We start from the raw sequence: 72,089 nt of genomic DNA on the forward strand, positions 1-72,089 counted from the left end.
TATTTTTTAAAAGAGAAAACCAAAATGCTACAGTGCCCTAATAATTCTTGTCATTTAAATGACACAAATGATTCCAGTATTAGGTTTCTGTATTACATTCGAGAGCCAATTAGTAACCGCCAGCTTCATCTTGTGTACCCAAACACATCTACTGCTATTCCGAAGAGGTTTAGGTGACAGTCAAAGAGAATTTGCCATCTGGCTATACCAATCTGTGCATGCGTACACGTGTGTACTTGCCATACTTGCTGTGTGCGTGCATACGTGCCTGTTTGTTTGTAGGGCTGCAGAGAAAGAGAGCAGAGGCCTCCCAGACTGACTTCTCACAGAGCAGCAAAGTAATCATCTCTGGAGCCAGAGCCAGATGTTACTGTTGTCATGTGGCTCAGTTCTTGGGCTGTTTCATGACAACTCGGAAACAAACACACACACACACACACACACACACACACACACACACACACTCTCTCTCTCTCTCTCTCTCTCTCTCTCTCTCTTTTCTAGGTCCAATTCAAGTTACTTAGACCTGGTAGAGGGGACTTTGAGGGAAAAAAAGTTCCCAACAGATGCTGGATTACACATTTTTGATTTTCATTCTGCTTTTCGAACTGTGCCTACTGTAAGCCTGTGCACCCACAGACCCGCAAACTGCTCCAAATATGACAGATTAAAACTGTATCCAAATCTGGATACAGTGTTGCATGCTGTTAACCAGCTTACAGTATATTACAGGGGCTCAATAATGGCTCTCATTGGCCTGGATCTGGGAGCCTGTTTGATACGTCAGCAGCAATTTAACCTATGACTCAGAGAGATAAAGTGAGAGAAGTAATATCTGCTTCCTGGGGAGTGTTTTTACATTGATGTGATCACATGCAAAGACAGGAAAACACACCACAGCCACCATCATGTCAAAAACTGTGGGATGTAAACATAATGAGAAAATTCCACAAATCTGGAAGTACTGAGAAAGCCACAGAGGCCTCATCTGTCTGCCTACATGTCTGCTCTGTGTGAGAGTGTGTATGTGTCTGTGTGTGCCACAAGATTATGTGTATGTGACACCAGATTGTCACATCTTACCCTCAGACCAGATGGGCCTCGCTGCATGTTGGGCCACTTGACATCACTGTCAGCTCTGTCAATTGACCTCTGACTCTAGGTCACTTTACGCTGAGAGTTAATGATGTGTTCACACCACTTCATAACAAGCAGTTCACAAAGGACAAAGGACATGGACCCCTTTGTTTGTGGTTATTGAAAAAATTCTTAAATTACTATTGTTTTTATTTGTATTTTCTAATGTTGATTTAAAAAAGACTGCAGTTCAAGAAGTTATACTACATATATATATATATATATATATATATATATATATATATATATATATATATATATATATATATTCCTCAGTTGTACCAGCTTTATATATATGTATAATCATGTGAACAAAAGCCTTTCTAGTCAGAGTCTGGGACCTCCTATTAGTCCTATCACTGCAAAGAGGACAGTTTAATCACACTGCTGAGCTATTTCTCACAAAACGAAAGCCAATCTATCATGAAGGTCAAAGCTGAGCTGTAGAGGAAACTTTTCGGCATCATAAGAGAAACACAGCGCTCAAAAACATTACATTTATTTGATATCTGCTGTAACACCGGGCAGCATGGTAGTGTGGAAGTTAGCCCTGTTGCCTCACAGCAAGAAGGTCCTGAGTTTGACTCCATTGTTCTGTGTGGAGTTTGCATGTTCTCTGTGTTTTATGTGTGTTCTCTCCAAGTATTCCAGCTTCCTCCCACGGTACAAAGACATGCAATTAGTCGGGTTAGGTTAACTGGTCATTCTAAATGGCCCATAAGCAAATGGTTGTCTGTCTCAATGTGTTAGCCCTGGCTGGGAGCCTAACACATAGAGTGTACCCTACTTCTTGCCCTATGGTAGCTGGGATAGGCTCCAGCCCCCCACAACCACAAGGATGGATAGATGAATTCTAACAAAGAAGTAAATATTGCCAAAAGCTTTAAAAACTTTATTTTGGGGCAAAGTGACCAAAGTTTTTTTTTCAGATTTGACTGGTCTTTCATACATTTTTTTATGTGTCAGTGAAGTTAAAGCTATTATAGACAATGCTCAAAAACAAATTGAGTAAATGGGTGCATAGAAGTATTAAAGATGGCTGCCAAGTTATGAGACTTACTTCTGGAGTGACCACAAATTGCTTGCTTAGCTACTGGTCACGCAATCGTTATTATTATTATGTATTTCTTGACAATTGAAAGTAAAGTTATTCTTGTTTCTGTGCAAGTTTGAAGGAACTTAATACATAAATTACAAAATATCTTTAAAAAGGCATCCTATTTTTTTTTTAAAACAAAATGTAGTTGATTTCGTTTTGCTTCTCTTCTATAATTTATGTGTGAGATGTAAATGCCAGAACATGACATGCAAAAACGAATTAGCATATTTTTGAGGGGGGTTAGCTTACAAGTAGTCTTATTATTGTTATTTTTTTTCCCGATTAAATACTTGAACCAAAGATGGAGTTTGTACAGGGAGTGCAGAATTATTAGGCAAGTTGTATTTTTGAGGAATAATTTTATTATTGAACAACAACCATGTTCTCAATGAACCCAAAAAACTCATTAATATCAAAGCTGAATGTTTTTGGAAGTAGTTTTTAGTTTGTTTTTAGTTTTAGCTATTTTAGGGGGATATCTGTGTGTGCAGGTGACTATTACTGTGCATAATTATTAGGCAACTTAACAAAAAACAAATATATACCCATTTCAATTATTTATTTTTACCAGTGAAACCAATATAACATCTCCACATTCACAAATATACATTTCTGACATTCAAAAACAAAACAAAAACAAATCAGCGACCAATATAGCCACCTTTCTTTGCAAGGACACTCAAAAGCCTGCCATCCATGGATTCTGTCAGTGTTTTGATCTGTTCACCATCAACATTGCGTGCAGCAGCAACCACAGCCTCCCAGACACTGTTCAGAGAGGTGTACTGTTTTCCCTCCTTGTAAATCTCACATTTGATGATGGACCACAGGTTCTCAATGGGGTTCAGATCAGGTGAACAAGGAGGCCATGTCATTAGTTTTTCTTCTTTTATACCCTTTCTTGCCAGCCACGCTGTGGAGTACTTGGACGCGTGTGATGGAGCATTGTCCTGCATGAAAATCATGTTTTTCTTGAAGGATGCAGTACCACTGCTTGAAGAAGGTGTCTTCCAGAAACTGGCAGTAGGACTGGGAGTTGAGCTTGACTCCATCCTCAACCCGAAAAGGCCCCACAAGCTCATCTTTGATGATACCAGCCCAAACCAGTACTCCACCTCCACCTTGCTGGCGTCTGAGTGGGACTGGAGCTCTCTGCCCTTTACCAATCCAGCCACGGGCCCATCCATCTGGCCCATCAAGACTCACTCTCATTTCATCAGTCCATAAAACCTTAGAAAAACCAGTCTTGAGATATTTCTTGGCCCAGTCTTGACGTTTCAGCTTGTGTGTCTTGTTCAGTGGTGGTCGTCTTTCAGCCTTTCTTACCTTGGCCATGTCTCTGAGTATTGCACACCTTGTGCTTTTGGGCACTCCAGTGATGTTGCAGCTCTGAAATATGGCCAAACTGGTGGCAAGTGGCATCTTGGCAGCTGCACGCTTGACTTTTCTCAGTTCATGGGCAGTTATTTGGCGCCTTGGTTTTTCCACACGCTCCCTGTTGACTATTTTGAATGAAACGCTTGATTGTTCGATGATCATGCTTCAGAAGCTTTGCAATTTTGAGACTGCTGCATCCCTCTGCAAGATATCTCACTATTTTTGACTTTTCTGAGCCCGTCAAGTCCTTCTTTTGACCCATTTTGCCAAAGGAAAGGAAGTTGCCTAATAATTATGCACACCTGATATAGGGTGTTGATGTCATTAGACCACACCCCTTCTCATTACAGAGATGCACATCACCTAATATGCTTAATTGGTAGTAGGCTTTCGAGCCTATACAGCTTGGAGTAAGACAACATGCATGAAGAGGATGATGTGGACAAAATACTCATTTGCCTAATAATTCTGCACTCCCTGTATAATGCAAACATACAAGCTAGCAACATGTATAAACATAAATAGCCTACTCAAAAATGCAGATTTTCAAGACAAAGCTTAGTTGTGATAACATTAAGGCTGGATAATAATTTTACTGTTTACTTTCCCTTTAAAAAAGTCTGGCTAACCTGTAGCTAGACACAGCTCTCTGTGAATGGTATTCATGGCCATTGATCAATGGTCTTTGATCAGTAGTTGTTGATCAATGATCATAGTAAAGATCAAGAAACTGACCTCACAGCCCATTGTTCCCTCAGTTGTACCAGCTTCAGTCATTAAGCAAATATGCTGTTTATAATGTTGGAGAAACCTGCAGTCAGCTGAGACTGAAGAAGTCACCTGGATGATGACAAACATTTCTCCCACTGAAAACGCCACGTGCAGACGAACAGAATCAGCCTTTTGGGAGCTAACCTGTAGGTTTGTCAGGCTGCTCATATTCTGTGCCATGTTCCAAAATATCAATAATTATAGCTTTACAATGTTTTGCAAATGAACTATAGCTTAGAGAATACAAATAAGACTCAGCATCAACTTTTGGAAATAAGACTCATGTTGTAATAAATGAGAATGAGGCATAAGGCAAAAATGCACTTTTTCTAACAGATGGTTAATGGAGGGTCAGCTTCAGTGCTTACTTTGTCAACATGACATTTTTGTGTAGATACTTTTGTTTTGTTTTTTTTCAGTTTAAATTAAAGAGGATGAGATATAGTGTATCTTCTTTAGAATCACCCCCTCTTCCATTTGGGAGTAAAATAACATTTAGCTTCCCCAGGACTATTGAGATCAGAGTCCTTGACAAAGATCCACTAATGGCGTTGAAGCAGAGATTGGATCTGGAAGAGCGCTGCGATGGGCCCTGAGATGGACTGGAAGTTTCCTCCTTACTGTGCTGCCTGGGATCGATAGCGCTATCTCCTCGCTCTGACCTTGGGTTGACTCCAGCGTTAGAGCAGTTAGCTTTGGTCAGCTCGGCTTCTGTTACAATTAGCAGGAAGCTTTCTCCTACATTGGCATAACCACCCCCCTCCCTCCCTTTCTCGCATAGGCACACAGGGGTCATGTTACTCACAGCTTTTTTCTCTCCAAGCAACTCCGGATGAATCCATTAAAATTGCTCAGCTAGCAATTCACATTCTCCCTCATGATGCTTTCTTATTGAAAGATGGCATGACTGGCGGATGGAGAGCAAAAAAAGGAGGGGGTGAGGGGTAAAGTGGATGAGGAAGAGATAAGGCTTGGGTGAGCTGGAGGTTAAAGGGTGAAGCCAGTGTTACCGCAGCCTCACACATCTCTGCTGACCTTTGCTTCAACCCAAGGGACTGTTATCGGAGCTGGGCTCGTGTGTGTCTGCGTGTTTGTGTGTGTGTGTGTATCTTTGGGTTTGGCTATAGACATTCTGTCCTCCAGACAGCTGAGCTGGTTGTATTTCGTTCCTGAGGTACAGTGAGATTTATCAATATATTATTGATTCTGATTTACTGGCAGTAAAAAATGTGACTCTTTTAATAAAAAGCAGCTTTATGCTTTGTGGTTGGAAGCCCATGGATAGCCATAGATAGTATAGACGATGAATGTAGCTTCCATATTTGTAAAGTAAAGCCAACATATATGCGTGAAAAAACTGCACCTGTGACACTTTTTGATTGCTAAAAAAACTCCAGTTTTGCTGCAACAGTCTGTTGTAAAATGGTCCTCAGATATCTGCTCTGTGAGCTTAGTAAACACATTTCTGAGCATATCCAGTTTCACAACACTACGATGGTGAGAAGCGTGCAGCTCAGGGCTTTACAACAACCAGTGGCAGGTGTCATGGAGGCTACTACCTGTCTAGCTAGCTAGCCTACTAGCTAGCCAGCTAACTGTATATAAAAGATAGATCATTAGTGTTTTGATTGCAGAAATGGTCGATTTCTGGAGTAAAACTGGCTGTATTTGGCTGAGAAAGTGTTATCTGTTAAGCATTCACAAGCAGTCAGGTGCAGTGCAAATAGACACGAAGGTCAAAGTCAATAATTCAAATTAGCAGAGCTGAGGCAGACAGCTGCAGTTTAAAAGTGTAAAGGAGAGATCACCCAGACTACAGCTATTATAACGTGGAGAGATGTTTAATTATTTATTTATTTATTGGTACCATGGTTGAAAAAAGTTTTTTAATACTGTAAAGTTGGGCATTTTAACATGTGATTTCATGGGAGGGGTTTATCTAACTGCTATCTGAGACAGCCTCATGTGACCACTAGAGGAGCTGCAGATTCTGGCACGTCAGTGTTAGCATCTTTTTTCAGATGTGGAGGCAGCCTCTTTGTTCCGGACACACCAACTTACCTTGGCATAAATCTACAAGTTCCTGAAAATTGATTAAAAAAACACCCAAAAAACTTTTATTAAGTTCTTGGAGCAGTGTGAAATCCTAAAGTTCTGCTTTATTTGTAGTTACTTTAAGTTTAGCCTTCAGCGGTGAATGTTAGATTCTTCCTGAGCCTCACAGATAATTTATTTTTCACTACCTCGACTTGAAATTTATGCTTAGGATCAAATAAGCCAATAACATTTTAAGATATTTAAAGGCATAAATCTTTATGTATTTTTTTGTATTTAAATAAGACCAATTTCACTGAAACCTTTTTAAAACATAAAACTATTTGTTGAAATTTATTCCATAAATAAATAAATAAAAAATAATGTTTTAATGCTCCATTATTTTACTTTCCCCCCCAAATTGGTATTTTTTTTTCACCAGCACTGATATCAGGGGTTTGATTTCATAGTAAGCTGTTAAAACTACACTGACTGAGAGGTTTTCTAATGCTGTGGGAGACCTACTGGGACTTTTAATTGCAATCCAGGATCAGCTGCTCTGATGGCACCGGTGCATTTGCAATTAATCCTGAACTCGTTAAGGGATGCTTTTAAATTCATACCAATACACTGCTGAGTTTTTCTTGCAATGACACAACACATGGTGTTACTTTTGTTTTTTGTGTATGTGTAATAGAAAATAATTATCATGTAAATAACACAAGAACAGTTGCCTAAACATTTGATGTCCAGCAGGAGTTAGAGAGAAACATGAAACCGAAATTTTTAGATGAATCTGATCTGATTTATTGATATTCTTTGGTGATATTCCACACACACACACACACACACACACACACACACACACACACACACACACACACACACACACACACACACACATTTGTGCGCACATGTGTGTGTATAATTTTGATAAGTTGTTATGAAACAACACACTAAAGTATGAAGTAATTAAAGCTATACTTGATTTTGGTGGCTTTGTGTAACTGGGGTTCAGGTGTGATCTCTCTGTTCCTCGTACTGTACAGGAGGTAATCACCATAAGGCCTAGACGGGTGGGGCGATCTGGCTCTCATTAGGGCACTCCCCCGGGGTTTGGAAAGCAAAGGCTGGGGGTGGTCTGGGGCCCCTCTATGATGGATGTCTCCTGGAAGTGGACAGGGCACATCCACAATAGACCGACCACTTAATGGTCCCCCATACAGAGGAAATGGATGAATGGTCCCTCAAAAACACAGTCATGCATATGTACAAACACAAAAATACACACCCAAATCTCATATTTGACTCATAAGCAGGCAGCCAGGTGTGTATAATGAATTCCGCCAATATGTTGCTGCTCTTTAAATGGCTATTGTTTCCTCCTTGGATCAAACATCAAAGATTAACAGACCACTTTTTCATTCTTTGATCCAGCACACCCTCAAATCCTCAGATTCTTTGCTGCATATTTCCTGCTATACATGATGAAGAATGCAATTGCTTCACATTTATTAACACACACACATCACATGAAACAGTATGCTACTGATGAGCCTCTAGAGGGTCCTGGCTCCTTTAGTCTCCACCTGCTTCTCTTGGTCCCAGCTGAGGCTCAACGCTGCATTACCAGTTGTACTCCATCCCTTTACATTCACACCAGCACCCCCTCACTTCCCACCCCATCATAACATTCACCCCAGGTCATGTCATCCCTACTGTCACTGGCTAAGCACCATTCGCACCCACCTATACGTGGTAACCCCTAAGCCCCTACAGGATCAGCAGCCATTGGCCTTGGCTGGCCTGAAGTAATTCACCAGGGAGGTGTGCAGAAATATTGGAAATCAGGAGACAAAAGAGGGATTCCTCAAAGGAAAAGGGGCTCATTGTAAGGGGCTGGATAATCCACGTGTTCATCTTCCTGGATGTTTGATCTCGCGCTCAGGAGAAAATGAACAATGAGCGGTAAAAGGATGCAGCTAAAACAGGAGCTTCAAAACTGCTAATTTATTAAGCTTTGTTGGGGGGTGGGGGGCATTTTCTCTGTAACACATGGTGTCTCCAGGCACTTCTATTCGCCTGCCAGTGAACACAAGAGGTTAATACTACTAATGTGGGGACAGACCATAAAAAGATACCACTTTGTGTCACTGTACAAAAGTAATGCCATCATAACATGTTAATGTTGGCATTACTCTGGGAACGTTTGTGATGCAGTATTCCTATTTATTCACCAGTTGGTGACCCTCCGAGGCTGTTTATTTGGTCTACTTTGGGTTTTGGTCACGCACTTTAGTGAAGTTCAGGTTACTTAAGTTATACTTAATTGGGAATAATATTTCTTCACATAATGTTCTTCACGAATAGTCATGCAGAACTACATGTAAAAAGCGGACTTTTTAAAAATACACTTGTAATATTTAATTTAGTTTGTTACTGTTGTTACTGTCTTGGAGGAACTGTGACCACATCATTTCCTTCTGATTACTCATTTATTTTTCATACCAATAACAAGTAAATATAAAACACCACACACTATTTTTTCCTAGCAAAATTACTCTTTTTTGATCCTGCCCCGTCAGCACCACTTCAACCAGTGACATTGTTTCTGATCTGGACGAAATGTTGCATACCTTTATTCTTATATCTCCAAGAGCACAAAGTTCCCTATGCCAAAAGTACGATGAAGCCATATTTAGTTATCAGAAAAAACTAATGGCTATTTTGTCAATCAATTAGTGTGTCTTTGCTAACCTCATAGCAGAAGCATATTTGGAATACATCTTATCTTTTGATGGTGCTCTTAGGAGCAGTAATTAGCTCTTTGTGCTTAGGTAATGGTATGGGGCTCTTGGCTCTCAGGCTATTCACAGACAGATTGCTAATGGAGGTGCGTTTGTATCCACTCCCATCATTCCTTCATCAGTCACCCACCCCTTTCATTTAAAACACTCTAGCAAATGCTCTGGCTCACACACACACACACACACACACACACACACACACACACACACACACACACACACACACACACACACACACACACACACACATGATCTTTTAAAGGGTCTGGTAAAAATCCACTACACCCACCATTTATGTCTTCAGAGCATTTGTGTGTGTGTGTGTGTGTGTGTAGGATGTTTCTTTTTTAAATGTGTCTTTTTCTGTGTGTGTTAGACTGTGAGAAATTGGTCCACAGGGAGACCAGAAGCATGACAGCAAATGCTTGACTAATGAGTGAATAATGAGTGTATGTTTGTGTTTTGCAGAATGTGTGTGTGTGTGTGTGTGTGTTTATGGGGCCATGTAACAGACTGTACGGCTCCTCCTGTCTAGGGTATTGGAGTTAAAAGGGAAGTCTTCAGGCTAAGTGGTGGTGAGCACTGCCTCACACTGATCAGATCAAATGAAATCGCTCTGAGTGTGTTTGTGAAACTCCTAGAAGTAGGGCCGTGTGGTGGGTAGTAGGTGGATGTATTGACAGGTTGCAGGTGCGACTGAAGCCTGACTGAGCTGACAGGTAGAACATCAATTGATCAGCAGTGTTTCTCTTTCTCTTTATCCTCTTTTTGTAAAAAAGTATCTTCTTCTTATTATTAAGGTGTCATTTATGAGAACATTTTTATTGATTCTGTTTTCTGATACAGCCTTTAAATAGGAGTTTGCATCTCACTCACACACACACACACACACACACACACACACACACACACACACACACACACACACACACAAACAGATTTGTTTCCATTTTGACAGAGAGGGATGAACCAGTGACAGAAACACATCAATTAGAATTTTACTTAAGGATTTGGCAACAGTGGGAACAAAGAACTCCTTTTTAATAGGTACAAACGTCAGAAGCAGAAAATTACGACCAGTTTCCAAAAGTTCTGTGGAGCATTTTAGTTTTTCTGAATACCATCACTAAACAGGTTTATAGTGTTAGTGACATTTATGACATGACATGAATCTGGTGTATGTAGCAAAGCATTTAAAAGCAGCCAGTGATCCTATATGCCTAAATTATATAGCACATAATAGCATTGTGGATATTACAGTTTTTTACAGACGCTAGGACACATTTCTCAATACTTAGGTCACGTTTGCAAAACTCCTCACACAGTGAGCACAACAGAAGTCTATGTGGGCTAAACTGAGGACCAGTTATCATTGTTTTGGCACAAAATGCATTCAATGACTACATCTCTCAAATTTCATGAATTATCTTCTCACTCAGACACAACAACTGCCAAAAATCTTTGTACGTACAGGACATTTTGCATGTGCTTACATACTGTTTTCAAAACTGTTAAACTTATGGCCAAAACAATAACACAATGCAAAACTTAAAAAGACAGCAAAATCCAACAGCAATATTTTATTGAAACATATTTTAAATCTAAAAATGCAGTTTAACCAGCCACAGCTGATTCTCATTGTAGATGAACATCTACACAAGTGTTACTCCTTCAATTTTTCAACTCCTTCAATTCTGGCAGCCAGAAGATTCTTTCCTAGGTGTATTGCCCTAGATGACATGAGATGTGATGTGGATGAGAACCTGTGGCCAAATGGAGAAGACCGAGTAGATTAGCATTACTATTGTATGTGTATCAGTGGATGGTGTGTATACAAATTCTTGTATTTTGGGATTACTTAGTGCAAAAAAATAAAAATACATAAACAAATATTAACGAATTCTGCATGATGTCTGATTCATTCCAGTAACATACATTGAAATTATAAACAGAGATGTGTCCTTGTTTTACACAAGAAAACACTGTGTAATGCTACATGTTGTTAGTGTTTTTTAGGTCATTGTTTTGTGGGTGACAAAGTGTGTTTGTCGGCTGTCAACCTTTGCTAGTGTTCTGGAAGAATGAGTTTATTTGAGACCTGAATGAAGTGTTTTGGTAGTTGTAGTGCATTTTGAATGTGAAATGAACTGCTTTGCCAGGCTGACGGTCAGTTAGGAGGATTGTGTGAAGTGTTTTGCAAAAGTGACCTAAGTATTGTGAAATGTGTCCTAGCGTCTGTAAAAAACTGTAGTAGCAGTCAAATTATGAACATAATTCTTCATTCTGAATCTCAACTAAAGCTACAAGAAAAGTTTTGTTAAGAGAATACAGAATCCTAATTTAAGGTGATATACAGTAGGATTAGCCATAACAACTTCCCATCTTTATTTATTATTTATTTCTATTTATTTATTATTATTTATCTATTTTTTTTTATTATTACTTCTAATAAATCTGTTTCTATTGTTTGCATTTTTATTCTTGGATTCTTCTTGAGTAGCTTTGCATCATCATTTCAAAAATTATCCAAATTTACTGAATACTGGCCCTTTGTGCAGTCTCTTAGTTCATCCCTTATCTGAAACAAGCCTTTTTAGCTTTAAAACAGCTTTTGTCTGATTGGCTGTTCTATTTCTCAAAGGTGCCCAAAATAACTAACTGAATAATTGATAATGGAAATAAAAACACATAAAAAGGTTAAATCATTTTTATCATTGCCAAATTTGTTGTGATGTTTTTATCATGGAAACTGCTAAATGAGACCATTTAAGGTCTACTAATATTCAGTATCATCAAATATAGAGAGGCTGTCTTTACATTTCATGCGAAGATTAAATTATAACAGGACACCTTGTCCATTGGGGTCTTTTTGGAAACAAATGAGGTTTTCCTAAATACGCTGAAACCCTGTGTTTGCCTTAACTACCTATTTAGAATCAGCTCTTTAGCTTACAACGTAACACCAGCTGAAATGCTGATTCAGAGCTGCTTATGATCGTTCCACTGTGGCTGCTTGTGTTTGGTCAGCCAGTCAGGTGTGTGGCAGGTGTGTTAGCAGATGTCCCTGAATCCCCAGACAGTCCTTTGGGGCCTCTGGAGTCTTTTATCTCTAAATGAGTCCCATCTGCTGGGCTTCTGCTGCGGAGGTGGAGGTGAACAGAGTGAGGTGCATTCAAGGAAATCTGTTTTACGTACCTGCCTCTTTGTCTGGTTCACAGAAGAAATCTTGCTCGGACACTCTGATGCGATGTGTGTCAAAATGATTAATAGGGTCATATGAGGGAATGTGTAGAGACCTTTGTGATTACTGTACTGATTTTCAAGAAAATACCTATATGTACCCATATGTGCAGATATATGTTTTCAGGATATAATTTCAAATGCTGAACTAGTCATTTAAAACCTTTATTTTTACTCTTTAAATAGTCACATGTTAGACAAAATCTCACATGGTGGATAATGAAGAAAATGTACTAACATTAAAAACATCGATCCATCATTCTTCCAGTGGAGTAATTCCTCCATATACACGCATTTCATACCAGCCTCAATCTTTTGCAAGGATTTATGTTTCTGACTTGTGTAAATTCATCTGCTTACTTTCATGTGCAGAAGTATAATGCCCAAAGCCCTGGATGGCCAGATTGTTATGGAGAAGACGCCTCGTTACTTTGTTACCGTGGAAACACCAGCGCGAGTCCATGCCATGTCTAAAGATGTGAAGCTGATCGTAGTCGTCCGTGACCCTGTGACCCGAGCCATATCTGACTACACACAGATCATCTCCAAGACCCCAAACATCCCCGCCTTTGAGAGTCTAGCCTTCAAGAACCAAACCACAGGTACAGATACAACTAAATGCGAGGATTTGATTGTACTTCTCATGAAGATGTTTTCATTTTTTTCTATTATGGGTTTTTTTTTTCAGTTTGCCCAGTCAGCTATGCATAGCATCTCTAACTTTATGAGTCAGAGATTAGTTTAATTTCCAGACAGCTCCACTATCTGTAGGCATTTGCAAATGCTGCCACAAGCTGCATTTAATAGTTGTATCAATTAGCATTTATTTACACCTGCCAAAGTGTTTTACATCCAACATTTTGACAATGAGAAGTTTCCTGTTTCCTTACTAGGAGCTTGGGATGCTTGGTGTTTACAAGATATCAGCATTCATCTTGGTTCTAGTGATATAGATGATTGGTGTGGGGTCAAAAAGTGAACACAGTGGGCGAAATCCTCATCATCTGACCATCCTTATCTAGGAGTAAAGATGACATAAATCACATGCATTGCTCTCTCTGCCTCCCGTGCCTTTGTCTCTAGGTCAGATCGACTCTCTGTGGAGCCCGCTGTGGATCGGTCTGTATGCCCAACACATGGAGCGTTGGCTGGCCTGGTTCCCCAGAAATCAGATCCATCTGGTCAGCGGGGAAAGGCTCATCTCAGACCCAGCCGGGGAACTGGGCAAAGTCCAGGACTTTCTGGGCCTCCAGAGGATTGTCACAGACAAGCACTTCTACTTCAACAAAACTAAAGGCTTCCCGTGCCTCAAGAAGCCGGAGGGAAGTAGTAAACCGCACTGCCTGGGCAAGACAAAAGGGAGGACGCACGCCTCCATCAACCCAGAGGCGATTCAGAGACTGAGGGATTTCTACAAGCCTCACAACCAGCGCTTCTATCAGATGGCAGGACAGGATTTTGGATGGCAGTGACCCTTTGACGGGGTGGAATTTGGGGCTTTTTGTTGGCACTGTTTTGAATAGACGCCTGTGTTAACATGCCATCTGATTGAGACAAATGCAGCGACTCAGAGTGCAGAAGAGAGAGCCAGTTATCTGCTTATGACCAGCCAAGCAGCATTGCAGAGACTTTGTTAATAAAAACCCTGTGTCAATCCATTCAACTCTACCAATCAATCACCTTATGTTTGAAAGACAGCCGTGTCTTTTTCTATACGACAGATTGCTCAAAGTGGTTAACATTTATGTGTAAAGGTGGTCATGAGAATGTGGTTGCTGTAAGTTGTGGCTGTATAATTGTAGAACAGTGAAAACACCGTAGCTTTTAGTGTCTCTGCAGTTTAATCCCGGTGCTCAGTAGACTGTACAAGGAACTCAAGATCTGATGCATTTTCACCCTCCTCAATTTCCATAACTTTCTCTTTCGACCTGTTTGTTTTCTAATCTTGCTGGTTAAGAATTTAAGAGCAATCAGTGCCTACATGTTGAGCACCATCCTCCAAGCATTGTTTCTGAAATAAAGTGGGATGAATCTTTCATGCGGCGAGCAGCAGAAGGGTGAGCAAGAGAATCTTTGTATGAGCTCAGATTTGACTGAGTGGTTTTGTATTCTTGAATAATGAATGCGGATAAATGGATGTAGGGGAAGCGGTGTGGATCACTTGCCGCTTGGCACATTTATGTGAAGGATTTAAGTTGGTATCCCGCTGCAAAACCAGCATCCTGTGCTGCACCTTGAACAAGGTAAAGGGAACCACTGGAGGACAACAGAAACAAGACAAGTTAAATGAATGCACAGAGGTTCGACCCGCCGATGAGCCATTTCAGTGGACTTTGATGTACGAAGCTTTTCCGCTTCTGCTTACAGGGTTGTCAGTTTTCAGTTTGCATGTATTTGCACTTGTATGAAAGCATAAAAAAGACACCTATTTTTCAGCAAAGATTTCTTTCCCACAGCTCTTCTTGCTCATTGTTTTCTGTTGCTATAAGCTCTTACTGAGCTCGGATGACAAATGATTGAATTTCTATTGAATGGCATTAGTGCAATTGCTTTGCAAATGTAAAGGCTGCAGATTGCCTCGGTGGTAAGATTCAAAAAGTCTGGTGGTATCTGTAATAAAGTGAAACAATACTTTAATGTCTGAACACTCACGAGTGTGGTTACTGAGATGGACTACAAGGGTGACTGAGTTCAATCTTTTGATTAAAAAACATATTTATGTATGCGTGTGTATGGGGGTGCGTTGGCTCACCAATTTCTGCTAATTTCAAAGTTAGGCAACACCGCCATCTTGTGGTGAAAGCAAGGAACTGTGGGGTTGAAGCCCAGCAGAAAATATGATAAAAACAACTTCTTTATTATCACATATGCTCCTTGATTGCCTCAAATTAAATCTTTTCATAAAAACGTATTATTCATATTAACATATTAAGCTTAAAACAATTATCCACAAAAAAGCAACTAATGAACACTGCACAAAAAATGCCACTGTAAATAAGTCATGACATACTCGTAAAAACACAACAATCCATGCTTCAGCGTATACTGCAACCCAGGAGAGTCAAAGATAATTTAAACTCAAGAAGAATAAGCTGTCAAGTCATCTACGTTTACATTTCACTTTAAACTGAACAAATAAATAAGGTACGCAAAGATATACTTTGAAATGCACTTAAATGACAGTAAGTAGCAACAATCCCAGTGTGTCAATACAAGAAAAACACCCCCATCATCAAGTAAATATTAACACAGAGAGCTTCAAAAGACGCGCGGTTCTCTCGCTGATGGGTTTTGGCAGTTTGCACAGACAGATACATGTTTCCTCTAAAGCAGTCACTTTTTCAGAGAAACACCACTGCCCTTATTCATATGTTGTGAGCACAGAGCATGTTGCGTGAGCGGAGGCATGCTACTGGAAGTAAAGGCACTCAGCGTGGCCTGCAGGCATCCTCCACCCCCAGAACCTTCTTGCTATACACCTTAAAATCATCTTTTGTTTCCATGTGTTAGACAGAGCAATGCTGCTACAGTTCCTCGATCGTGGTCGTACTTCTCGGTTCTAAAGACCTAATGCAGTGTGTTTGATGCCACTAAATCCCATTTGGTTTACATGATTGGTTAGGTGTGAGGCAGTGTATCAATATATGGATACTGTCAGTCCAGCAATGTCTATTTACAGCTGAGTGAGTCATGGACACACGCAGCTTTAGCAACTTTGTACACCTTCATCAATAGTTAAACTTTAAAATTCAGCAACCCAAGACTCTTTACGCCTCACTGAACTAATTGGAGATGTTGAAGAAGCGATCAGATCACTGTCCTTTCTATGGAGCTTTTCTCTTGGCTTTTGTTAGGTTCCTCAGCTTCACCTATTCTCATTTATGCTAACGGCCACCATGGGGTGACTCCTACATGGAAAATAAGAACGACTGAAGAGTGGCCTCTGTACAGCCAATAAGAAAAATGTATCCTATTTCTCAGATGATTTACAACTAGAGCAAACATTTCTGTAATGTTGCTAGTTTCAATAGATGATGATATTTATATGCTTTGGTGCACAGCTAACCTTCATCCAGTGTCTTCAGGTTCTCATCAGATCTGAACCATGCTTGTTACGCCCCCTGATGGAGACGGCCGGAACACTTAGGATTTCAAAACATTATGATGGGTATGTCTATCTTTTATGAACGGGGAAGAACCACTGTGGTGGGCTCAGCGACTAGAAGTACTAGACATGGAAGAAGCTACATGTACCATTTGAGCATCGGTGTATGCAGAAGTATCCCAGTTATGTTTTGTATATGTTTTGGTTTCAGAAATCTGGATAAGGCTATAACCCAGTTTTAACGGGACAGCTATGTAGGTTATAGGAGGCTTGATTAGCTTTAAACAGTTGGCCTGAACCAACTGGGTCCCTGTAGAGTCTTTTATATATCATGTTCTGACTTTTATCAGAATCAGGATAAGTTTCCAAATCAAATTTCCATGTACATTTGATGAGTTCTGAGGTAATAAACAATCACTGTAATCACTGAGATCATTGCTGAGGAGACGGCAAACCTTCATTTTGAATTTTACAGTAGTGTAATTAGCTTCAATGGTACATTTACTGTATATTGACAGTATATTTGTTGATATGCTGTGCCACAGCAGATCAGGTTTGACCATCATTTAAATGGTGAAAAGCTTATTTTTCAGATCTTTTTGTTGTTTTGTCACTACACAAATATACAGAATAAGTTCCGAGTAAATACCTTCCCTGCTTTTTGTGAAGGGCTAAATTATTTTCTAACAAAAGATGATATGATGATCTGAAAATGCAAGTTAGTTTTTTTTAATTGACTTTTTATTCAAAGTAAGGTAAATAGTCTTCCTGCTAATAACAATAATTGTTGTAACCTTGCTAATGACGCATGAATATAAAACTAAAACTGGATTTTTTTAAGGATGTGTAAAAAACCCCCAAACCTTTAAATCTTCTGCCTTAAATATGAAGTTATTATGCTGAAAATATGTAATATCCTGCTGTGCTTTTATGGTTTTGGGTTCATGGCTGTCATCACCCGTCAGCAAGTATCTGTTGAACACAGTGAAAAACCTGAAATTAAACATCCTGTTGTAGTTCTCAGGAATGGTGAAGACCAAACAAGAGTTATGTTTATCAGGTGACCAGAAATATGCTTCCAAATTAGTGCTGTGATTTACGATGCTAAATGTTGAACATTTTGGCTAATCACTTAAAATCCCCAGAGGTCTCAATCATGATCTCATTATCCTTAAAGTATTTACATCCTTGTAAGACACTGGACATGACAGTGACAGAATCATGTTTCAAAATGCTACACGCTGCTTGTCTAGCAGTATTCCTCTCCCTGTGGATCTGGCAGGTCATTGAGGTCTAAGAAGATGGAGGTGTTGGACAGCTTGCGTCCATCTGACGACAGGTCGAGCAGTTCCTCGGCAGTGCTCGGCACAGAGCTGATGTACATGTCCCACACCTGCTCCGGAGAGTCCAGCTCCAACAGCTTCTGCTTGATCTTCAGGTTCTTCTCAATGTTCCTGCGCTTGTGCTTGAACTCCAGGATGGTTTTGGTGTAGCGGTTGATGGTGGTGACTGAGGATGCCATGCAGGCCGTGAAGGAGCTCCATGCCAAACTAAGGAAAGAAACGAAAACACCATGAACTCCTTCATTTGCTCCATATTCAACACCCTTTGTTCAGTTTTCTATCCTTTACAGAACCTGAGCTAATCCTTTGATATACTAACATTTAAATCGTGGCCACTCCCAATAAAAATGTCACATTCTTCAACTCTGGCACCTCCACCTCCTTACTTTAACCTCTTAAGCCCCAAGCCTACCTTTTGCCCCCGTATCAGGGGGCGTTGGGGCTTAAGAGGTTAAATACTGATAGCAGACTAGGTATGACAAATGCATCCTCAAGTGAAAGCATTCATAGAAACATGAAAATATGATTTTGAAAACTTTATCTTGATAGAAAGTCTCTTTTATTTAATGATCAAAACACAAAAAGCCTCTTTCCTCCAAAATTCAGACTACTGAAAACAGGTTGTCATATTATTTTGATATCTTGGGAAAACAGTTACTTTGTGACAACATAAAATACTGTCAAGGTAATTTTTTTTGTCACGATCAAGTAATAATAATTATTTGACAAGTAAACAAAGGGGTTGCTTTGATTAGGGATCAGAAGACAAACAATAGCTAAAAAAATATACATGCCTGTTTAGATAAGTTATCAATTTTACAGCAGCATATTACACGTGTGCACCATTGTTTAAAAATTGCTATTCACACATTTATAGACTAAGACAATCTAAATCTGTTTTAATGACAGCACACTGTGAACTTTTTAGCATAACGAATGGGTTTTCTGGTACAGAGAGGTGAGTCAGTAAGAGAAAACATTGCATATACAACAATGGCTACCTCACAAAAACCATGTTTATAGATACGGACTAAATACAAGGAGGGAAGGGCAATCAGGAACAGGTGACTTTAAAGGTGCAGTATGTACAATCTCACCAGTAGACGGACTGGTGCTTATATCGCACTTTTCTACTTTAAGCGCTTCACACAACTTGCCTCATTCACCCCGTCACACCCCGTCACACCCAGTCACACGAACACTTTTCTATGTTTTTCCTATGCAGGTGCCTTTTTATCAAACATTCACAGTCTGAATGGATGCATCAGAGAGCAACTTCAGGTTAGCATTTTTAGCGCTGGAACAGACAGGGATCAAACCAACAACCTTCTAATTAGTAGGTGTGCTACGCTACTGCCTTAGCTACAGCCACCCCAATAGATGTCAAAAGACTGCAGACTGCAGTCGACTGAATCTTGTTCATAAATCTCAGCTACACTGGCCACTGTAGGACAAAAAACTCTGTAGGACTGCTGGTCATCTGCAGTAAGTGTAGGGTGTCATTCTACTGTTTAGCTCAGCTGTCTGACACACTAGCTGGCACAATATTAGCTTAAAACCAGCTGCTGTTTTTGTTCAGCTCATTGTCCAGAGACGGTGAGTAAGTAATTGCGACAATATTGAGACTAAATAAGCATATTTATGAACCTTTTCTTGTGTTAGAGCCCCGACTTCAGTTGAGGAGATGAAGCTTGAGGTAAAGAGGAAGAGGACGAGGTGAAAATGAGGAAGAGACAAAAGCAGAGGAGGAGGACAGAGGCATAATGAGAAGGAAATGATAAGAATATACATGTACTAATGCTAAATAGCTGGAGCTTGAAAGAGCTGTTTGTGATCTTCTAATGAGGCATGCAACGTATATCTCAAGCCATGAACATAAAACACTATTATGCTACTGTGTCTGCTGTATTCAAGACAGCGGTGCAAGATGGTGGCTTCCAAAAACTGGCTCTCTTTTCTTTGTAATTTAGTGATTTGATCCTAAATTTACAAGAATGCATAAATTATGATATTTATGAGTAAAAGATTCTTTTTTTCTATATTAAATAACCACCAGAAATGATGTACTATGCTGATAAAAAACTGTCTATGTGCTTTCATCGTGTTTTTGCAGAATAAAAGTCCAGCCAATGTGAAGGAGGAATTGTCCTCCGGGTGGCGCTGATTCATCACAAAAGCCCTGCAAACCTGTCTGCTTTATTCAGGCATAATTGTTAGTTTAACAAGGAATAAAGATCGAACTGATGAGGTTTAACTAGAGCCAAACCCATTTGTTGTCAGGCTGATGTTACTGGCCAGTATTACCTGTGTGCTGATTTATCAACATTAGTATTTATAGTGATTGATAAATACAAGCTTTCCCACTAGCAACACAGAAAAAGAAAAAGATATTGGCTAATCTGTTGAAATGTTTGCCTTTCAAATCACTGAATACTGATACCAGTACTCAGTGATTTAAAATTCAATATCAGCTGGGCTCCAAGTTTAGCACAAAGCAAACAAAAGTTGAGAAAAGAACTGCAATGCATGGTTAAACTAAGTATTACATATTTCTGCTGTTCTTGTGCAATTTAAATTGATCAAAAATGAAATAACCAATGTATAGAACATTTTACCAAATCATTTCAATGCTTTGGGAGAACAAACAAGTGAGGACTCAAAGGGCCAAGTGGTGAAACAGTGGGATAAGAAAGAAATTACTACAAAGACTGTAATGGGAGGGAGCGGGGTAAGGAGAAATACAGAAAAGTAGGCTGAGAGCAACAGCACAGGAGACACAAAGAGAAAAGACTAAGCTATCTTGTAGAGTGGGCTTTTTCCTTTATCCACTTACAGTTTTTACCGAATGCCTAAACACTAACTGTGATTCCTGTAGCACAATCTCTAAAACTATTCAGACTTATAGCAAAACCACTCACTGAGTTTGCAAAACTAAAAGCACAAAAACTGCTTTGCACTCAGTTTGCAATTTTGTAACACACACTTTGCAAAACTGTAAGCACAATTCACTGCACAACACCCAATTACCAAATTTCCAACACACTCCTAGCAAAAGTATACACATGTATGGCTATCATTAACACTAATTTGCCAACTGTCTGGCACACTTTCACATGTGAAAACTTTCTTAGATAATTAGTTCACTTTGCAATCAGCCTAAGCACTATAATACAGGTAAGCTGTGTGTGCGGAGTACAATGGAGGGAGCAGAAAGAGTGAGAAGTAGAGGAGGCCGAGGAAGAGGACGTGGAGGTGAAGAAGTAGGATGAAGAGGACGACAAGGACAAGGAGGAGCAAGAGGAAGACGAGGAGGGGGGAGAGGAAGATGAGGAGGGGGGAGAGGAAGGGTAGGAAGAGTAAGAAATAGAATTACTGATGACATCAGAGCTACAATAGTGGACCATGTCATCAACCGTGGAATGACCCTGAGGGTAGCTGGCCAACGGGTCCAGCCTAACTCGAGCCGCTACACTGTAGCAAGTACCATAAGGACATCTTGAAATGAGAATCGGTTAGTACAGTCACTTCGCACAAAGATTTGTAGCACTGCCATATGCCAATGAGAAACACACCAATACCATTGATGTAAAAATACTGAAATTGTTACTTTACAGAATTGCTAGATGACCAGATGCTGGGGCAGAGGAAGCATGTTCACTGCAGACCAAGTAACCCATATAGTCATTATGGCGATTGCAAATAATCCTATACTTGGAAATAAACACTTGTGTTTGTTTTGATGTGTTTGAATAAACACCAGAACTTGAAGTTTGGATTCCTCTATGCTTATGGATCTATGACAGAAGTAGCTCAAACTGACATAGCCTACCTTGTGCACAGAGAAAGCAAAAGCCAGATGTGTTTTGTATTCATACCATCAGTGTGCAGTTGGCGCATTGTGTGCTTAGTAGATGATGGCTTGTGTGTACTGTTTGATACGGAAACACCATTTTTACGAAGGTGTGAAGAGTTAATCTAGCTGTGTTTGCTTTTGCAAGAGAACTACAATGTTTTGATTATTGGGTGACAGGTTTTCTTATTTGTGTGAAGAGTTTTGCAAAATTAGCCAATAGTTACAATAAATGTGCTTAAGCAATCAGAAAAAACTGTAACAAGCTCAGTTTTTGGACCTGTGATTGCAGCAGATGAAAAGACTGAAAAGTAGGCTACAACTGAGGTGCTGAAAGGTTCAGTCTGGCCCACAGATGGCTTTGCAAACTGTTAAAATTGCATTGAAGCAAGGCATAATTTGTGGACAATTTACTGTACCAGGAGGCACAGGAACACAAAAAAACGCCCCTGTAAAAGCTCATGTTTGAAGTTTAACAAGCTCATGTATTTGGCAGTGAGCAGAACATAAATGTTCAAATCCTAAATGGGACAGAAAAGGAGTTTCATGCAAAAAACATCTTGCAGTTATGTCCTTACACATGGTGTTGCACATGGCTGCATGACAATGTGTAATTTATAGATGTGCTATCTGTACAAAACTATGATTAGAAGGAATCATTGTTGAGTTACAGTCAGTTCACCGATTTTGCTACAAATAAATTTAAAAAAGACGTCAGAATTTAATGCTCAGAAAAATTCTCCAAACTCGGCTTGGAGTGACTCACAAACCTTGTTGATTTTTAGATTATATGTCCGAACAAAAACTTTGAAAGACTTCCAGAAAGCCTGGAGAATTATTGTTCAAGAGCACTTTAAAAATGACACGAATGTCTGGCTGCTTGGGAGCAAAATAAAAAGAACCAACATCACTCACATGTATGACCAGCTGTAGTCCCACGTCTGAGGTTTCCAGTCCTCTGGGCCCAGACTGACTGTCAGCTGGAAGGCTGTGGTGAACATCATGTGGGCTACCATCCCCAACAGACCTGGACACACACACGTACACAAACACTGATAAATCAATAAGATTTACCCACACTGGCAGCCAAAGAACCTGCTAAGTGTATTTCTTGATAGCCACCACTTGATGGCAGTATTGCACAATGTAACACATGACGACGCATACACGAGCAGCTGTTTGCAACCATATACATGTCAAACACTGCTATTACACAAAGTTTAAACCTCTAAGAACGCAATAAAATAGAGCAGAAGAATTTTCTCTAACTACCTCTCAGCTATTTAACATATCCTTTGACCAATCCCTGGATATGAAACCACAGAACTAACTAAAATATTATTAAAAATGAGTATTAATGGTCTAATAATTCAATAACACTGTCACATGGACTGATTAGTCATACTCTGTATTTGCTGAATCTGCATGCTTCCTTCACTATTCATTTTACTGCAAGGGGTACTGAGCTACAGTGAGTCACTGTTTAAGCGAGTCACACCGAGTAGTGCTGCTATCTACAGAATGTATTTCTTTTAGGGTTGGCAAATGATCACATACAGAGAGAAATATTACAGGAGCTGAAATTCTAACTATGTGGCCAGACTAGGCACTGATTCTCTGTTTCTTTACTTATTTCACACATTCTTAAAACGAAATAAATACATAAAGAAAAATAGACAAGACTTCACTAACAGCTGAAAAATCAATCAGAAAAGTCCAAGTGGAGCACAAAATAAAACTAAAACTGTGAGAAATAAACAGTGAAATGCAACTTTCAGGTGTACCAACTTTTCTTTGTCTACTGCATTATTATTTTCTCATTTATTCCTTAATAACCAGAAGAAGTAGCAGCGCACCAAGGAACTGGGAACAACACGGAGAACTCTGATAAAAAAGTTTTTAAAAAATATTACATAAGCTGCGGCATTTAAATCACACGCGGTTGTTCAATCTTGGCTAGCCTATGACCCAGCAGGTGCCACTGTTTCTTGTTCTTAGCTGGTACATCGCGTGGTCTTCTGCTGCTGCACCCATCTGCTTCACCTGGTTCATTCAGAGATGCACTTCTGCGTACTGCAGATGTAACCAAGGGAGCTTTGTTGCTTTCTTATCAGCTCAAAGTATTCTGGCATTCTCTTCTGACCTCTGACATCAACAACACATTTTCTCCCAGTTTCTGACAATTCTCTGTACACCCTGGAGGTGATTATGTGGGAAGCACCCAGTAGATCATAAGTTTCTGAAAGGACCAGGTTGTTGCCAGGCAGACCAGCTTGCCTGGCAACAACAACCCTCCCACCGTCAAAGCCACTTAAGTCAACGTTCTTCTCCATTCTGATGCTCGGTTTGAATATCAGCAGGACATCTTCACCATGCCTACTTACCTGAAACCACTGGGTCCCTGTTACCGTGATGGATTAGTATTTTTACCTTAACAAAGTGGCCACTGAGTGCATCTCTTAAGCTCATAAGATTCGCTCTGTCACACCAAACACATCATATCCTCCTTCTCTACATCCATGAATCCCAAACTGTCTGTCTGATGTACTCATTTCTAATCTTGTCTATCATTTCCAATGAAAAATTTAACATCTTCAACTCCGCCACCAGCTCCCACTTTTGTCTTTTTGTTAGTGCCACCATCTCCAACCATATATTATAGCAGACCTAGTATCTAGTAACTTTGCCTTTCACTTTTGCCATCCTTGTGTCTGCACTTTGTCGGTGTTTTAAACCATTCATTGAAGAGAGCTTTTTGTTATGTTAGTGAGTAATTAATGTACTATTTTTCATTAACTATTAGTTAATTATAAACTGGGTGTATTTTACCGTTTTATTTGAAAACATGGCACAGCTACTGCTCCCAAAACAGCCTCTGTGAGCAGCTCCTGCTAAAGTAGGTATATCCAGGCCCACAATTTCCCATGATGACAAGCTGACTCACGAGGTGAAAACAATACCATTCACAGTAAATCTTGCAGTAAATTTCAGAATACAGCAGTGTTGGTGGAGTTATTTACTTTTGCACGTAAGCAGGCTTCTGCTTGGGAATAGGATCAACTAATGCAATGAAAGAAATGAAGGCATAAATATGGTAATTACAGCCAATCTCAGCGTGCCACTGTTTGTGAGATGAAGACCACGAGAGTCAAGGGGAAAACAGAGAGACAATTCATTTTTCCCTAAACCCTGTTCCCTTTAAGCTTCTGTTGCTAGGCATGCTCAGCTCAAGGCCAATATGCAATTTACAAGGAAAACAACAAAGGTTTTTAACTAATTGTAATTTTTACACTATATTTGAATCAAACAGTTGAGTTACACCAGCAACACGCTGGTGAAAAACATATTTTGTAGAAACATTCATCCATCCAGTTTTGGCTGCTTATCTGTGGCTGGGTTGTGTTGGCAGCAGTGGAGCAGAGAAACCCAGACCTCAGACCTCAGGTAATGGTAGGAGGGTAGAGCTGAATTTCTCCCAGCACTGCCTTATTCTCACCTGCCTTTAATCCTAACTGCACACCAGTAAACATTCAGAAAAGCATCTAGCACAGATGCAATGCACCCCAATGATATAGATGTGGTGATTTAGCATTCCAATATTCTGATATATCAGGCGATATTTTTTCTTTTAGACACACGACAGGAAAATAGATTTCCCTATAATTTACTGTTAAAAACACCCAACATTCGACCCCTGGTGGATTGGAGTGTTTCTCCTACATCTTTTTTCGAGTTTAAAATTTTCATTTATTGGCCATTATAAATGCTGTCGCTAGCAGATTATCAAAAAAGCTAATATTAGCTTTTAATATCAGCCCTCCTATAATACTGATATTATTAATTTGATAAAATACATCCACAGACAGAACTATATATAGCAACCTATGAAAGGACTCAAAACTGCCTTGTCAAAGTGTCCTCAGGGTCACATTCGTCTCAAAGATACGTGTGAGTCATTGCAATACAATAACACACGCACACACACACACACACACACACACACACACACACACACACACACACACACACACACACTAGACTAAACAAGGAAAAAAAATATATTAGCAATGCTGTTGCTACTGCTAGCACATGAGCTGTAGTTAGCAAACAAGCGACAGTTAGCTTACTTTGTGAATTGGCTGAAGTTTTTATGTAGCTGTAGCTTTTTTTTCTAGCCAAATGATTTTAAAAACCCAAACAGTAACATTCTGTACTTTTACTTGCGATACTGAGCAAGTAAAAGTAAAACTATGTATCTTGGGCAGCAAGTTAGCTTTCCAACTAGCTTAAGATCCATGTAGAATACATGAAAATACGAAAGGAAAATGATGGATAAGAACATGCACAAGCTTTCCTAACTAACTTAACTTTTTTCAACTTTGTTAAAATTATGAAGTTTTTGAATGTACTACTAATTAGAGATAATAAAGCTTTATACTCAGAGGAACCATTAACTGGATGCAGCAGTGCCTGCCACAAACATACTTTTTTGTTCGTTCTAAACAAATTTACTCTTTAGTTTTTATTTTATTAAAAAACAAACGGTTCATTAATAGCGCAGTACAGTGTTTCACCTTTTATGATGGTAATAATGAAAACTCTAGCCACGAAAGAGTCTTTCTCTATTATACATTTAATATTTATTCATACTGCTTTTTTTTGCTCTGTTCTTTTTAAGCAGCTCTTTATTATCTGGGCATGTTTGCAGGATAAATGCCAAAAATTGAGATTAAAACTAGAAATTAGAAAAAACTAACAGATATAGACAACACCAACAAATGACATGCTTGCTGCCATTTGTACTTCTCCCACATTTGCAGTGTTAAATGTATTAGAATATAAGCTGTTTAGCATCTTGGTACCATTTCCTGTTACATCTACCAGTTCAGCTTCCTGTGTACTTCAGGCATAGTTTATTTACAGTAGTGCAAACATATCTGCAGGATAAAATTGTCTGCTGTGGCAAATGTGAGAAAGAACAACTGTGAAATATATTCCAATCTGATTTTGTGTAAAAAATGGAAAACAGCAAAGGTGTTAAAATTTCCTATCTTTGTGTAAATCATATTTAATATTTTTTTCTCTTTATGAATGGAAAAGATGGAAGCAAAAAGCACACTCTGACTTTCAGCAAGCTGGATAACACTGATGGGAGATTGTACTGAGCTGGAGAAGCTAGAATAAAAGATAGCCCAGACATTACAAGACATCTCCTATTTATTTACACCCTTTTCATTATGTGAAGAAATCTCATGCTCAACAGGCGTGCTTTCATCCTGTAATAGGACAACTATTGTTTGTTGGAGGTTTCAGCAGCCATCAACTGAGTCCAATCCATATATACCAAGAACTGGGTGCAAAACGTAAAGTAGAGATTAGCAGCATCTTCCACTTATCCGGTATACTCTTTGTCCTTTCATATTCTTCCCATCTCTTCCCCTCGTCTGCCTCTTGCTTGGTTTTCTGTGCTTCGCTTCATTTATTATTTTCATCTTTGCACCTGATTTTTTTGTGCTGGATTTTGCCTTGCCCACAAACCAGCACAGGAATAAAAAGCTACGGATTTGTAGCCTACCAATCCGATTACCACATAAGCCCCCCCCCCACTCCACAAATCCCTGGGCCGAACATGAGTGCACCAGATTCAGTACCAAACACCTAAATTCTCATCTCATCCCTATCAGAGCTCATGTTTATTCCTAAAGATATGACAGTGCTACATTATCATAATGTTATGCAGATCAGAGGCAGCCGTGCATCAGGATGAGTGGAACAAATCGCAGTCCCGAGTCTCAGCACGTTCTGTCATCTGGAAATTATGCTTGTTCTCCTAACACAAGGTCACTTTTTTCCAAAAGAAGTCAATACATGCCATTGCAAGGTTATTTATTTTTAGTGTCAAAGCACTTAACATATACAAGCAGCCTCAGAGATGTGACGCTTTTGATCCAGTTCAGCCGTACAACATCGAGAAAGCAGTTTAGCCTAATCTGTGCTGCAAAGCTCTCTCACAGTCAACAGGGGGCACCTAGATTTTTTTAATCTGTTTTGTCATTGTGCACAAGCTACAACTGAAGTCTGACACTAAGGATTATTTGTCCTTTATCACGCTGTTTGGAAAATGACTATTCATCCAGTGTACAAAAGGTGGTTGAGCTTTTAATCCTGCGTTTAGAACTGCATGAGAAATCTGTCATAGCGGATATGAAAAAAGAAAAAATACATGTGTTTTTTGGGGCTAATACAATACCGGTCACAGGATATGTCAAACTTTACACTTTTCATTTTTCGGCATGTCAGACCTATCAAATTGTAGCTATACATTATGCACAGCAACAACACCAAACTGCAAGTAGGGGCATGTCATTAATCTGCAATGCTCTCATGTGAAAGATTATACACAAACAATATGCTTTACTCAAAGTCACAAACACACGAAGAGCAATGAATTGTTTTTCTCTCTCTTGTGGGGCATTATGCCTCGTCTAATTCCAGTTGGCTGAAGAACAGTCTTTTTCTGAGTATCTGGTCAGAACATCAGAAACAGGATGTCACAGTGTGATTTCATACAAGAACACAGCAGAATTATTTTAGTACAGACCGAAAAACATTTATTGTTGAGAGATATTGTGCAACATATTCCCTCGTATTGGAATATTAGTAAATAATAGAACCACAATACCAAAAAGTTGGAATAGTGTATAAAGTGTAAGTAAGAAAAGAATAAACCCAATTGTTTAAACTGATAAATAATATTAGCTTATTGTAATTTAATGGCAGCAACACGTCTAACAGTGTGGTACAGGGACATGTTTACTACTGTGTAGTACCCCTTTTTTAACACCACTGCCCTAATACTGTCTGATATAGTATTCTACCTAGTCAACAGTGTTGGGTCTTCTTTGTTTTATTTTTCATTTTGCAATGCTTCAAATGTTTATAGGTTGAAGGTCTGAACAACTTCACTCTTCTACTACAAACCAACGCTGTTTTAATATCTGCAGTATGTGGTTCATGAGAAATATGGCTTGCTGAAATGTGCAAGGACTTCACCGAAAAAGTCAGGAGGATGTGTGCAAAAAAAAAAGAAAACACTAATTTCAAATTTCAATTCCTCTGACTACAAGAAGAGAGCATTCACAGGCTTCACAATTACACTGAAGATCATTATTATGAAATTTTCCCACAACTTATAGACACATGTTCTTGAACAGTGGGACTGGGGCAGCATGGTGACATGGTGGTCAGCTTTGCTGCCGCACAGCAAGAAGGTCCTGAGTTTAATTCTACCATCAGGATCAGGACGGGGTCTTCTTTTGTCGAGTTCGCATGTTCTCCCTGTGTTTGTGTGGGTTCTCTCTGCTTCCTCCCACAGTCCAAAGACATGCACTTAGGGGGGTTAGGTTAAATGGAAACTCTAAATTGCCCATAGGAGTGAATGTGAGTGCGAATGATTGTCTGTGCCTATGTGTTAGCGCTGCGACAGACTGGCGACCTGTCCAGGGTGTACCCTGCCTCTTGCCCTAAGACAGCTGGGATAGGCTCCAGCGACCCTGAAAAAGGATAAGCAGAAGCAAATGGATGGATGGTTCTCCTCATCTTTACTTCTGAGAAGCTGCCTTTCTAAGCTGCTCTTTTTATATTAAATTATGTTGGTTAAAACTGGGTTGTTGTCTTTGTTAGCTTCTTTACAATGTAAACAAATAATTTTGTTTCAAGGTGTTTTGTATGTTTTCATAGTGGGTTGTGTCTTTAGTCATAGTGCATGTTTTGCTGCGGTCCAAATACCTCTAAACTTGGCCTTCCAAAAAAGAAAAACAGGATTTGCTAGGTAGATAAGCTAGTTAGAGCCATTCATGTATCAATACAACATAAAACTTTTTTGCTTTTAAAACAGCTGGAGCACATTCATGTATAGAGCCTGGTCAGTGCTCTGCATATGGCTTGTTTAGTCAGTCACACATACACAACATTGGCAGGACAGGTTTTACAGTTTTACTTTTGCTCATGTTCAGTGCTGCCATCTTGGACCGTTACCTCGAGGGTTGGTAGGGCTACTCCAACCTTCCAAGTGGGAAATCCAAGTTGAGGGGGCATTCAAGATTCAAATTGTGACACTAAGAAATTCCAACTTATTAAGGAATGTGGCATTAGTGTATGCCTGTGAGTGTGCACACAACCATTTCCCTGCACCACTGTGGATTTTTCACAGGCATGAAACAGGACGACTCATAATATGTCATACATGAGGCTGACTGGTCAGTCAGGGCTGAGAATCCTGGAACTCGTTTGATTCTGATCTTTGGCTGGTTGATCTGTGCATTTCTACTTACCTACACTATCACAGCAGCTGCACTAGGTGCATCTTCTATGCATATTTTTTTTTACTGTGCTAATATAGCTTCTCCTGAGCTTGTAGGCGTCCTGTTTTTCTTCAGCATCTAAGGATAGATTAGTACACTTGTAAGCATACAATATGCAGCCCAGCATACAGGACTGAAAAAACAAGTACTGCTGTGTTACTGTGCTACTAGCCAGCATTCACAGGCTTGTCACTAGGTTACACATACTTGGTGAGCAGATGATTTCTCTAACATAACGATTGCTTTACTCCACTGACACTGAAATATTTGTTCTGTACATATAAAACATCTGCAGTCCTCCAACATAAAATCAAATTGTTACTTCTTGTTATATTTTGGTAGTTTCTTAAATAACTACAGGTTCATTGTGCCTTAAGTAGTCAAGCAACACATCCATGCACACTTTAGTACACTAGGCACACACTAATTTAAGAAATAGAAACAGAAAGTGTGGTTATCTAGCAGATGTTTGTCTCCATGTCAGAGATAAGTAAACTTGTTGCTGCTGCTGTGCCACGTTTCTCTTGCTTTGGAGATCAGTTGCTTTAAGCTGCAGGTATTAAGACAAGGTGCTGGAAGGTGAAAAAAAAAAAGTTGTTAAAATTGAGAACACGCGTATTACCGGTAAGTGTTGTTAATCTAATCCGCCAGAGCATGTGTTCTTTGAAGTAGAGTTTAATTTTTATGGATATTTTATTTCATATTTATTTGAGATAAAACATTGCAGAGCAAGGTGAATAGGAAAACTTGAACATTTTCAAAGGTGTTTTTGTAGTTTTCAGAGAGGTCTTTTTATGTGCTCTTATCAACTGAAGGCAAGTCTATGTTTTGAACTCCTTTCATCTATATGGTCCAGTGGAAAAAGCCAGAGTTTCAGAGTTTGTCTTGTGTATAGCTTTCTCATTAGAATGAAACTTTGAGGCTCTTTTTGTTTGGGCAGCATGAAAAAGGCAGAAAATAGCTGACAGTTGGCAAGTTAGAGTGTAACACAAATGGAGAATAGAGAGTTTGGAGAAACTTGCTTTTTTGAAAAAGTCAGAAAAGATTCTTTCATATCAAGAAAAATTGTATTAATAAGCTGTATTTAAATGGTGCATAACCGTTTTGTTTTTTTAATAAACTGCAATGTTTAAAAAGATTTTCTAAAAGTAATGCGAAATATAATTAAAGGAATACAAATGCTTTTTTGGTTTTGTTTATGAGAAACATGTCACATTTTTCTCAGATTGTTAAGTATCACCTAAAATAGCTCCAGATTGCTCAGTATTTCCTTCTGTCCCCTCAGGCTCTTTATACACTAACGAGCAGCAGTCTCTGTCACACACAGTACAGTTAGCATGACCACTCTTACTATTGGAACAAATTGGCAGTTCCGCAGGCACCCGCTATTAAAACCACAGTTTTTATTTTTTTTAACACACACTCAGCACAAAAACTGAAGTTTTTACTCACATTGCTCACATTAATTACCCGAATTCAGCTCAACTTAAGTTCATTCCTCACATCAAAGTAAGCCTCTCTTTCTTTTACTTCCCCAATACGTCTGTTTTTCATCATCACCTCACACGCCTCATCATACGTCACATAACTGACAGGTGTAATAAAATTTCAGCTCAGACCTCATTAACATAACATATTCAGCCCATTAAAAAGAGAAACAAGGACACTAAACCGTTGATGTTTGAGAGCCGACGAACTGCAACAAAAGCCGTAAAAAAATTCTAAATGATTTTGTGTTTTAGAGAAATAAAAACTACACTCACACTTGAGTACCAGCCTCACAGATTTCACCCCCTCTATTTATGCAAACTGCTCACTTCTTCAGACAGCGAGCCATATATAAATAAAACATGACACATACGGCCTGGGTTGAGAGTTCACTCGCTATCTTACTGAACGTTACAGCTGGCAAAACACTGGGTAAGTGTGTGAAAACACGACTCCTGAGTTTAGTTGCAGGAGAGCATGCTAGGTTCAGCACCTATCAGGTGAAAATGAAAATATCACAAGACCACAACAGGATGACTGAGTGATGGTCAGTAGTTTTTCTGCTGTGATAGACAGACCCTGGAAAAGGTGTCAACCTTCAGCCTGCCCCTGCCAGTAAAATGCACCAGAAATAAATAGAAGATAAAATAAAATCATCCAGCATCGTCTACATCCATTTACTGTAAAGTAATGGCTTTTTAAATGCCAATTACTTGGGCATTTCAACACTGGAGTCTGGGGGACTGACTCACATATGGATCTAGCTTCAGTTGGCCATTAAAGGAACTGCAGATTTTGGCACTTCTGATTAGCTTCATTTGTCAGTCTCAGAGATTCCCATTTGGAAAGGAGATAATAAAGTCTCACGATTCACAGTGATGCACAATCCACAACGACACAAAAGCAAACTGTCAATATGATTAACAAGTGACAAATAAAAAAATCAGGTAAATCTTAGTTATCTTTTCCATCTTATAACATCCTTGCTACAACGTTTTAAACCTTCACCAGTTTTTTAAACTGACAATAGGTTTGGAGGTGCATTTTCTCACTTGAGTCTATGCCAGGCAAAAGATGGTCACCTGAACTCAAACTTTAAAGGCTTGAGCAGAGTGTTAGTACTGTTGCCATCTTGGTGATTTTAAAATGAGGAGTGATAAAACTGATAACCAGAGGAATATGTAAGGTACTGATCTGAACTGATCAGGAAAAGTCTTACTAAGGTCAAAGGAGATGAAGGCTGTTTTTCCATAGACTTCCATGTAGCTTGATGCCTTTTTGAACATCCCTCCCTGCTGGCCATTAGAAATAATGCATGTTTAAGACACTTGCATCCATCTTTTATATACAGTTTGTGGTGATTTGAATGTAATGGCAATGTAGGTTTGAAGTAATTGTGATTACAAGCAGGGTGGGGTGGTGCTGATGTCATGACGATAAATATGATGCATTACCCATATCACTTTTATACAAATCTATTTGAATGAGAACTTTCAATTTGCTTTTTACTTCTTTTTTTTGTAAATATTCCAGTTTAAGGAAAAAGTAGGTCATTCCCAGTGTATTCATCTGCAAAAAAAGTCATATAGGATTAAGAAGGCACCTGATACACGATATGAAGTTTTGAGGACACTTAACTAGTAAGACTATAGCTCCGTCATTGCCTCATATGCCAACAGGATCAAAAGAGAACTTGGGTTACTCTGTACTAAAATCAAAGCAACAGTCAGACTAGGGGGAATCCAACTCTAACGTCAAACTAATCAATATGCAGCCTCAGGCTCACCACATATCCATATATGTCTCTTGAATGAATTTCTCTAATCTTCTTGGTCTCTTAAAGTTTTTAAAAACTTTGCCTTTCCTTCACAGACATAAAGCCGGATTCTTTGAAAAAGACAAATATGACAGAAAATTTGATCCAAGCAGAGACAAAAACCTCATTCTTGCACCAATTTCCTACAAAATACATTTCACTAAAACAGACTATTTGAAGAAAAGCATCAATCAAAGCAATGTCTTGTCTTAGAGTTAGATCAAAGAAGTAAAGTTTCGTTGGGCTTGAGCAAACGTAATATTTCCATTTTTTTGTAATGCTTTCGGACACTGCTCTGTATCCACATTGTTCTTGATAGAACTCTCCTTGTCGTGACCTTTTACCAAAATGAACAGTTTTTCTTTCCTACAGTAAGAAAGTCAGTATTGGGCATTAAAAGCATTTTAAAACACCTTTTATTCTGGTTTTACTGCTGATTCTATACATGCAGTATTTATGTTCCAGTGACCACTGAAATTACAGTTAATTTAGCTAATTAATTAAATTAGGTTTCAAGATGTCTGCAAAGTTACAAGCTTGATGCAAGCAGAAAATGTTATTGTGGATCTGACCAGCTTATATGTTTAAGTGAGTCATAGTGATGTTAAGTGGCTTAAAAAACAGAAAGTAGACTAGAATGACAATGAGTGAAAAAGCAGCCAGTGTCCACAGGAAAACTTTGAAAGACCTTCAGAAAGCCTGGAAAACTATAGCTCAGGATCACTTTAAAAAATTACAAGAATCTAAATCGTTGTCAGTGTGGTTCTGGGAAGGTCAGGAGAGAAGTACAACCATCTATGAAACACAGGGCAGGCTTTGTCATGGTTCTGTGTTGGGGATCTTGATAAAACTGATAAAATTATGAACACAGAAAAGTGCCATCGGAGTTTAATCCACCATGCAAAACGATTTGGAAAGTATCTGATTGGTTTTTTGTCATGCTTTTTTCAGCATGACAATGAAACACAGAACAGAAAAGCACAAAATGAACACTATCAGTCATGGATTTGCCTTCCCAGTGCCTGAATCTCAACATTGATATTGAAGCAGTGTGGGATCATTTTGACAGAGAACTGAAAAAGAGGCAACCAGCATCCAAAGAAGTGCTTTGAATGTCCATCAAGGAGCCTGGAAAACTATCCTGAAGTCTACTTCAAGTCTGTTTCATTTAGAAGAAAGCTTGAAAAACAGTTCAGACTGTTTATATATTGTTATCATACAGTACACACACATATATATATATATATACACATCAGGAAGATGGCCCCAAGCGACCACGTGCTCAGTGAATACCTCAGGCAGTAGAAACCCAAGAAAGAGGAAGGCGAGGAACCATCATGGAAGGACAGGCCCCTGCACAGTATGTACCACCGGCAGATAGAGTAAGTGGCTGATATCCAGTACAGATGGACGAAATGGTGGTGGCTAACCAACTGGACATAGTGGTGGTAGACAAACAGAAGAAGACGGCCGTAGTGATCGATGTAGCGGTTCTCAATGACAGCAACATCAGAAAGAAGGAACACAAGAAGCTCGAGAAATACCAAGGGCTCAGAGAAGAGCTCGAGAGGATGTGGAGGGTGAAGGTAACAGTGGTCCCAGTGGTAATCGGAGCACCAGGTGCGGTGACTCCCAAGCTAGGCGAGTGGCTCCAGCAGATCCCGGGAACAACATTGGAGATCTCTTTCCAGAAGAGAGCAGTCCTAGGAACAGCTAAGATACTGCGCAGGACCCTCAAGCTCCCAGGCCTCTGGTAGAGGACCCGAGCTTGAAGGATTGACCGCCCACAGGGGCAAGCGGGGGATTTTTCTTTTTTTTTTTTACATATATGCTGTAGGACTGCATGTTTCAGTCTCTGCATGTATTTCCCGTTTTCCTCATAATATATCAAGAAATGAGAAGGCTCAAGACTTTTGCACATTACTGCATTTCGGTTTATGAATGGATTAAACAAATCCAACACATCATGCTAATTTATGACGTTATCATGTTTTAGACATATTTCAATAAAGCCAGACTAGCTGTTCTCTGCTGCCTCAGGTCTTTAAATTAAGCAATGCTAAACAATATGTGTCTCTAGCCAGAGATGAGAAGAGTACTGATTCTCTCATGTCACTGACATAACAAAAGCTGGTAAGTGTGTTTCACAAAATGCTAACATATTTTGGGTGAGCCGTGGATCAAGTATAGCATCAGTTTTACTCCAGGCCTACAAGCGTCTTTTCTATAGTCTAACTAGAACTGCCTGTAGTTAAAGAATAGATACAGTACACACATATGTTACAACCTTTAAGCATTAAATAAATTGGTCAAAGTGTGGACCTCGGTTTTACAGGTTGTACGATTCTTCAGCCTGTAGCCTTTTCTGTTTTTTTAAAAACACATTTTCTGAATTTCACCTGTCAAAGCAGCAAAAAGCTGTGAGTCACTGTCGTGGAGTCGAGTATCTTTCATTGCTGAATCACTGCCCAGAGTGTGGTGGTCGGGATCATTTTCACAGAGTGGATTAGAGAGAAGGTCATTGTTAATTCCTCCACCGAGAGAGGGAGGCAGACTGCAAACCGGCTGGAAATCTTTTCAGGGCTGAGAGGCTACAACTGGCCTGAATATATGACTGGATAAATGCCAACAAGGAAGCAGAACTAAGGACTCAGTGGTTTTAAAGTTAAACAGAAACGGAATAAAATCAGTATATATCTCAAGCGTTTGCTATAGTTTTCTTACAGTACTTAGCAAAAGTGTATTTAAAGCTTGGATAAACGTTCCTGCAGTAAATGTTAATTTTTATTTTGGGGTCCTCTACAGGGCATGACTTTTCAGTTTTATATTAGCAAAGAATGCGGTGACTTCATGGACAAGGAGCCTAACATCAATGCAATACTGTCACTATTCATTTGGTGCATCGGTATGTTACCAAAATCAGGTGAAGTTACAGGATGCTGTCTTTTTGTGCGTTACATAATGCTGAAAAATACATTCTTGAGTGCACAGGAGCTGCCAATGCCTCAACAGGACCTAATAAAATTTAATAGTAACCTTGCCATTAAGGGAGGTTAAGAAAGTTTCACTTTGGAGTTTCAGATTCTCATGCTATCCAATGTAATCGCGTGCAAAAATAAGGGAAAGGCCCTTGTCCACAAAAAACAAAATGTGGTTCTTGATAGTTTTCCACATTTCAGCACTATAGCAATCCATAAATATTCTGTTTTTGCAAAAACTTGCAAGGTAGGCTAACTTCCTCCTCCTTAAATAAATATAAACTTAATAGTTTAGTGAGTTGTAAAAAGGAGAGCATGGCTTAAACCACGACAAAAACTACAACTGACTGAAAAATGGCTCGAATTCAAATTCATATGCTCTTCTTCATAGTGCAAGTTATCAGCGCATTTGATAACAAACCTGGCTGTCAAGTCTCTTAGCAATAATCAAACCAGAACACCAAAGAGACCACGATCCACCACAATTCACAGGTTTTTGGAAAGTCTGAAGTAGAGAAAAACAGGACAGCCATCAGTTCTAACGCCTCCCATTTGAGCCCCAGCCTACCCAAGCATGCAGTTGCCTCCAGGAACTAATCATGCCCTGTCCTTGTCCCTTACATTGAGTGCATGGCTGACAGCTCCTCCATCATCTCAGATTCTTTCATCATCCCGTGTACAAAGATGACATCACAACCCCTTAATGCAGAGCTAAGTATAAAAAATCTGAATTGTCTGCTTTGGTTTTCATCTAAAGCTCCAGATTTCCTCCAATGTCCTTGATCTGTCTTACTACTTTTTACGTGGAGGGGGGTAAATTCTAAAACACCTCTTTCCCCCCCCTCAGGGCATATTGTTACACTCTTTCGGGAGCTTGTGAACTAGATGGGAAGAACTGCCAATGTATATCCTCATCAATATGCATGGAAGAGATCAGGTGAGAGGTACAACAGTGACTGTCTAAAGTCAATTGTAAAACATGGTAGAGGCTGTGGCTGCATTTCAGCCAGTGTTGCTGGAGAACTGGTCAAAATGACTCAATTAAACATTGAATGAGTTGAATGAATGCAGAAAAGTACTGTAAGACTTTGGCCCATCCTGCAAAAAAATCATCTGGAAAGCACTGGATTAGCAATAGCTTCTTCTTCTTTTTTTTAAGTACGACACATATCTAAAATAGTTGCAATAAAAGCATAACTGGATATGAAAATCAAACAATGGAACACTATCGGTTATGAACTGGAGTAATAGTAATGGAAGCAACATATCAGTTTATATGTGACAAATGGAAGACAAAGACTCCTGGAAGCAGCATCTTTCTGATTTAAATTTCAATACCGTACTTTATTTTACTGACCAACGCTGTCTGAGCAGGTTTTGGTTACAAACACGTAGAAAGCAGAAGAAGATACTCAGTATCTGCTACCCACATATGATTGGCTTTATTGAAAATCCTCCCTTTAACGCAAGAGAACAACAATGAGTTCTAACTTTGGAAGCCAGTTAACCTAGTTTCAAGGTTTTCCAGTTGACTTTTGGGAGGCTATAAGACTCACTAATGGCAGCAACATATAGTTATATATAGTATAGTTAGTAATATGTCCAAATAAAAGCTCTTCTCATCTAAAGTGGAAAAAGATACTGACAACAATCACAGTATCTGTAATCTTTTCATTGGAGAGCACAAAACAAACATGAACAAAAATAGCGCTCATTGAATCACAACTATTTGATTTGATGCTTTTCACTAACTTGATGGCAAAGATGGTAATTATATTAATGCTTCTCACCTGACAGCACAGTGAATATGGCAGCAAAGGCGTTGAGCTTGAGCCCGTCGATGACGTTGCCGATGTGACACACTTCTATGGACATAAGGATGCCTCCGGTGGCCAGCAGGAGAATGTAGAGGCACTCTGCAACTATGCACAGCCACAGCACACCTGTGAAAACAGTTTGTTATAGCAAAGTAATGGCCAAGAGGAAGAAGACAAAAAATCAAGTTGTGTGGATGGTGGTGTTGAAGTGTGACGTCGTGGGGAGAGAGAAGGGAAATTGGGGCGTGAGGGAGAATATGGGTGAGCAAGGGTGAAGGAAGGGAGCAGAGACGTGAAAAGGCAGAGGAAGCGGGGAAGAGTGAGTGGAGAAAGGTGCACCGGCAACCCCATCCCCCGTATCATTAACCTTCACAGTCAGGGAGAGGATACAGAGCATGATCTACCCAGAGACGCAGAGCATTCTGAGCTGGAGTCTATATACGTGTTAGAACAAAATATCAGCGGATTTAAAAACCTGTCAGTGTACGCTGTAGTGTAATTGCATATATCACCCAAGGGCAGGCAGTTAGTGTGTGGTTAATTAATCATAAGGTGTGTAATAAACGTAACATGCCTGTTACCCAAAATATCCCTGAATGAATTGTGGACAGAAATACGTCCTTCAGCTAAAAATTCTTTTTCTTGCTTGCTTTAAATTGACTTCAGTAAAAGATTTCTTCAGTTTAATTTAGGCAGGTGGAAAAGATAGAGGCTTTAAAACACTGCAATTAAGCCCCTTCCATAGAAATGTTTCTTTGTTTTGCTAAATCCTAGTATTTTAATCATGATGCTGGCAAATGGTTTGCAAAGAGATGGATGCTCTAAACCTGTTGTACAGGGACAACGGTACAGGCTTCTGTTTAAAGAGTCTGGCATCCAAGTTATTGTTTCAGTCGCTGAAGATCTCTTTATACGAGGATCTATTTTGTCTTTGCGGCGAGGCTCATATGGAGTTGCCTGGTTACAGATTACTAATTTGCTGCCCACATCTTGTTATGCAGCATTTTACATGTCTGCACACAGTTAATTGTTTGCATAGTTAAAGAAAAGAAAGAAGCACATGTGTGTAGGAGGGATTAAAGGATAAAGATGGCATTTTTAATGAATTTTCTTCTTTTTGTATAAAACAACTGAATGAAACAAAGTGTTAGCCTGCCATTGTCTGAGGGAGTTAACCTCAGTCTTTCAAAACAGGTGTCAGTTAATTGTTTTTTCTTATTTTAAGACAGCAATATTTTTCTAAAACAGATGTACGCTGTAGTTTTTAGGCACTACAGTTCTTTGTGTTACTGAAATATACTGAAATAAGGCATTTTTGGGGATCTGGTTTTAGTGGAGGAGTGAGCTATAAACTGCGGTGGGTAGTAACTAATTACATTTACTCAGTTAAATTTACTTGAGTACGTTTTTGGGAAAAAAATACTTTTAGGAGTAGTTTTACTACACTGTACTTTTTACTGTTACTTGAGTAACATTGTTATGAAGTATTGCTACTCTTGAGAAAAAAGTCTGGTTACTCAGTGTGAGTAACTTCACTGAATGAATAATAAACGTTTTAACCAAAAATGCACGAGACACAGACACAAATCTACAGTTTATGTCGAAGTGAGACTTCTTATTTGTTGTTTTAATGTTGTTCTATCTGCTGAGTCTGTTGTGCCATTTGGAGAAATAAAGTAACACCATATACTGTCACTGGAAGTATTTTACCTGTAGTATTATACTATTCTAACATATATTTATATCACCTTCTCTAAATATTAGTTCAATAATGAATTAGAAAAGTGTTTCTTCTGCTTAGATTTATTATTTTGTAATCATGTTATGTTCATGTTTTTTTGCTTTTCAGTCTTTAAAATTTGCACTAAACTTTATATTTTTGTCTGTCTGATTATCTAACTTGCCATCACCAGTGTGTGAATGGGTGGATGACTGGATGTGTAAAGCGTTTTGGGGTCCTTAGAGACTAGTAAAGCGCTATATAAATACAGGCCATTTACCATTTATCTCATTTTTAAAAATTAAATCAGATGTTATGATCAGTTACTCAGTATTCAAATAGCCTTTTTCACTAAATACTCTTTTACTCTTACTTGAGTAATTTCTTGGATGGCTACTTTTTATTTTTAGTAAAACTATGTTGAGGTAGTGCTACTTTTACTTGAGTACAATTTTTTGGCTACTCTACCCACCTCTGTCTATAAATGACACAAAAAGGAAGATTTCTGACAGCAACTACAACTGAGTGAAACCCTCCCAAAAAACCTTGTTGTCAGTTTTTTCTGGAAATAAAGAAGCAGGTTGGGCTCAGTGGAATAATCAGGCTTTGGATTTACATTTTCCCCTCTCTTCCCCGCTGATGGTCTAGAAAATATTCCCATTTTTTTATGATAAAAAAATAATTTTTTTGTTTTGCTAAGTCTGGTACAATACGTATCTTCTCTGTCATGTCGTACTGCCTCCTGACAAAATAAACTGAACTTTTACTATAAAATTCTGACTGAGAAAAAATGAATAAGAAAAACTGAGTATCAAACATAATATACATAATATATTCACTACGTGCTAGCTCTAATTAAAATTTAGGAGTTGAGATTTTGGGAAACATTTTTGACCCTGTGAATGTGACCCACGGGAGGATCTGCTTAATTAATGGCACTGTTGGTGCCAGGAAATATAGCACAGATATTTTTCTCTTCTGCTTGGTTTACTTTAGGACATTAATAAATAGGACATAAATAGTAGCTCATAGCAACTTGCTTTCTTTCCAACAGCCTGCAGAGGGTTACAGCAAGAAGTACAATTGTATCTAAGTCCATGAGAGCATATCCCTGCTTCCTACTTAAAAATGACATCAGTTATTAGTTTCCTAATGACTTCATGATCTTAATCATGAAGTTTAATGTGCTATATAGGTTTTGTTCATTTTTCTATGTCAGTCTCATTTGGGATCAAAACATTATTATGATTTAGGGTGTGGCTATTTTCTGATTGACAAGTTGCTGTTTCAAGGGGGGTTAGTGTCTGTGGGCTCTCATCCACACTCACCCCTTGTTTTTCATATTGGGTTGGAAAAACAAAAGCAGGAAGTTAACAGAAAGATTATTTTGTGGCTATGGTAGTTCATCAACCAGTGCGTGACATCATGATGACTGTTTCCAACCTCCACCCAAGACCCAGATGTGGCTTAATCCCCATTTTGAAATAGTACGAGAATATGAAATTGACCATCAGAAAAATGCATGTTTAACGCACTTCCCCACTGACTTTGTCAGACCCAGAGACCAAGATCCTCTTTCAATTGTACTCTGTGTGCTAAACACCGAGAATGCAACGAGAGGCAGATTTTAGCACAACAGCAGCGTTCGGGGCACTAATTAACTGGGAGAAAACCACGTGGATCTGATTGATTTACTGTTTTGGTTTCTTATTGCCTAGCAGCAGCACAAGTGATTAGGTCATCCACAACTCCATGGTGTCACCAATAGCTGTTGATTTTTTTTTTTCCAATATAGGATAATTATGTGAGAAAAAAATCTGGGGTGGAACCTGACTCACTTTCAAATGACAGGAAGTCAGTGCTGATGAAGAAGAAGATGAAGATGAAGAAAAAACTTAATACATCACTTGGAGGCCTAAAGACGCTTAAACAAATGTCTAGAAAAAAATATCTGAAAGAGGGTCAGTGGAGAACCAAATGACTTTGGCCAGCATTTCATCACACTGACAAAATTACTGAAACGTCCACTTCAGATTCATCTGCTTATTTAGAGTCACAAGAAAGCAGCCATACAGATGACAGAGATCTTTGGGTTATTTTAAGCCTTGAGATGACAAAACTGATAAAGGCTCTGATTGACTGAGAATTTTGCCATGTCCCTGAAAAAGTCTTTATTTGCAGTAACATTTTATACGTAAAAAAACCCAAAAACAAACAAAAACCAAAAAAACTTACCTCTTTCGTTTGATGGTGCAACATAAAGGAAATTTCTGCAATTCTCACCTGTAAAAGAACGTAAATTAAACATTTATTTCATGTACCAAGCTGATAGCATGTCAGACTTCATATGGTTTTCCTCCATATTCCACAAAGATAAAGTTACGATGTAAAATTTTAAAGAAAAAGTTCCAGTCTGTGATTATGTAGTAACAAGAACACCCAACCCCCCTCACCCCCTCTTAGGGTGTCACAGTCTTCTGCCTGAAATGCAGCGTATAGCTGTGTGCTGGCCAGAAATTCTACTGTCAGTGCAACAAATGCATTTATGGTGGTCTGCACACGGACACGTAGTGCTTCACACTCAGTGATAGAAGAACCACTGAAGCGGGTGAAATATACCTTTAACCTTGCTTTGTTCATGTTTTTGCCCATAAAAACTATTCCAAGAATAATTCAATTAATCAACATTACATATATTTAGTTTGCTCTTTTCAGGCTCCCAGACATGATTATTCCATTGTCTGCTTGTTTAATCATAAATATTACTAAATTGTGATTAATTAGCGTTTTATTCATGTATTTGTGTTTGCAATTTAAATGTCTTTGCGTGTACTGACATTACATCCTGAACCTGAGTTTATATAAATCTGTCTATGAACTTCTCTATCTGATATCCTTTGAACAATGGGCACAAAAACCTGTTAGTTAAATATAATACTCATTGTCAGATTATGACTTCCTGGTGACATTTCCATGTAATTTTCTCAGTAGTTTCCGTGATTAATCCCCAAATCCAGTCCTTGTTGATGTGGAACTGAACGTAAAAGTCAATGCATTAAAACCCGGACTTTTAATTTTATTTCATCGCAGCTGGAGCAGCACGTCTCCCTCCGTGACGCACCTCCTCAGCGCGCACAGCGGTCCCGCCGTCAGTCCGCCGTTACTTCTGTAGAAAACCAAACTTACCGGTCATGTTGATGTTCTGCTCGCAGGAGAACCAAATGCCGGTGTGAAACTTCCTCAACACGTACTTGTCCTCCCCGGTCTCCCAGATGTACTGCACCAGCCGCGTGTCGTTGATGTTGGTGCTGTTGAACCTGATGCAGAAGGACTGCTTGGTGGTGACCGGTCCTGTGCAGAACGGCTTCACCACTTTCCGTGTCCCTTCGCACCAGTAGCTGGTGGTGAGAGCCGACACAGCCAGGAACAAGGCGAGAAAGTTCAAGGTGAGAGCCAGCGATGCTCTCCGCCGCCGGTCTATCCCCATAACGGCAGAGGGAAGAAGTAAAGACGCCTAACTTAATCCCTCGCCCTGCGAGACACCGGATTCTGGTGACTTCTCCTCAAATCCTCATAATCCCGTTATTCCCATTAATATCCTCAGCTAATTATCACGGTACATCTGGCTTCTTCAGCGCGCTCTCGCTTCTGTTCCTCCACAGCGGCGGACTCTCATTTTGTAGGTTTTCTCCCCCCACTTCCATCCTCCACTCCCACACACACCCGGCGCACTCCCCCCTCTAGCTCTCACGCACGAACTCTTCGGCGTCGGAGCTCGGGGCTCATTTGTTCCTTCTTGGTCCCTTTTAAGAATTATCACCACACGCCACAAAATGTCATAAAAATCCCCCCCAGCATTTTTGTTTCTTTAACGGCTACTTTTCCCTCTTGATCATTTCTGATGTTTCCAATGAACAACACAACAGGATCCGACTGTGTACCATGCACTCAGAAAAAATGGATGTCACAGTCATTTAGCCAGTGTTTTTACACTCATTGTCTGATCAGAGGATGCTTTTATGTTATTACTTTATTTCGATAACTCACTTTTGTGTCGGTTTATAGCCCATTTCTCGAAGCGTTGGGGGAGGTGGTATTTGTCAGAGTTTAGAGTGGAAACTATTTGGCTATTATGGATAAAACAGAAGAATAGGAATGGAAACAAAATGGAGCAAAAAACCCCAAACAAAACAGCACAATCGGCCTTGGACAGTAGCGCATACTGCCCCCCAGGCTGACCCTCCCAGTCAATAAATACTTTATTTTCTTTGTTTCACTCAATTCTCCTTTATTTTTGACACGCAGAAAAATACACATCATATATTCAGCTTCTTTAAGTACTTTATGGTTTTATCTTTAAGATGATTCACATTAACCAATGAGAAACAACTTCCATATATTGGGATCCCTGTATGTGTTTGAAAATTGACCTCTGCTTTTGGCAGAGGTGGGTATTTAAAAAAACTGCTATAAAACCAACTAAATTGTCAGATTTGACACTTTTTATGTCATGACAACCACGTATTGACAACATCCATAATATTGAAATGTCACTATAATGTCATTAATGCACATATGATAATATAAAATAAATTTGTAATTAGACTTTTTGTCAGCTTTTTTGCAGGCATAGTCTCATCCATGCACCTCTAGTTAATTTTGAATTGAATGAGTTTACCAAAAGAAGTACAACACAATGACTTGAAGAGACGGATTTGACATGTTATGTTATTGTGAATTTCATGATATTAGTCAAGTAGATATTGATTGGCATCAATACAGAAACTAGAAACATAATATAAACCCCATATGTTACAGCAGAATAGACTGAGAATCATTTTTTTTTACTCTTTCTTGTTACTATGTCAGATTTCTATTCTGTTGAGGTATTCTTGGTATAAAGAATTATTTTCTTACCTGTTAACAAATACAAGATACCGAAGTACATAAAAACTTTTTTCCCCCTTGACTCAAGAATGTTTTTTTTTCTGTGAGATTTAAAGCTATCTTTAAAGCAGATATAAAATAAAAGTGATCAGGCAAAGGGCTTGTTGCAGTTCGGAGAGAAAATTATTTTAAAAATGCAAGGAGAATCACCATGTGACCCATAGGGAATACACGAAGGACAGATGGAGGAAGAAGGTTAGCAAAAGAGTGTAAAAGGTTTGGTGATGCAGCAGGAAAGAACACTGGGTAAAAGTGTCTGTTCTGAAATGGCCAGTGAATTCATTCAGAGAAAATGTAAAGATGGCCTGGCAGGAAAAAATAAAATATATCAAAATGTGACAAGAAAACAACAAAATAGAAATGAGCAGCAAATACAGGAAACAGGAGCAAATCCTGATGCAGGGACTACAGAGTCAGACTGATAGGGTGGGGACATATGTTGACCCTAAACACAGAGTTTTCAGTGTCACAGTAGTGGCGCTCTGCTAATCTGGCTAGATCACCATGGCAACATTTGGTTTAAAATCGCTACATTTTCTCAGATTCCTTTATCTCTGAGCAATACTAGCTCACATATCCTGTATAAAAACCTATTTAGCCATAAGTTTGCAATGCTAATGAATAAGGAAAATGCTTGAATCGGGATTGATTTGTTGCCAAACCCATTTTATACTAAAAGCATTGCAGGTGAGAATGTAGCTAATAAGACACAGAGTAGAAAATGCATTAGACACAGAATAGTCAACCAATAAAATTCACCTCACTTTTTTGTGATATATAACCTGTGTAAGGTGTAGAAGAGAAGATTGTGATTTACTATTCCTAAATCATCCGATCTCCACACAGCTGACCCCTGACTATTCAGTATTCGCAGATCATTGTCTCTGATTAATTGGAGGAAAGAAAAGAAAAATCAAAATTTTCCATATTCATGGAAAAATCACATATTCGTTGATTTTTTTGTAAAGCATATCTCAAAATTTGCTAATGATGTCATTTTTTTGTGAGTAAATACATTTTTTATGATAACTAATTTTCAAATATTAACATGAATGTAAACACAGCAAAATATCAATAACATGTTTTTTTTTCTTAAAAAACTTCCACTAAACAATGCAGAAATTCCCCAACACAAAGCTGTTTTTGGATGACGGTTTAATGTATATTTGGTATTTGACCAGTTAAAATAGATAGTTATAAGTGTTTTTGGATCGTGTCTCAAGCATTTGTGAATTTCAACTATTTGCACGTGGTTGTGGTCCCTAACCTGGGGGTCGATTGTACAGGAAACAAACAGTAGAGATTCTAGAGTCTTTTGGGGCCCTAGGCACCCGGGCCCCCACAACCAGCATTCATCACCATTTACATTATTCAAGTGTCTCTCCCTCATAGTTAAGACTAGATTAGCAGTATTTGCATTATATTTAATGCTATTTTTTTTCACCAAAGGTCCAAGTGACTTCTTCAGTCTCAGCTGACTGCAGCTTTCCCCAATCTCATAAACAGTACATTTGCATATTGACTGAAACTAGCCCACTGAAGGAACAATGGGCTGGGAGGACAGCTTCCAGGTCAGCTTCCTGCAGTCAGCCGAAACTTGGATGAGTGACAAAACGTTTCTCCCACTGAAAACGTTACGTCCTGATGAACAGAATCAATTTTTGGAGATTTACTTACCTGGATGACTGAGCATGCAACAAGATATTTTTTTGACTCCCAAAGAGGAAACTCATTCATTTTCAGTAAGTAGCTTGTGTTCTTGTAATTAGGTTTGTTCAACAGAATCAGAATCAAGGAACGATACAAAGATATGCCCCGGATTGTGGATAGAATCCAATAGAATGATGCTCCCGATGGTAACACGCTTTCCAGCCGTGTATTCCAGCCCTAACCCTTACATTAAGCCTAACCCGAACCATAAGATAGTGTTTTCCAAAGTGATTCATGATGAGAAAGTAAAATAAATGTACATGTGTAGATTCATTCCAAACAGTTCTCATGTTTCTGAACACGTAACATACAGAGGATTTGTCACATAGCATCGGTATGGTACGTTTTAGGATGAAAATGTGTTGACTCCACTTGCAAAAGGAATGAGTGGAGTCAGGTGAAGAACCCTTAGGGGGTCGGACCTGTCCTACTGTCTCTGCAAACTTATATAGCTAATTATGGTGGGAATAATTAGTATAGTATAGTGTGCTGACTCTTCTCAGAAAAGCAAGAAGACACAGTCATATAAACACAATATTTGCACAGAGATAAGACCCTGCCCCATATATTAAGTGACTTTGGATAGTCTTGGTATTTTCACACCTACCTACAGCAGCCATTTAACCACTCTCATCTTGGTACAGAAGCTGCTCTGTCAGCAGCCGTAAATCACTACAGAGGGTGGTGAAAGCAGCAGAGCACATCACTGGCATGAGGCTTCCTGCCATTCAGGACATTTATCTTCAGCGATGCCTCCGTAAAGCACACAGCATCATCAAGGACCAGAACCACCCAGCACATCAGCTCTTCTCCTTGTTACCATCTGGCAGACATTACAGGAGTCTGTCTGCTCGGACTACAAGACTTAAACACAGTTTCTACCATCAAGCCATGCGACACCTCAACCACAACACTTAAACACACACAGCACAGCCCTCAGAAGCTGCCCTGCAGCTTCACAAGTACTCTGTACAATCTGCACTGGTCACTCAACTTTATTGATATTTATATATAAAAAAAGTGCAATACTGTAACAACTGCCACAAAAAACCCCCCCAACTTTTGTACTGTTCGATACTGTTGCTCATTCTTTATTTTCTTTATTTAATCACTAGTGTGTACATAGATTTATATATACATATATATATTTAGTCAGTTAACTGGAAATCTCCCTTTTTTACTTTTACTACATCTTATTAATATTCTGCTCTTTACTATTTTTCTATTTATTTTTTATTATTATTTTTTCTTCTGCTGTACCATTTTGCTGAGTGACTGTCTTCTGCTTGTCAAATACATTTCATTGCGATGTTGACCCTGTGCTAACTTGCATATGACAAATAAAACTGAAAACTGAAACTCATCAACTCGCTGTGTGTCTCTGTCACTGATTGAAAGCTGTCTTGCCCATCCTGACCTGACACAAGCAGAGCAATTCCCCTAGTAGCAATTACATGGAGGTGCTATCTGCCAGTTTGTGGGGTGATAAAAATTTGCTGTCAGCAGTTAGTTTTTTCTTCCTTTCATGGAGGGACCTGCTGTAAAACGTTCAGATGTTATGGCCCCAGAAAAATAAACCACATATTCAAGCAGGAATTTTAAAGATTTTGAAGCTTTCTCCACCGTCTGGGGTTATAGCTTCACATTTTTGTGAAGGGAAAAAACCCAGGTATATTGAAATAATGAAGTTACAGCTATCGTTCTCACTTTGGGGATGTATGTATACATCCTGTAGGTAATTCTGTGATTCCTTGACTATTTAAAAACTCAGATGAAAGACTCCTACAAACAGCTGGAAACAAAAAACACAACTAGTCCACCACTAGTCCGCTCTTCAGAGGAGAAAGCCAAACACTGAAAGATTTATGTTCTAAACAACACAACACGCAAAACAACACAACACATCTCCTTCTGTAATGCAACAGATTTTAGGAAACAGAAGAAACGGAACACGTTGTAATGAAAAGAGGCTATACCATGTATCTAAAAACATGAATGAACTTGTTTTTTCCCCTTCACAAAAATGTGAAGTTATAACCCCAGACGGTGGAGAAAGCTTCAAAATCTTTAAAATTCCTGCTTGAATATGTGGTTTATTTTTCTGGGGCCATAACATCTGAACGTTTTACAGCAGGTCCCTCCATGAAAGGAAGAAAAAACTAACTGCTGACAGCAAATTTTTATCACCCCGCAAACTGGCAGATAGCACCTCCATGTAATTGCTATTAGGGGAATTGCTCTGCTTGTGTCAGGTCAGGATGGGCAAGACAGCTTTCAATCAGTGACAGAGACACACAGCGAGTTGATGAGAGTGGTTAAATGGCTGCTGTAGGTAGGTGTGAAAATACCAAGACTATCCAAAGTCACTTAATATATGGGGCAGGGTCTTATCTCTGTGCAAATATTATGTTTATATGACTGTGTCTTCTTGCATTTCTGAGAAGAGTCAGCACACCGGGATGTCCATCTGTAATTTCCTCTGCCTATGTTATAGATACGAAAAGAGTGAGCAAAATAGTTTGTGTGTGTGTGTGTGAGTCTTGGGAGGCTGTCAAAGAACTGCACGTGTTTGTCCTGTGAGATTACACGTCACCATCTTTTCTTACATTCCCTCCCCCATTTTCTGACCTATAACATACACACTAAACTGGTGCAAAACTGCTGTAGCCCCAGAAGAGACACAGTGTAGACCTCCAATACTGTAGTTTCAGGCCCCATTATGATTTTTCTTCCAAAGGTTGACCTAGAATCATCACAATTAATATCAGTAATGTATGCACTCACTCTGCTTTCTGTCACACCCAACATAACCTCAATCTGTGTCTCTGTGTGTGTCCTTTACAAGGGGAATTACTGATAATCAACAGTGGGTTGCAGTGTCTACAGTGCATAGATGTGCCACACCCAGTGTTTAATCCTGTAACCCCAGACCTGTTATCTTGATTCAAGACACTCTGTCACCTTCAGGTTGATGTATACTGCTAACATATGACAAGGAAAGAGGAATCACTCCAGCTGGAATTTCTCACTGAGAGGACATAGACTACTGCTTGACTCGTTTCCTCTCTAGAGCCAGAGAAGAAAAGCTCCAAGGTCGAGCAATGCGGCACATTCTCATCATATGGAGTGACCTTGTTGGGGCCAGATAAAAAATGTCAGGTGTTTCATGATCCCGCAGCGCCATACATTGAATCTGTGATGGCGAGCAGCACAGGCAGAGCGATAAATATTGGAAATGTTTCATCTGCCTTGGTTTACATAGTCACCTTGGGTGAGAAGAAGGGTGAGTGAGGTCAAATTTAGAGAAAGGCAATATATAGTGTATATATATATACCGATACACTGAAGAATACCAACGAGGATATTTGGGAGATTTGACGCATGACAGATTTGGTCTGGAAGCAGACTGACACAAGGCCTGTTGGCTTATTAATATTACCGCACACTTACAGTTAATCGATCTAACACCACCAAATTGACTACAGCAGAAATCAGCAAAAGAGTGCGTGCTTCCATGCTTGACAGCCTTTTAAAAATAATGTCAATAAGTAATGATTTTAGCAACTAATTTTGCCTGGTCCAGGGCAGAAAGGGCAAAATCTGGAACATTTTTGTATATAGTTTAACCTTCATTAGATACTTATATTCTGACAAATTCTCAAGATGACTAGAAATCAGACCAAGCAGCAGCTTCACAGGTTAAGAAGTGAAGCCAAAAGAACCTACAGTTCATCAAATGGCCACTTGAGGCTCACTCCAAAACGGAGTCAGTCTCAAAGACAGTGTAAAACTGGTTTAAAAAAAGAAAACCAATGTGGAAGCTCCATTAACCTGGATTCTATCTAAAGGTCACCAGAAGGCAATAGTTGTGTTTGCAAAAAGACTTCTGGTCCTATGAAAGTGCGATGAAATGGTTTGGTGACTTGACCACTCAGGGAGGGGCGGCCTTCTGCTGCGACCAGTTTGGGTGAGGGGAAGAAGAGAGGGCAAAAGACATGGTGTGGAAGAAAGCCAGAGAATAATAACAAGTAAGGATTCAATGCAGAGGGATGTATAAACACATAGAGAGTGAAAAAAGGTGAGTGAAGAAAAAACACCCAGTGCATCATGGGAATCCCCCAGCAACCTAGACCTATTGGAGCGTAGCTAAGTGAGGATTCAGGGTCACCTCATCCAGCCTAACTATATGCTTTATCAAGAAGGAACATTTTAAACCTAATCTTAAAGGAGGGAGAGATGTAGTGTGTCTCCCGAATGCAATCTGGGAGCTGGTTCCACAGAAGATTGAAAGTTGAAGGCTCTGCCTCCCATTTCACCACAAGCAAACCAGCTGTATGACAGCAAAGTGCTCTATTGGGCTGATACGGTACTATGAGGTCTTCAGGATAAGATGGGACCTGTTCTTTCTAGTCAATGTCAGTATTCTTGCTGCAACATTTTGGACCAACTGAAGGCTTTTCAGGGCATTTTTAGGACATCCTGATGATAATGAATTGCACTAATCCAACCTACAAGTAAGTAATACATTAAATTTTTTGAATGTTTTTCAGTTTCACTCTGAGACATGATGTTTCTAATTTTACAGATATTGCACATGGAAGAACGCAGTCCTACATATTTGTTTAATATGTGCATCAAAGGTGATATCCTGAAAAACAACTCCAAGATTCCTCCCAGTCTTGGGGCTTCAAAATGGGACTTCAGAAACCAGTGGACTCTATCATGGTAAATTTGTCTGTTGTCATTCAAACTTTGGAGAGTCCTGAGACAAACATTGTTTTTCAAAGCAAATTTCACTGTTTATGACATACAGTAAATACATTTTTATATAAAGTAACACATATTTAAATTGTATTAAGATGTGGATCCATAGTGTAGTCATTTACATTTTTCCTTAGGAAGCGAAAGGACAGAGACATAAATGTCCTCGGAGTTGTGATAGGAAGTGCATCCAGTGTAAAACTGCGAAATCAAAGTTGTGATGACCCTTTGTGACAAACAAGCAGTCAGATGTAGAATGTAAATTGTATTAGAATAGAATAAAATAGAATAGAAGTATCCTTTATTGTCCCTCACTGAGGAAATTCATGCGTTCCAGCCTGTCATGAATCGCCGTGCGGCAGGCAGGAGTAGGACCCAAAATGCAGGACTCACAGGCACGAGGGAATGAACTCAAAACTCAGCTTTATTCGCTGGCAGAACAAATATACAAACTAAACTAAACTGGGAAACCACAAACTAAGAACTCACAGAGAGACACAGGGAGATCCACACACGGCATGAGGGACGACGTCACGCTGAACAGAGGGAGACGCAGACAGAAATACACAGAGGGTTAACGAGGGAAGTGGGAACACACGGGGAACACAGGTGACACTGATAATCATAACGAGACAGGGCGGGGTGAACTGAACATGACATGTACGGGCGTGAGAGTCACAAAGTAAACAGGAAGTGCACAGAGGTTCAGACAGGAGGAGAGAGAGCACGGGGAAAACACAGACATAACGGGCTGGGGAAACATGGAATAAAACATAAGGAGAGACGAGGGCTCACAGATACACAGAGGGGCACACAGGGGGTAAAAGCCATGAAGGGAAAACACTTAGGGAACAACACAACAGGGCAACTCAGAAAACATGGCCTAAGCAAGGAACAAAATACAAACATACAAGAAAACTAAGAACACTGGGCCAACATGGCCCAGGACCATGACAGTACCCCCCCCTCAAGGGCTGGTCCCAGACAGCCCAAACACAGAAAAACAAAACCAAACAGAAAACAACCCAGGGCGGGCGGCGGGGGCCCAGGACGGAGGGCCCGGAACAGAAAACAAAAGAAGAGCACAGCAAACACCGGAGCCCAAGAAAATAACCCAAACACAGAGCAGTTCAGGGGGCCGGCCGTGCGCAAGGCAACGGCGGAGACGTGGAAACAGTTCAGGAGGCCGGCCGTGCGCAAGGCAACGGCGGCGACGTGGAAATAGTTCAGGAGGCCGGCCGTGCGCAAGGCAACGGCGGCGGCGAAGGAGACGACGGAGCAGTTCAGGAGGCCAACCGCGCGGGAGGCGGCGGCGACGATGACAGCGCTGGTCCGGGGGCCGACCGTGTGGAAGGCGACGGCGGCCACCCAGGAGAAGAGGGTCCGGGGGCCGGCCGTGCGGAAGGCGACGGCGGCCACTCAGGCGAAGGCGGTCCGGGGGCCGGCCGTGCGGAAGGCGACGGCGGCCACTCAGGCGATGACGGTGCAGTTCAGGGGGCCGACCGCGCGGAAGGCAGCGGCGGCCCTCCAGTCTCAGGCGTGCTGGCCATGGCCTGGTGGGCACAGGACCAGACGAGGCAGGGCCAAACGAGGCAGCTGATGAGGATGCTGGACCAGACGAAGCAGCTGATGAGGATGCTGGACCAGACGAAGCAGCTGATGAGGAGGCTGGACCAGACGAAGCAGCTGATGAGGAGGCTGGACCAGACGAAGCAGCTGATGAGGAGGCTGCAGCAGACGAAGGCTCGGAGGAGGCTGCAGCAGACGAAGGCTCGGAGGAGGCTGCAGCAGACGAAGGCTCGGAGGAGGCTGCAGCAGACGAAGGCTCGGAGGAGGCTGCAGCAGACGAAGGCTCGGAGGCCGGACCAGACGAGGACGAAGACTCGGAGGCCGGACCAGACGAGGACGAAGACTCGGGGGCCGGACCAGACGAGGACGAAGACTCGGAGGCCGGACCAGACGAGGACGAAGACTCGGGGGCCGGACCAGACGACGCTGCAGAGGCTGAGGCCGGACCAGACGGCGCTGCAGAGGCTGAGGCCGGACCAGACGGCGCTGCAGAGGCTGAGGCCGGACCAGACGGAGCTGCAGAGGCTGAGGCTGGCCCAGGCGTAGCAGCTGCAGAGGCTGAGGCTGGCCCAGGCGTAGCAGCTGCAGAGGCTGAGGCTGGCCCAGGCGTAGCAGCTGCAGAGGCTGAGGCTGGACCAGGCGTCGACGAGGCGGTCGCAGGTGGCGGCTGGACAGGCTCCTCGGGCCCTCCAGCGGAGACAGGAGGCTGAACGGGCCCCTCGGACCCTCCAGCGGAGACAGGAGGCTGAACGGGCCCCTCGGACCCTCCAGCGGAGACAGGAGGCTGAACGGGCCCCTCGGACCCTCCAGCTGACGAGGCGTGAGGCTGGACGGGCCCCTCGGACCCTCCAGCGGAGACAGGAGGCTGAACGGGCCCCTCGGACCCTCCAGCGGAGACAGGAGGCTGAACGGGCCCCTCGGACCCTCCAGCGGAGACAGGAGGCTGGACGGGCCCCTCGGACCCTCCAGCGGAGACAGGAGGCTGAACGGGCCCCTCGGACCCTCCAGCGGACGTGGCTTGAGGCCGGATGGGCTCCTCGGGCCCTCCAGCCAGAAGAGACGGCTGAAGCAGAAAGCAGTCCGAGGCGGAGAGAAAGCTCACGCCATTCCTAGCAGGCTGCTTCCCAGCCTGTACAGCTGACGTGGAAGGAAGCTGAACGGGCTCCTCGGGCCCTCCAGCAGACGTGGCATGGTGCTGGACGGGCTCCTCGGGCCCTCCAGCAGACAAGGCATGGTGCTGTACGGGCTCCTCGGGCCCCCCAGCAAGAACAGTTTCCGAACCAGCAGGCCCGGGGACCTCTGGAAAACGCAGAGCAGGACTAGCAGGCGCACGGGCCTCTGGCAGCGTTGATGCTGACTGGGGCTGAGCAACACATAGGTTAGGCTCAGGAGGCAACAGTTGGGTGCAGTCCTCGGCTGACTCCTTAGCCCCCAGGGGTCCAGAGTCAACTGCGGGTTGAAACTCGGACTCTGGGGAGGCCCTGGAGGTAGTAAATGTCTCTAATCGGGCCAGCTTTCGAGGGACGAAAACAGTCCTGTTGAGCATGTTTTCCTGCTTGATACGAGTGAGAAAAGTTGGCTGCTCAGCAGGAGACTGGGTTGAGAATGACTGAAGTGACCGTTGTGGTGAGAATGAAACTAGTGAAGGAGCAGATGATTGAGCTGCAGGTAACGGAGTAGCTAACTGGGCAGCTGACTGAGCTGAGGGCAGCTGAACAGCGAGCTGGGCTGCTGAATGGGCTAACGGTTGAGGAGGAGTTTGTAGTGAGCGTGATGCAGGGGGTGGTATAGGCTCCCCTAAGCCTCTAGGGCTCGGTTTAACTAGCTGAACGAGTTCAGAAGAAACAGTTCTGCTTAGGCTTCTCTGCTCTAAGAGAACAGGGCAGAAACAGCCCGTTAAGTCCCCCTCCCCATTCTTGGGTTGCGAACCCACAGCGTCATACATAGATTCAGCAGTACATGTCAAAACTGAATTCAAACTGTCCGGGGTTAACTCTGTATCGACAGAAGAGTTCTTAGCAGGCTCCAACAGAGGGTGCACAATCAGAGTTTTGCCCATGCATTCTGATTCTTCAGCGGAAAAAGCATCAACATAATTAGTCAGGGAGTCTTTTCTTTCTACTGGGCCGGGGTGAATGTCCATGGAAAAAACCGCCTTCACCTCACTACTCATTGCCTGCTGTTCTGACGAGTGATTGGGCTCCGGTTGTAGTGAGGAACGACGGCGGTGGCGCCGCTTCCTCCTGGCGGCAGGGGCTGAGGCGACAGGAGAAACTGGTGACGATGGAGAAGAGACGTCCTCGTCCTGCGACCACATCGCCGCCAAGCAGGAGGCAGGTGAATCAAGCCCTGAGCGGCAAGAAGTGGAGCTCTGTGGCCGCGGTGCAGAAACGCCTTTCCCCTGTTGCAATTGCTGCTGTACGGCGGCCGACTCCGCGGAGAGCTCCTTGTGTTGCGGCCGATGCCGATGCGGCGGCTTCGGCGAAGAATACTGGGCGCGGACAAAGGCTGCAAGCTCCCGAGCCTGTAGCACCTCCTGGGCTTCATGCAGCTGGTCCATGAAGCCCATAAATCCCTTTAGTGTGCGCAAATGAGGATTCCCCTCCAGGATCGCTTCTATAGCGTTAATCCCAACTGCCATGGTCTTAGCGTCCTTAGTGAGGGAAACCCGCTCGATCAGGCGGTGGATGCGGGAGAGGTCACGTTCCCGGGATGAATCCGCTGGGTCCATGTTGTGGTGACGTCGTACTGTCATGAATCGCCGTGCGGCAGGCAGGAGTAGGACCCAAAATGCAGGACTCACAGGCACGAGGGAATGAACTCAAAACTCAGCTTTATTCGCTGGCAGAACAAATATACAAACTAAACTAAACTGGGAAACCACAAACTAAGAACTCACAGAGAGACACAGGGAGATCCACACACGGCATGAGGGACGACGTCACGCTGAACAGAGGGAGACGCAGACAGAAATACACAGAGGGTTAACGAGGGAAGTGGGAACACACGGGGAACACAGGTGACACTGATAATCATAACGAGACAGGGCGGGGTGAACTGAACATGACATGTACGGGCGTGAGAGTCACAAAGTAAACAGGAAGTGCACAGAGGTTCAGACAGGAGGAGAGAGAGCACGGGGAAAACACAGACATAACGGGCTGGGGAAACATGGAATAAAACATAAGGAGAGACGAGGGCTCACAGATACACAGAGGGGCACACAGGGGGTAAAAGCCATGAAGGGAAAACACTTAGGGAACAACACAACAGGGCAACTCAGAAAACATGGCCTAAGCAAGGAACAAAATACAAACATACAAGAAAACTAAGAACACTGGGCCAACATGGCCCAGGACCATGACACAGCCGCAAAGCGACAGCCAGATGCAGATTCACACAAAGTTAGGAATATAAAATAAAAGAACAAGAAATAAGAGATACAGTGACAGGGCAAATTTACAACATAAGGAAAAAAAAGATACTTACAGTAATTTATGGATATTTACAGGGATGGCTGATTGGAGTGACAGGTGAGTGCCATTTTATCTTGTTCAGCTGCACTACAAGACACTAACACACATCTATGCAAGTCTTTTTTTTAGCTAGCAAAATATTTAATGCTACCATGAATTACTGCTGCACCTTGGCAACCAAGCTAGCTATTTCACTGCCTGTGGAGACCTAGCCACTGCTAGCGAATGCTCTCCATTTCCCCTTGTCCAAATAAGGTCTTAAGAAAATAGTCCATGAGCCAGTGGGTGATGTCATGGTGGCTTCATTCATCTTTTTATATCCGACCTATGGCCCAGGCCCACGTAATTTAAATAAAGTGGACAACTGTTACGCTAAACATAAAAGCCTTTTGAGACTTTCAGGCAATCCTATAATTTTTGAACATCCTGGAACCATTTTCAAATTTATACAAGACTGTTTAAGCGTTAGCATTCTGTATGCACACAGGGTCTTATTGATTGCTGCATGAGGGCTGAGTATACGCGAAGGGTGTGTGCCTGTATGTGCTTTACATGTGTGGCCTCTATTGGTGGTGAGAGAGTAATTATGTAGAGGGATGAATCGGCTGCCAGCATCTGTCACAGTCTGTCTGTTAGTTACAGCTCAGAATCATTCATCACAGACATGAATCAAGAAAGACAGAGAGAGATTGAGAGACTGTGTTGGGGGGAGTGAGAAGTAGGAAACATGGAAAGGAAGTGACTCACCTGCCTCCATCGTTAAATTCCTCTACTTGCATGGAAGCATATTTCACTGCCTGCGGAGGCCTGTCGGGGTTTTTTAATCAAAAAATCAAATGGAACAGACATCTTTATATTTATGGTGGAAATCTGTTCTGCACATCATCCCCAGCATGCAGATAAACGAGTAAGTGTAAAACCCAATCTACTAAATGAATGTAAAGGTTGTTTTTTTTACGGCCATATAAACTATGCAGCGTTATAGGAGTCCGTTAGCTAATTGATGAACAATGTGTCCGGAAGTCTGCTATACCCTGACTATAAAGCACTAATACTTGCTCTGTTATATTCATTATGTAAATGTATTATTATAGCAATGGTCAGAACTGGCCCCTGCAGGTCTTTAACATTGTAATTTACCATCAATAATAAGTAGCACTTCTCATATAATCAATTCCACTTTTTCTTTATTGCTTTGTATTGCCACTTAATGCACTCTACCCGCAGACTGCATTTCATGAGCCCTATCAAATGTATTTTAGTAATTTTAGATGTTGATTGGTGGAGACAGCCAAAGTACCCATGCCTGGTTGACAGAAGAGTACACAAGGACTCTAAGACCAGGCTGCCTAACTGAGACAACACGGGAGACACAATTGGTACCAGTGGTAATAGGAGTATCAGGAGATTCCAGGCACAACATCAAAGGTCTTTGCCCTGAAGAGTGCATTCCTAGGAACAGCTAAGATGCTGTACAGAAGTCTCACCTCACAGACCTCCAATTCCCAGAGTGTAAGAGTTTTGTTTTCTCTTCTTGTGGGAAAGGCAGGTCTGCATGAGTCTGCTAGACTGTTGCCCTGCCTCTGGTCCCAGATCAGATAAGAGGCAGAAAATGGATGCCTGCATATATTTGTCATTGAGCTAAGTTTCTCTCCACGTTTTGGCTCTGGTAACGGTAACCCCGTCTCTTCCTCACGGCACGCTCATTTAACAAAGGAATTGGATCAGTACTCAGTGTCAGCAGAATTGAAAAAACAAACAACACAACCCCCAAAAACGGACTGATACAAACAATTTTTCAGGAAAACACTGGGCTGTGCACGTGAATGAAGCCACAAAAGTACAGTCCTCCGACTAAGAAACTAACTTGTACAATGTTACAGCAAATGGTTAACACAGACCTCCCCATTCAATCAAGAAAATGTGAATGGTGGGGGGATTTATGGCACTACCTGACCATGCAACATTGAGTTCTGACAAAGCATAAATCCTGCTTAACTATGGCTGCATCCTTAAACATCTACATTTATACCAGAGCATTTAATAAGAGGAAGCACTGGAGGCTCAGTTCAGAGCTATAAAGCCCCATCCTTATCATTTGCAACTGATTTATTCTTACGCTTACATCATGTGTCCCTTTCTAGGATTATAAGATTTCATAAATGTGGGAACATTTAAACTAAAAAGAGTATATATCCACACCAAACTCCAAGAATTTATTGGTTTACTAATAACAGACACATAATCTATCAGAGCTATTTAAAATTGATCACTTCTTAATCAGATTTATCTCAGAGAGTATTATTTATCAGAGGGTATTCATTTATCTTGAAATGCTATGTGGGATAGAAAGCACAGATAAAAATAAATATATAAATAAAAACTTGGACTGAAAGCAGCAGTCTGTGCCATTTCTGTACTATATTTAGATCAGGTATTGGACAAATGAATCAGTGAGGGAAAATAGTGCAACACACACTGTATTATAGCTCCCCAAAGAGTCAGCACATGAACTGTACATTACTGGGTTCATTAGGTGTAATCTCAAAAAGAGACAAAAATAATAAAAATGCTAGAAAATTGAAACAGTCCCTGTTCCCATAAAACGTCGCCTCGTGTATTTTGTTGGTTGTGTACATTTTTACATTGAACATATTTCTCTAAGCTGAGAAAGGTCACCTTGCTGTGTTTACCACTATGGCCTGAATCTTCCATCAACCCGCTGCCCTCATTTGGTTTGTGGACGTACCACACATCCCCACACAGTCCTGTCCCCCTCCTCCATCCAACTCACTGAAGAGGACGTGGTTCAGCACGTTCAGTCCACCTTCATCACCTCATCACCAATCACTCTGGCTGACCACAGCCCTCGTTATCTCATATATTCCATGATTTTTCTTCCCCCTTGCTGCTGATGATGTCTGCTCAGTGTGGCTGATTACGAATGCTTAAAATGACTCGCAGCTCTAATGTCTCTCATTTGGTGCAACGGACAATCATTTTCAAGGTTGAGAAGGTACATTTCCACTAAAGGCTTGTTTGTGGGTGACTTGGGATGTGACAGTGCGTGTATGCCGGAGCGTATGTGTGTCTGCATGTTTGTTCTCCATAAATGTCAACGTGAGTCTGCACGTTGCAACCGGGTCTTTCACTTTGTCATTGCTGAATGTCAGACTTTCACTTCCTAATAAACTAATCCCAGCTGAGGTTGAAACTCATCCTCCTTAAAATTGTCAGTAAATCACTTACTGACAATAACATCTAAAGCGCATCACTGAATCGTTACCTCCACAGCTAATGGAGATGCTTGGTTTGTGAGAGTCATTATTCCTTTTGCCTCAGCTTACACTCCTCGACTTCAACACATATCATTAATCAATCCTAAACATGCTGTATTCACTGTTCCTTCAGGCTGTCAGGGGGAGTGGGGAATGAGTGCAGAAATCAGCTCCCATTTGATGGGTTTATTGGCTTTGGAAAACTTATAATGTTCCTTTGAGGCAAACTAACTCTCAGGGGGCACAATTTGTAACTTTGTCCCAGAAAATATGTCTACGATGGCAAGATAATGAGACTAAATCCCCAGAGTGTAATGACTCAAGTATCTTATTTAATTGAAAACAGTACAAAGACAACTTATCAAATGTCAAAACAGAAAACTTTTATTGTCAAATGCTCATTTTGAATGGAGCAAGAAAAGACTGTTTGAGACTTTGAAGTGAATTATCTTGGAAAAAGTAAAAACTATTAAAAGTGAAAACCTCACTGGAAATCATGGATACTGTATCCACACTGAAGGGGCATGCATCCATAACCCAGAATGTGGAAAAACAGTACACTCCATGAGCCCAGAGCTTGGTGGACCACTTTTAGCTACTTCAAATAAAGTAATCGTCTTTAGCATGATTTCATCAGTCTTTCATACTGTTGTGGAGGAACTTTAACTTTCTATGCAATGTTCCTTCAGTTTATTGGGGTTTGTGAGCAGTCATGGACAGCTTTCTGAAGGTGTCACAGCAGCATTTCACTCACATTGAGGTCTGGAATTTTACTGGACCCCTGAAACCTTCAACCCAGTTGAAAATTTGCTGGTGTAGTATTCAAAGGAGCTTGCAAAGAAAAGCATCTGGACTTCTTTAAGTTGCTTGAAGACGTTTCACCTCTCATCCGAGAAGCTTCTTCAGTTCTAAGGTCAAATGGCGGGGAGTCCCAGATTTAAACCCAGTGGGAGTTTCCCCCCAAAGAGGGACAAAAGGACCCCCTGATGATCCTCTAATCACATGAGCCAAGGTGCGAAAAAGGGTGTGGGTCCCAATCAGCCAGGGTTTCGGGTGAGCTCATTGTGAAACCTGGCCCCACCTTATCATGCGATTTCCTGAGGTCAGATGGCCGAGGATGTGAGTGGGCGTTAAGGCGTTTGGGGAGGGAACTCAAAACTGGATTCGCCATTTGACTTTAGAACTGAAGAAGCTTCTCGGATGAGAGGTGAAACGTCTTCAAGCAACTTAAAGAAGTCCAGACGTTTTCTTTGCAAGCTCCTTTCACTACAATGACCTGGATAACTGAGAACCTTCACAGACATACTGGTGTAGTATTATGGTGATCATTGGGATCATTGTTGGATGACCCAGTTTTAGTCAAGCTTTAGTTTTCAGACTAACTCTAGAATATTTTGCACACAGAGGAATTCATGGTTGTAATGACTGCAAAGTGCTTGGGTTCTTTGGCTGCAAAACAAGCCCAAATCATCAGCCCTCTTCCACCATGCTTAACCGTTGGTTGTGCTGATTTGCCAATTGTGGTTTTCACCATACATTATGCATTATGCCTAAAGACCTTTACTTTGGTCTCTTCTGTCCAAAGGACATTGTTCCAGATGTCTTGCAGTTTGTTTAGATGCAACTTTGCAAACATAAATGATGCTTGTTCAGTCTTTTTCTAAGCGTACTGTCATGAACTTGAACTTTTAACATCGTTACAGAGCCCTGTGGAGTCTGAGATGTGGCTCTTTTGTTATTTTGCGAATTCACCCCAGATTCAGATTATTTGGAATTGGCCTTATAACCTTTCGAGGGATGGGCAGCGTTGCTTCTCTAAGACATCCTTGGCATCAATTTTCTGACCTGCAAACTGCAACATTTCTGTTTTCATAGAGGTGGTCACACTTACTCATGATCAGCTAATCAAGTATATGTTAAATTGATTATCAGCACCTTGCTGTTACTTTCCTATGCAAGTAGTAGTGTTTCCTAACTTTGTTTGTCACAAGCCGCTTTGGAACTTTTGTTAATAAAAAACCAACGCCCATCATTTGCCATGTTTTGTATTTCATCTGGAAATGTTTTTAGCTACATTTAAAACTTTGGACCACATTTTTATGTCCCAATACACCAAATCTTGGATTTTAATGAGGGCGTACTTTCTTCTCACCTTGACTATATATACACCATCGACTGGCTTCCAGATGACGTCTTTTTCAGGGCAGGTCTTGCTTAATACAGCAAGTCAATGTCAAAACACATTCAATAAATATTAAGACCTCATGATTCATTGTAGACTCACAGTACTAATCTGGCCTCCTTGACCTTTGCACAAACACAAAAAAGGGGGGAAAAATCAGACAAAATAGACCCCAGACTACACTGTAATCCTCTAATTTTCTTTGATAACCAGCCTTCTCAGTTTGCATGCTAACAGAGTGTAGCTGAAAAAAGATGTGATGCAACATGCCAACTTTTTTTTATGGCATTAAAATGGAAATTAGAATTAATTTTTTTTCCTTTATCAAAAGGCAATTTCTCAGTTTCAAAAGATAGTTTGTAATTCAGGTTACCATCATGAATAGGGCACACTGATTGCATTGTTCTTGCACATATTAAATATAATATCTAAAATGTAGAATTATGGCTCCAAATGCTATGGCTGCACAAATCCCTAAGAACACAGTCAGGAGTTACTAAATCTGAGTCAACTGAATTTATTAGGATTTAAAATATACTCTAAGTTATGTGTTAAACTGTTGCACTGAATTCCATCCACTTACACAGGTGCCAGCCGGCTCTGTGGCCTACTTTTCAACAAGCTGATTTTCTGGAGAAAGAATCTCATCCCCTTCCTTTCACTCTTCTCTTGTTTTTTGGGAGGTTAAAGGGAGTCTCAGGTGGTGGGGCACAAGCACCAATTACACAGCAGATAGAAGTGTAACAGGAAAACAAGGATGGTCATAGGACTGAGAGGAGAAATCAAAGGCGGGCTGCTACAGACGAGTAACGCCATAGCCAGAAGGAAAAGATAGGGATTATGCCTCTGAGACCCCAATCTTATCTGTAATATACATCTGCACCACCAAAGAGTGGACATATGACAGGGGAGAATATAAATGTTTTGGCAGGCGGATCTCTTACAAGATCAGAACAGCTGCTTGATTAAAATAACAGTGAAGTTGTTCTGAGTCAAAATGACAGACAGTGTAATAAATGATTGTGTTACAGATAATTAGAGCTCCACAGCTTTAGTTGTTCACTTGGCATGCACAAATTTTTGGCATGACAGCTAATAGCTGATGGATGATGTAAGTAATGAAAGTCAGCAAGAATATTTTTAGTTGAGGCAGTCCGCTCACCCAAATCACCCTAAAAAACCCCACTTCTCTAAAAAACACTAAGAGGGAATCCCTGAAGTCTGAAAACACCAAACTGTCAGCATGGCTCACAGTCTGATAGCCTGTTCCACTTTTAGATCTCATTCCAGATTGGAAAAAACCCCCAGATTCACTAAGCTCTGACACACGAGTGCATCTTTCTATTTATCCACTGTCTTTGTTATAGTTATTAGGTTTGGTTACTTTTGGAGTAATCTGTGTTAGTTTTTCCTGTTTTCTTCTATGGTTTTTATCACCAACCTTTTCCCAGCATGCCTTGTGTTTCCTTGGTCATGTGTGCTACTCATCTCTTTTCTGTTTAGTCATTTCTTATTTTATTTTCTTAGTTAATTTCTGCGTATTTTAATTGATTTTAATTCCAGTCTTGATTTGATTGGTTTGTTGCCATCGCTTGCCCCGCCTGTATCATTAGCGTCGTGGGAAATTTCAAATAAACTGCAACAACTTGCTGAGCGTCTTCTGAAATGGATTTTATTATAAACACTGCAGTGGAGAGAACACTCTGGTCCGACACCAAAATGGTCTCTAACGATGTCCACTGCTCGCTCATGTCTTATACACAAACTGATGAAACACAGAGACAAAGAATATTCCACACGAAGGTCTATACCTTCATCCTTGAACCCTCCCACAAAGACAACTACGACTGTTTTTCACTTAGCCGTTTCCTCCCTCCTCCCAGAGACGAGCAGAAGGGCCCCCACTATCTATCTTTTCTAGACTTGCCTGTTTTGTTCAGTGTCTTTTCCCATTTTTGTAAGTAAATGATGTGTAATGTGTAATGTGTAAAGTCCCTTTGCTTCTTCCTAACCAGGTGTCAGTGTCCTATCTGATCAGATCTGACTATCACTTTTATAGCTTGAAATTACAAACATCCCCAAAGGTGGATTAGAGTTTATCACTTGTAGCTAATTAATATGTTGATTGCCTACAGCCTTATCTATTTTGTTATTAAAGGGTCATACAGAACAAAACAGTCAAATTGAATTGAGTCTAAATGATAACAACATTGAAAACCACTGTCAAAAGTTGAAATCTAACTTTTTAATATTTTTGGGAAAACATTTTTAAAAGGTTTTATTTGGATTTTGTGTCTTTACTAGACAAAGAGATGACAGGAAGTAAGGGTAGATCTTCAGTCACTGTAGATTCTGATCGTAAATTTGAACAGTTTTTACAGAGGCTATGATACAAAGGTGTTTTTCAAGCTATAGGACCTTATGTAACCACAGCTATCAGGTGGCCTTCACATAGAAGGATTTTCAGGCACTTCTGCATTTGGTTCCAACACGGAAGTTAGATGCATTTTTTATACTGTCTAACACTGAGCTGAGTCTCATAAAACCTCTCATATATGGGCCTGTAAAATACCAAATCGCTATTCCATTTAAATGCATTGTTTTTGTCCAGGTTTAATGCTGAGAAAGTTACCTAATCAGCCAATGAAAGCAAAAATAAAAAGTCAAAAAGCAAAAAAAAAAGTCAGCTAATCAGTAAGTGAAAACAAAGCAAAGGCAAATAAGGACAACTTGTGCAAATCTCTGCAACTCCACTGGCGTCCACCGGCCCCACCATGCAGTCCTTTCTGCAAAAGCAATCTTTCTGTGTTGTACTGAGTAATATTTCTGTATTGATTTTAATACAATGGCTGTCTAGATGCATGGTATTTTGTTTACGTGCAGGCTTGCACAAGAATAAAAATTGCATGTATCTCTTGCATTTTGAGTTTTCAGTGTACTAAACATTAGTCCAGAGAATGTTAAATCCCTTGGAAAACAATAAAGCATCTGTAACATGAGATATCTGCTATTTCTGACCAGATCTCATGCATTATATTATATGAAACTTGAGCTACTGAAATCCTGCATGCAGCTCATAATATCACAGCTACTTTAGGCCACTCCTGCTATGTCTGAATGAAGCCTTGAGCATTATTAATGTAAAACTGGCCAATGTCTGACTCACAGAATGCTGACATTTGAATTAACTGATGAAGCCAGCAGGATGCTTTCATTTCTCTGTTTATTATTTATTACATTATTATTATTTATTATAGTACACTTGCAAGTCTTGAAAATGTAGGTGCTTTGAAAAATGCATTTTTTCCATTTACTTGTGAATTTTCAGAGCAAAAACTTCAAAAGATTCAAGATGTTTGAATTTAACAAGCACAAGCATTACTGATTTCAGAGTCAATAAAAATGTCAGCCCTATTGTAACTACTATCACTTGTTATTATTTAAAATGGGTAAACTGACTCTGTAACTCATTACGAGCTGTTTGTGTTGCTATTGTGAGATATTGTACTAGAAGGAATACCAATGTTTTTCTAAGTATTGCATTGTTCCAGATTCTCCTTTATTTGTTCCCCACTGCTGTTGTCCACAAGCTCCATTTAGTCACTATTATGCAGCACATGAGATATTAGCCAATATGGCAACTGCAGAGGGTCAATAAGCTTTTAGGTATGGTTCACTTAGACCCTGGCACCTGCTTCAGATCTATGACCGAGTAACATGGGGACTCCTGTATCAATCTTACTGCCGGGCAGAACACGGCTAATTCAGTTAAACCCTGCCTGCTGCATATCCCCTTTGGGGAGGACGAAGTTGATGAAAATAATGAATGCCTCTGCGCCACTGGAATTTCAAATAGTGGTATTTCTGTTTGAAAGCGGAGCACTTGGTTTCATTGTGTGATTGTTTTGGGTGGAAATTCAACGAGATTCAATCAGCCCCGCAGGACATTAAAGTGTGGCTGATGAATATCTACGTCTTAGCAGTTGGTGTTAATCAACTAATGTGTTACTGAGTGCTTGATAGTGATAATGCAAACAATCAGAGAGAAAGTAACAGAAAGAAAAGATTGTTTTGAATGCTTCCATGAAGCTTTTGTGTTATTGTCATAGCATGTGTTGTGTACTTCAATCTGCAGCAACTGAAGCATGGAAGCAGCTGTTAGCGACGGCTCGTTCCTGAATGAGCTGAGCTGAAAGCAGGTGAAAGAAGAAGAATACATCTGTCTTTAAAAGTGAATTACATGTATGCCATACATGTTAAAATTTTTTACCTAAATTAGCTAATGGTACGGAGCCCCGCAGGGGACATGGGACAAAAAAAAAAATTAAGACGGACTTTTGCGAGATCTCGCAAAACTATCTCGGGATCTCGCAAAAGTTTTGCGAGATCTCGCAAAAGTATAATGGCACTTTATATTTAGAACAAAACTGTTGTTGGTGGTGGTGAGTCGGTCCCCCAGTGTTTTGAGTTTTTTCTTAATGTATATAAAGTGATTATGGCTGCACCTGTAATAAAAAGGTTAATATGGTGGCAGTAGCTTTAATAAACATCTTTAATGCAATATCAATGCTGTAGGATATACGTAATATGGCGTTAATGGCTGTGAGGTCATGTGCCATTCTGTACTTTCCTGTCCCATGTTTCTCCACCGGCAAAATTGGTGTATTCCAAAAGGATCAAGCACTCCTACTTTCAGCAATCCCTTCCTCTGCTTACACATTATTGTTTGTTTGATTTCTTCATGGTTATCTCTATTGGTGTTTAGGTTTTGTTGTCAGGGTTTCTAGTTCCTAGGTTTTCCTCCTGTGCCTCCTTTGATTAGTGTCTAAATATCCCTGTCCGTGTGCTCTGTTTCGTGTCCCTGAGTCTGTGCTGGTAAGTTCAGTCTGTGGGTTTCTGGTTTTACTTTGAAGGTCTGTGTCTCTTGTCTCATCTTGCGTATTAGGTTCAGCTGTGTTCTCGCTCCTGTTTCCTCATTTCCCTCTCTGTATATTAGTGTGTCCGTCTGCATTTCTTGGTGTTTCTCTGCGTCTCTCTTTGTAACATTCTCCGTGTCACCCATGCATGTCACAGCCTTTCTTCCCATGCCTTTTGTTTCCTCATACTTCCAGGTATCCTGGTGTTTAGCATTTTGTTTTTCGGTTCCTGTTTGCATGAGGTTAGTTTTCCCAGTCTAGGTTTTGGTAGCTCCCCGTTCATTATTTCCTCTTTTTGTCACGTTGGTACTACTGAAAACAAAACGCTCACTCGCATCACAGCCTTTGCCTGCATTTTGGGTTCTTCCGTCACAAACACCACACAACTGCCGTAGCAGCCATGACAGTACTCCTGGAGTTATAATAGATTTATTCAAGGTAGGGTAAATGAAACATTTACGTCACACTAGCTTTAAGACCATTTTCATCATGTGTGTGTCTGAGTTATGAGTCAGATGTGGCTCAGTATTTCTGTTCTTCTCCACAAACTTTTAAAGCTGTTCAATGCCATTCAGTTTGCAGACATGGCTGAAAAATATGTGTATCTAACACACAATTTTTTTTTAAAGAATACAGACAGAAGTACTGCAGTTAGCTTTTTCAACAAAATATCAGTAGATATGTGCATGAAAGATGTTTACTGTGGTTCTCAGAAGAAATTCAACAGACTTCTCTCAATTCTGAGAATTTTCAGCTTGTTAAAAACATTCATTTTGAATTTGATGCAAATCAGGTTGATTGGCCACAGCTCAGTAACATAACTGGGTAAGTAAGGAGTATCCCAGAGACGTTGAGGATTTCAGCAGATATGGAGGTCAGCACTTAATGAACAATTTAAGACATTTAAGATAAAGATTTGAGGGGGGGGAAAAGGATTTTAACACCCATGTTAGAAAATTGCAGGGATCAAAATCTAATCCAAAAATCTTCCGACTAATCTGGTGGAGCACTGAGGTGTTCCCAGGTCAGCTGGGTGATGTAATCTCTGTGTCCTGGGTTTGCCCTCGACCCTGTTCCTAGGACAGGAACACCAGGAGGTGTTATCATAATATATAACGATTAGAAAGATCAATCAGAGGTGGGCAGTAATGTGTTAATCTGATTACTTTTATCGAGTAATGAGTAAAGTAAGGGATTACTATTACAAAAAAAGTAGTTAGATTACTGTTACTTTCCCGTAACACTGCGTTATTGCTGTCCATGGCAGCAACAGATGTGTGCAGATCAACAATGGATGATATGGAGCGCGGGAGAGTACGACCATGCAGCATTTAAAGCTGGGAAGTACTTACATTACTTTGAGTTCTGTAAAAAGTGACAAAAACATTAGCGTGGGCCCCACGCAGCATTTTACATGCTGGGATATGCAGAAAATAGATTTAAATGCTAAACACATTTCTTCCAGTCAAAGACAGTTGCATATAATTTTTGCTTGATCCAATGTGCATAAAATTAAAGGATTAAAATTAATAAAACAAATTTTAAATAGAGGCTTTTCATTTGATTCAATTTTATATGATGGATTATGCAGGAAAAAATAGAAAGGTTGAAAGGTCCATTGCTTTATTATGTTTTCAGGTTGTGTATCATGTTTTTTAAAAGTAACTAAGTAATAGAGTAATAAAGTAACTAATTACTCAAGAAAATAAGTAATCAGTAAAGTACCAGGATTACTTTCGTGGAGAAGTAATCAGTAATTAGTAATTAATTACTATTTTCAAGTAACTTGACCAACAGTGATCATCCATGCCATTCTTTCTTCAGTAAAGATGCCGTAATGTGAAAAACTGCAAATACTGACTGTGAATTTTAGAAAAAGAAAAATATTTAAAAATTCAAAAAATATGTTTGCATTTTTAAGACAGACAGATTTATTCCATGAAGGAAATGTGTAATGGTGTAATGTAAAGGCAATGATGAGACATGATGTCATTGTAAAAGCTGAACATGACAGCACAGCTTTCCGAGGAAGTGTGTGTATTTAATATTGTTGCCATCAAGCATAAATGTGAGCATCTCTCGCTTTAAAGATGCTCACAGATCTTGGAGGTAACCGCATGAAGGTGAATGAATTCTCCAAAATTAAAACCATGTAAGTAAAAGTCTCAGAGAAAGATCAGGGGATAAAAATCAATCGGGACAACGATTCATTGTTTGAGTTTACCATCTCCTTCCCTGGCATATACTGTAAAACCAATAAAACCTTCACTCCCACACAGATTCTACTTCTGTAGCATTCTGTCTTTTTTTTATTTTCCCACAGGATGGAATTGGAGGATTCTCAAGAGTGCTTTCATGTTTTAGACAGACACAAAACTGCCATTGATGCTAAAGCAGCAGGAGGCATGTGGCAGTCAACACGCTGCCTTTCTCCATAGCAGTAAAAACACATTGTCAGCACATTAAATCACAAAGGCCCCTGAAGTACTGTATAAGGAGATCTGCAATTAGGCATAGAGGCTATTGAGGTGATTGTTTCAGTATGTTTACTGCTAATAAAATGGTTGTGCTTGTGTTGTCAGCTAATGCTATATTTTCCTGTGCCACCAAAGAAAGATAAAACACGATAGATCACTTATTGTACGCACTGTAAATAAAAAAAGTCTTTGAAATATGCTTTAATCTGCATTTATGATGTGTGAAATGGATTAATTGCTGCAACTAGACCTTTTTTCATTTTCTCTCATCTACCGTGGTAAAAACTGAAGGGAATTTTACTTCACAGTCCCTACAGCATTTAAGAATTATGTTGAAAAAAAAAATCATCCAAAAGCATTTCCTTGCAAATCCTGTTAGTCTGGATAATCCACTGATCATTCTGTGAACTGTTTATTTTTTATTGAAAGCATTATATAAAAACCAAATCTTCCCACAGAGGGAGTGAGTAAATATGCTGCCTTGTTGAACTTGTGGGAACGCCATAGACATGTTGTTTAATTTATCTTATAACCTGAAATAACACTGGGGAGATTTATTTAGCTTTCTGCTAAATCACAGATCTGTGTCTTAAGCTCTTGTTTGAGATATGCTTTTAAAGCTGGATTTGGAGAGAATTCCCAAATTACCTTTACTAGGTTTTACAGGCTGTTGGTCTTGACCAGGGGTGCCCAATCCCGGTCCTCGAGAGCTACCGTCCTGCAGCTTTTAGATGCATCCTTGTTCCCACACACCCGAATCAAATGAATGGCTTGTTATCAGGCCTTTGCCAAACACGATGGCATGCTGAAGAGGTAATCAAACCATTTGATTCAGCTGTGTTGGGATGCATCTAAAAGCTGCAGGATAGTAGCTCTCGAGGACTGGGATTGGGCAGCCCTGGTCTTGACCATTCCCCAATGCTGTGTGGGCACTGGATTCTGGGTTAAAACTAGCTGGTCATTTATGGCCTTTGAAAGTATATACTATTCTCTCTAAATGTGCTCGAGAAGTGAAATATGAGTCATTGTTTCAGGCTGTTATCAATCTAACTTCAACTGTTTATCGATACATTTTCTGTTTAGATTAGAAGTTTTAAAAAGTGTCTAAATGGTCCACAGCTTCCAGGGCTGAAATCGGGTTATATTTGGCTCACAGGTGTGTAATCAGACCACTGCACAATAACCGCTTCAACTACAGTGAGATTTACACGGGTAAGGATAAAAAAAACAAACAAACAACACACTCTTGGCTTCAATTACTGCGCTTTCCTCATAAATGTTTATTTGGATGTTTTAGTAATAGAAATAAAACCCTTGTTTTATAAACTCTGATGACAGCATCCACTTTTGTCTGGTGGATTATTTACTACATTAATTTAAAGGAGGCTGAGTAATCCCTTTCACAACCTTAGACATAAAGCAAGTACACTTTTTTAATGGCATAACATTATTTTGGTCAAGACCTTTAACGGGTTCTTTGAAAAATTATTTTAAAAATCGTTTCAGCAGTAAGTGAGTGAGATATCTGTTGCATCTGGAAGCTGTGGAGTAGTCTACTAGGACTGAATGGCATTTTTAGGGGATTTATTTTGTTATTTTCGTTAAAATCTTATCACACGTTGCGACTTTGGGGTGTTGGACACATCTGCTGATGAAAATCTTTGATTCTGGATCACACTATGAAACCTGACTGACAGACTGGAGCTTTATAGACCAAACATCAGATCAGACTCTCAAATACAAACCCACCCAGAACTAATCTGCAGGGTGATTAGGTCAGAAGGCAAGTATCCACAGATGGACATGTCTAATGCGATCAGCAATTAGACATGTCTTCCACCAGGGACTAAAACCCTTTTAAGATTCTTCTGTATTTCTAGGAAATAAAGCCACAGTATAAATGTGTGAAAGACATGGAAGCACTATGAAAAAGGTTGCTGTAGAACGAGGACAGAGGACATAAATGTTGAGGGAAATGTTTGCAGCACTGAATTTTGTTGACTAATCAGGTAAAATATACTTTAAAAATAACTTTTGTTGCTTTTGTCCATTTGGAACTAAATGGTAGATAACCTACAGTATATGTGACAGATGTTACACAATATCCAAAGGAAGACATCAAAGAGAAATATGACAAAATAAGAGGAAAATGTCACAAAACAGAAATTTATTTGCAAGGATAGTGTCCATAAAATGTTACTAAGAATATGATTGGTTTGTGTGGTTCCACACAAGATAATATTCCTGGAAATTTCCCCAAAGGTTCCTGAAATTCGTCCCTAAAGATTTGTCAGTAATTTCACTCCAGTTATAAGGTTCTGGTAAAATAGTTCACAGAATTTAAGATACGGTCATAAAAGGCAGATTAAGTTGCCTTCCATCATTTTAAACCACCAAACAATTTATAAATAAAATTACTTTGATGCAGTAATCCACTGATTTACTGTTACACAAGTTAATAAAACAGAGTGGAATCCATCACTTTGTATCTGTAATTTGCATAGATAGTCTAGGTAACATCAAGATGGGTATTTATTTAGAGCAATAAAGACGTGTTTTCACCCTCTGAGAAGTGTTGGCAACGTGCATGAAGGTATAAGTTCATCCTGTTCTTCGACTGCTTTGACATGATTGCAGCCATTAAACAGATACTTTGTGAAGGTGGGACTGTCTGTCCCCACCTCCAGACTGTTTGCATGTGTCAGAATGCCTGTTGTCGTCTCTTCCTAATTTTGTCCAGGTTTCTCGACATTGTCCTGCATGTTCTCAAACAAGGACAGGCAGGAAGTGTGTCTTAGTGTTTGCTCCGTTACATCCCTCACAAAGAC

The 72,089-nt window shown here is 40.4% G+C and overlaps 2 protein-coding genes across 2 annotated transcripts in view; one reads left to right on the forward strand and one right to left on the reverse strand.

Moving 5' to 3' along the window:
* The window catches only part of hs3st3l (heparan sulfate (glucosamine) 3-O-sulfotransferase 3-like), a 16,016-nt gene extending 914 nt beyond the window's left edge, over positions 1–15,102 (forward strand). Inside the window, exons 2-3 of the mRNA XM_026177403.2 lie at positions 12,838–13,067; positions 13,549–15,102. Coding sequence (XP_026033188.1) covers positions 12,838–13,067; positions 13,549–13,937 — 619 coding nt within the window. The 3' untranslated portion in view covers positions 13,938–15,102. The remainder of the gene's footprint in view (positions 1–12,837; positions 13,068–13,548) is intronic.
* Positions 15,103–17,581: 2,479 nt separating this feature from the next.
* Positions 17,582–43,600, reverse strand: gsg1l2b (gsg1-like 2b). The gene is made up of 5 exons (XM_026177404.2): positions 43,132–43,600; positions 42,181–42,228; positions 38,199–38,351; positions 22,679–22,790; positions 17,582–18,120 (listed from the first exon to the last, which is right to left on the reverse strand). Exons 1-5 carry the CDS (start codon positions 43,430–43,432, stop codon positions 17,820–17,822), a joined length of 915 nt encoding a protein of 304 aa, XP_026033189.1. The 5' UTR covers positions 43,433–43,600; the 3' UTR covers positions 17,582–17,819.
* Positions 43,601–72,089: the final 28,489 nt, after the last annotated feature.

This window comes from Astatotilapia calliptera, chromosome 8, assembly GCF_964374335.1.
Source record: "Astatotilapia calliptera chromosome 8, fAstCal68.1, whole genome shotgun sequence".
Lineage (NCBI taxonomy): Eukaryota > Metazoa > Chordata > Actinopteri > Cichliformes > Cichlidae > Astatotilapia > Astatotilapia calliptera.

Excerpts from the sequence above, each read along its gene's own strand:
- gsg1l2b (XM_026177404.2), bottom strand. The coding sequence starts at position 43,432 with ATGGGGATAGACCGGCGGCGGAGAGCATCGCTGGCTCTCACCTTGAAC. Across the intron at positions 38,352-42,180 it reads TGCACCATCAAACGAAAGAG|GTGTGCTGTGGCTGTGCATA; the intron begins GTAAGTTTTTTT and ends CTGTTTTCACAG. Across the intron at positions 18,121-22,678 it reads GACTACAGCTGGTCATACAT|TTTGGCATGGAGCTCCTTCA; the intron begins GTGAGTGATGTT and ends TTCTTTCCTTAG.